This window comes from Cibotium barometz, chromosome 12 (genome assembly GCF_041138505.1).
Source record: "Cibotium barometz isolate CiBa-2024 chromosome 12, ASM4113850v1, whole genome shotgun sequence".
NCBI lineage: Eukaryota > Viridiplantae > Streptophyta > Polypodiopsida > Cyatheales > Cibotiaceae > Cibotium > Cibotium barometz.
This window is the reverse complement of record NC_141057.1, coordinates 47,545,706-47,617,794: the sequence shown is the minus strand read 5'-3', so window position 1 is coordinate 47,617,794 and position 72,089 is coordinate 47,545,706. Positions and strand designations below refer to the sequence as shown.

Sequence of the window (72,089 nt, the reverse complement as noted above, 5' to 3'; positions counted from 1 at the left end):
CTTATTTCTTTCACCCACCCCCAAATCTTCTAGGCGCTCCCCACCCACCCTCCCCAATCCACCCTCATTAGTTTTGGTGTCACCTCCTCCGATTCGGCCAACCGACAGAACCAACTAATGTCATTGACCTCTCAATCCTCAAAGGCTTGTTTCCATACCCCTACTCCTCCCAAAGCACAGCTAACACTCTGCAACATCTCCACAGTAAGGATTGGCATGGTTGATGCAGCATACCGCTCCCTCCGCCACCGTGATGAAATTCCCCCATACTCTGGAGCTGGGCTTCTTATCCTTTACCAAAGGTTCCACATACAGATGGAAGTAATGGAAGCCATGGGAATCTTCCAGTTTGATGACTCGCACGTGGCCTTCCCGATGGATTTCACTTCTCAGAAAGCTATGGAGGCAAAAGCATTTTTCTGATCACATGGTCCAAAAGACTCAGAGGATGAAGCTCACCACAGTGACAACAACGGGCATGACAAAGGGAACAAAAATCAAGGAGCGCAACCACCGCCCCCACCACCACCCTCATCTCCCCCACACCAAACCTCCACCTCCCAGTCCCTCTCACCCAAGCACCAGCACCCCCACCCCCATCTAGTACCTCAACACTACCCATATTCCCTCCCAATCATCTTCTCCCATTCATTTTCCTATCCCACCTCCCTTGCCAACCCCACCCTCACCTCCCTCTTTGTCCTTGAATTTGAAAATGCACACAGCATTCTGAGATATCCCTTCCACCTTAGCAAATCCCCCACCACTACTTGATGCCAACCTCGCCCACAAGAGCTTCTTCATCAACTACCCCCTCCACCCTCATCATCGACTCATCATCGCTCCCCCCCAAACCTTGGAAGAAGGCAAAATTCTACCGCCTCCACCTCTCGAGCGCGAGGAGGTCGACCCGCTGTAAAAACAAGATTCACTCTGATAATTTTATTAACCAATATTCACAAATCACAAAAATAATTTGGAATCTTTTGCAAAACATCATTTATTATCAAAAGTTTTTGATATATACATAGAGCATCTCGGCTCCAAAAGTCACTGCCTCAATCGCATACCCATAAAAAGGCGATACTGCGATGGAGACATGCTATGATATACACGATTTATCTCACTGATAATGGTGCTATAATTCTGCTCCTAGGAATAAAGCAACTCAGAAGTCTAAAAATTCGGCAAGAAGTTCTAAAATTTTGGGGTGAATGATTATAGAGTTGGACATAAATGAATAACTCCTAGCCTTAACAAGATCATGGCTAGCGAGATATTTTGTATGAGTCTCTAACGTTGATTGGTATTAACGTTAATACTTTGCCCTCCAGAGAACCACATATGCTGATGTCGCTCTACTAGATCAGGAAAGTATAGATCCTCAAAGTGACGAGCGAGCCTCACTCTACTTTCTCGGGTTGTAGTAGCGGAGTTGATGAGATTTTCGAAGGCAAAGGCGGTCATATCCTGACTCTAGGAAAGTCTAGGAATGCTAGACAGATTTGGGGTATCCATCTAAAAATCCAGTTCAATTTATGAGTTTTCAATTTATGAATTCATTTCAAACATAATCTTAGTAATTGAAAACATTATTTCCTAGATTTATTTTAAAATTTTAGGTAATTTTTGCTGCTGTTTCATAAGTTTACAACAACGCTCTGATACCAATTGTGAGACCCCTCTACCCCCTCCGCGCACCTGATTTTCAGTTGTTAGGAGCGGAAGTAGCTTCCTCTTACGTGGGGCAGGGTTTCCCACTCAGGACCTCGCCCACAAATGTCTGGACACGAGACTAATCTGGTGGTCATTCCGAAACCGAAACCGAAACCGAAACCGGAAACCGGAAACCGGAAACCGAAACCGAAACCGGAAAAAATTCCCTTGTCCGAAAAACGGGGATGATTCCACCTTTTTTTTTATTTTCTTAACGAATTTTCTTACAGGGTCAAGAGAACTAAACTATCCTTCACCTGATTAAACCAGATAGAAGGAAAACTATTACAGACTTAACTTGAAGAAATCAACGCTTTTTTCCTAACCGAAATCAGGCACAGCCATTGATCTAATCACTTGAGAAAGTCTTCAGGTTTTTATTTAACTACTCGAATTCTAAGCGTATTCCTATTATTTTAATTTCATTATTAAAACTCCACTGATTCCAGCATTCCGGCCCATGGTTTAGCCACCACCCAACCGCTGGAATCGGTAGAACCAAACAATTACTCACCCACCCATAATTGAATGCCTTTCTTAATTTTTGCTTTCGAATACAGATAACGTCTACTCAATCCTCTCTACCTGGATCAAATGAAAACTCTTGAGAATTGTCAAGAGTAGACTCTTCTATCACATCATTTGCACAATCTTGAAATTCAGCCTCATCCATGTAATTCAATGGTGCCTCTTCATCTTCAACCACCTCAAAGATCATGTTAGCCCGTACCTCCTTTGCCTTGCAAATCTTTTTATGCTTGGGACTCCATTTCTCATTGCAAAGGAAGCAAACCCCCTTCTTACTCTTCTCATCCATCTCTGCTTATGCCAATTGCTTAATCACTTTATCTTGAAGGGAAGAGGATTTAGCATCACTTTTGAGAGGAGGTTTGGCCATAGAACCACTCCATTTCACATTCCTTGGCTACCCATACACACTAGGATATCGTTGTATGGGAGTAAAAGCTAGAGTAAAGCATGCACGAGGTACATAAGGTGTTGAAGAGGTAAAAGTTGGCCATTTTATTACATTTGGACTGAAAGTAGATGGCTTAGTTTACCCCGCATTCCATCTATTTGTAACACCCACCTTATACTTAGATTCAAAGACCTCTGCACAATACATGGCATAACCTTCACATCAGCTCCAAGTGATGATTGGAACTTCCCTTTTGCTCTAAATTATACCATTGTGCTACAAATTGAGCTCATTCCAATGGAGATGTGAAGTTTTGAAGCATGGAATGCTTGAATGCCTCCCAAGTATCATAATGCATACCCTCATGTTGAGTAAACTGCCACCATGAATGGGCATAATCTTCCAAATGCAACATGGCAAATTATGCTTTGTCTTCCTCTTTCACGGGGATATAATGCAAAGTACATCTCCATCTTGCTAATCCATTCCGCTAATTCTTTGGTGGTTGTGTTCATCCCTTTGAACTTGGAAAGTGTAATCTTGTCCTTCACATCTTTGACCCTTGGTGACTCCAATGTAGTACATCTATGGATAGTGTGTGGTATATCCCATATCCCACTCACATTGTACACACCCCTTGAAGAGCCCTCCATGGGATCCAAAACTATGGGCTGCTTTCCAAGCCTAGAACCTGAAACATTCCCACTTTAATGGTCTCTTGAAGGCAGATTTGACTTTCCTTGTAAACCGCCAAGATTCCCATGTGGATTTGGTGCATGGTCAAATCTGTCCACACCCCTTTGTACACCTAAATTACGGTCTTCAAGAGTTGCAAACGTTTCATCCATCTTGTCTACCATTTGAGGCATCAACTTGGCATTCTCATTGCCTTGATGCACGAGCTCACTACTAATGTAGAGCACCTCCTTTTGGGCATCTCTTAGTGCATCCTTGATTGCATCGGTGAGAGAAATCCTTAACATATCCAAAGTGATATACCCCAATGAGATTTGATCATGTCCACTAGTGCACACTAGTATGCCTTCATTCATTATTTGCCCACTAATGTCATGTAGAGGTACCCTTTCTTGTTGCATTGCCCTTGAGTTTTGCCCATGTTCAAAAATGGAATGTGGTGCCACATTTTGGCCATGTGGATCCTAACCCAATGGAGTGTCAACCACATATACCATGCCATCACGAGCTAACTCATTGGCATCATCTTGAACTTGGTTCTCTTCCACAAGCACTTGTGCTTGAGCTTTCGATGGCCTTCCATGGTTTTCCATGCTACCAAGTGGTTTGTAGAGCAAACAGCAACCTAATTGGGAGTTCTTTAGTTTGCCGCGTTTGTCTTGATGAGAGGAACACTCCTATCAACTTGAATCACCACTTTGAGCACCCCTATACCTCTCTGTTTTGACTTTTAGCTGGAAGTCAACTATGTGAGGTTGACCACCCAAACGGTAATGGAATTGGGAGCTTGTTGGCTCATTTGGAAGCTCTTAGGAGTGCTCTTAGGCTATGTAAATACCTTGAATTCAGTCCAAATTATTTTGGATTGAATTGAAACTTTCAATCATACCAAACTAGTCTCCTTTGTACCTTGAAATGGTGTCCAAATCAACCACTTGATGGCTTGTTAGATTTTCCTTAAGATGCCCTTTTAAGGATTCCCAATCCCCTTGAGAGATCTTGAATAGTTTGGGACTTTTATTGGGCATGCCCATCTGGTTTTGGCGCTTCGCTCCCCTCCTTTGATTGGGTGGATTTAGTGTCAATGGTATTTTCTTCGGATCCATCCTAGCCTCCATTTCAAGCGTGTTTTGGCTACCATTTCTTGGGACTATCATGGAGCAAGGCCTATACATCCTATCGAACATACTTTGGTGGAGGGAACTCATTACATCTACGTCGTTAGGCTACCGTCATTTTTTGTAGTTTGTGGAGTTATGAGAGCTATACAAGGTGTCAAATGCTTAGCAATGGCTCTAAATAGTTGGCAAGCAAGGTGCTAAACCACTTAGTAAGAAGAATCTCCTTTAATGGCTTCCATTTCATGCTAATTCATGGCTATAAAGAAGGTTGGGCTTTAATTGTTTTTCTCCTCATTTATGTGGTAAAGCTTGAGAGTGTGGCAACAAGAAAAAGCTTCATTTCAAGCTTGGTGATGGTGATCTTCTTGATGAGTTGGATTAGAGATTCCATAATCTTTAATTAATTTCAAGTATTCAGCTCATAAGAGGTAAGATTTCTCCATGGCTATGCTAATTGTGCTTGAGAATGATGACTTGTACACTTGTAATTGGAGTTCTTTTTTTGGTCGCAAGCAAAATGAATTAAATTAGGGTTTTATAAACTTAATTAATGGTTAATTAGATCCATTTGCATTATTGGATTGCCTATTAGCCAAAGCCACATGCTAGTTTGATTGCATCCCACTCTTATGTTTCCAAGGATTGCCATCATTAGCTATTATATGCTATGCATTGAGACATTGAGCTTCACAAATTTCCATTGAGTGCTCAATTTTTCCCATGGAAGCTTGATCTATCAAGATTGGATAACTTTACTAGATTGGCTTGATTGAATGCATATTGGAAAAGGGAATTGCATTGAGAAAGGGGATGCATTATGATGGATTTGGCTCATGCTTATGCTTAATGTGGATACCTTTCTTTGTACTCTTAAGCCCATGGTGGGAATCATTTGGGACAAGAGATAAAAGACTATTGGATCTATGAGTTGTAATGATTGTCATGTTCTATAAATGCCATTGGTATGTGTCTCATGATCTCATCCATTTCTATGCTTTCCATTGATTCTTATACTATTAGAAATCTAATTATGTGGTGAGGGTACCTTGGCAATTGGTGGAGAGCCAAGAAGCCATGATTACCTTGTAAAAGTGGTACATCGGAGGATTAGGTACATGGAGTGAAGACATGGCCTTAACTCTTACCATCGAATTTTAAAATTTGGTAAGAGGGTGAGAGAAGGCTTGGCTGGGAGATCGGCAAGAAAAAGCTCTACATGGAATTCCCTCAATACAATCACATGGCAATGGTTTCAAGGACACTTGACAATCAATGGTTCACAATGTGGTTATGCAAGGATGCATAGTTGATCTTTTTGGTTGCATCGGTTTAGGTTTGCATTGATTGAGATCCGCTTGTAAATGCAACAAAGTTATGGAAAAATTATATCAAAAGTGAGTCAAGATGCATTGAAAGGATGCTAATTGGATGCCACATGATGTTTTTGGTATGCCGGAATGCATTTGTTCAAGGGTGTGCAAAGGGGAGGCTTGCGGTTAACATTTGGGCATAATTTGTAGATTTTGCAAAAGTGCAATTTAGTGTAAGGGGTTTTGGGTTGACCCAAGTTGGATACCTACACTTCATTAGTGATCCTACCACCTTCCAAACGGCATACCATTTGGAGCTATTGGTGAGCGGTTACACATGTTTTTATGGGGCATCCCTATTTTGGCAGTTTGTATATAAAAAGTGATCTTATGGGCTAAACTTGATGGGTGTGTAGTACTCATTAAAAGGATCCTAACAAGCTAAAGATTTCCCAAATCGGACTCTTGAGGAGGGAGTTACGACCCATTTTTGGAGAAAGCATGTTTTAAAACCCAAAACAGAGAGTATTAGGGCCCGGGTTGAACTTAAACTAATCACATAGGCTTATTCCTCACCTCATTACCTTTACACAGAGCCTTAGTTTGTTCGAATTTGATAACCCTAGCTCCATCTTTTGGCCATTTTCTCAAAACAGTCCATTATGGCCCAGCAAGCTAAAAGGCCATCCTCGGAAGCTATCATTGGTCAACGAAAGACACGAAAGGGGAGGAGTTAGTGGAACATGCCAACATGGATGCAATGGAGGAGTTAGAAAAGAAATTGATGTGACAAGCACTCACAAAAGCACTTCTCCATCAATGGGGCAAGCTTCAAAGGAAATTGCAAAGAGGAGGCAAATATGGGAGGCACTCATAAAAAGCACACATCTCAAGGTGCACAAGCCATTTTAAACGATACCCTCTTGTAATTACTTGTGGAAAGACTCTGTTTTAAGCCACTTATGGAGAGATTGGATGCCATCAACCGTACCTTGAATACAAGGTTTGAATTCATGACTACCAAGATTGGGGATATTGAAGACCAATTGGAGCAACACCATGAAGATGCCATTGATGGTATAATTGGTGCTATGCATGGGAGCAATCAACCTATGCACGGAGCTTCTCATGGAGGTCATAATAGGAAGGAAAGAAAGTTATGCAAGAGGCTTTTACAAGGGCTACACGGGAATCCTACAATGAATGCCTTAAGTGGATTCATGGTAGAGGCTAGAAGACCTCTCATGAGGGAAATGAAGCCTACATCGTTCCAAGCCAGTCCCTCTCAAAGAAAGTTATGCAAGAGGCTTTTACAAGGGCTACACGGGAATCCTACAATGAATGCCTAAGTGGATTCATGGTAGAGGCTAGAAGACCTCTCATGAGGGAAATGAAGCCTACATCGTTCCAAGCTAGTCCCTCTCAACTACATGGGAAGCAACATGCATCTTGGTCTACACATTTGGAACCAAACCTTGGAGATCCTAAAAGAGTATCTTCACATCCCAAGGGAAATCAATCTTCTATGTTTGAAGAGGACTTGTATGTCGATGGTGATGTGGTTGAGCATGATTGGGAGCATATGTCATTCACCGACCGAAAGGCATAGGGAAGCTCATGATACATGGATGGAAATGCCTAACTTTATCAAGAGGGAGAAAAAGGATTTTGCACAATTCTTGGGATCATATGTGAAAATGCAAAGGTACAAACCCTCTAATCATGAGAATGCATCATCTACCATTTCCAAGGATGTTAAGGATAAGGTCTCAATCCTCAAATTCAAGGGTGAAGGATCAACCCTACATGATGAACAAAATGGAGACATATTTTTAGCTATATCTGAAGAATGAGTGGGATAAAGTGCAGTTTGCATCCTTAAACTTGGAAGATTATGCCCATTAATGGGTGTAGGAATTTGGTTAAAGAAGGGAATACACCACATACTTGGGAGGAATTGAAGAGAGAGATGAATATGGCATTTATTTAACCTTTGGTTCTTGACCCCCCCGATACCATGAAGAATGGTATGAACTCTCAAAAAAGGGCACATTGGTTAGAGAGTACATCAAAAAATTCATGAAACTCTCTATGTTTGTGGATGGACTCAATGGGGACATGAAAATTAAGAAGTTCATGCATGGTCTAGATTCCTACATCAAGGTGGATGTATCGGCATAAAGACCTAGCACTATCAAGGAGGCTATGAGGTTGGCAAAGCTTTATGAGCCAAAGTACAGAAAATCTCAGCCCATTATACCCTCTCAAAAACCATCCAATACTTCTTAAAATGTTGGAAAACCTTTCCTTCCACAAGACCCACTTTCACCTCTAGGTTTTCATCATCGTTTCGAGGTGGATAGCCCAAAAGTGGAGTTCAAAATGTTGAAAAGAAAGGCAATGGTTTTGTCAAGAAGACTTTTCAACCCTTTAACAAGACACAAAGTATGGATGATCCAAATATTGAAGAGTTGAGGAGCAAGGGTTTATGCTCAAATGCAAAGTAAAGTGGTCACCTGGGCATGTTTGCAAGTCAAAGAAGGTGACGGCCACTATGATTCTTATGGATGAAGAGGATGATTCAAGGAAATCTCATGAGGTGGAAGAATATGAAGATTGCATTGAAGAGACACACGATGATACTTTGGAGGGTCACTCTTTCATCTAAGAAGAGGATGAGTTTCCATTTGATCTCGGTGGGGGAAGTCATGCAAGTATTTTGGGAGATGATACATCCAAAAGTGCAGTAAAAATAGCTTGCGTATGCTCTATTTCTCAAGAGCTTTTGGCGAGATGCAAGAGCCAAAATACTTTGAGATTAGTGGGAACCATTAATTGCACACATTTTGGTGGATTCCAGGAGTACACATAGTACCACCCCGTGAGAGTAGTGGTGTCATTAGTGGTGGTAGTGGTTTCAATTTTTTATGGTTTCAATTTTTTATCTATCAACTCTCTCAAGCTATCTCCAACGGAGCTACTCATAACGTTCAAAGTGCAAGTGGAAAATGGGGAAAATGAGAAAGCTACATTGGTTTTTTCTTTTACACAAGTGACATTGTCTTCTTTTATACACTTGGAAATGTGATTTGGTGGTTGTGGACATGGGTCCCATTGATGTTCTTATGGGGTGTGATTGGTTATTTCCACATGAACCTTCAACAAGGTGTTATGAGCTTTTCACATGGTGGAAAACAAGTGGTATTGGCTAGAAATGCATCGAAAGGGCTCTCTTTAATCACTCCAAAGTGGCTCAAGAAGGATCTCAAGACTCTTGGCACTATCTATGTGTTTCATGTTGTTCAAGAGGGGATGGATGGTAATGGACAACACATAGAGCAAATGGAAAAAGGTATGGTGACTCTTCTCAAAGAGTATGAGGACATTTTTCAAGTGCCAAAGAGTTTGCCACCCAAGAGGGAGATTGAACATGCTATTATACTTGAACCAAATGCAAAGGTTGTGAACAAGCCTCCTTACCGTTTGTCTAAGGTGGAAAGAGAGGAAGTGACAAAACAAGTACAAGAATTGCTTACCATGGGTCTTATCTAGCCCTCACAATCTCCATTTGCATCACCCGTTCTATTGGTAAAGAAGAAGGATGGGTCTTTTTGTATGTGCATTGATTACCCCCATGACTTGAACAAAGTCACTATCAAGAATAGGTACCCGATTCCCTGCCATTGATGATCTTCTTGATGAGCTCAAAGGTACAAAATTCTTCACTAAGATTGATTTAAGATTAGGCTACCATCAAATATGAATGAAGGAGGGTGATGAGAAGAAGATGACATTTAGGACCAAAAGGGGATTGTTCCACTTTATGGTTATGCCCTTTGGCCTTACAAATGCCTCGGCCACTTTCCAAGGGGATTTTTCCACTTTATGGTTATGCCCTTTGGCCTTAAAAATGCCCCGGCCTTTTTCCAAGCTCTAATGAATAGGATATTGGCTCCCTTCCTATTCAAGTTTATACTAGTGTTCTTTGACATATCTTGATTTATAGCAAGATCAAGGAAGAGCACTTATCTCATGTGAAACAAGTATTTGAGGTGATGAGGAAGCACAAGATTTATGCGAAGTAAAGAATATGTGCATTCATGGTTGGTTAATGAAGTGTAATATCTTAGACACTTGGTGGGAGAGAAGGGAATTAGGGCTGATCCAAAGAAAGTAGCATGTGTCAAAGAATGGCCAACCCCTAGCAATACAACTTAATTGACAAGATTTTTTTGATTGTCTTCTTTTTATAGTGGAGCACTATGCAACTATTGCGGCACCTCTTACAAATCTACTCAAGAGGGAATCTTTCTTTGGGATGCTATCGCTGACAAGAGTTTTAATGAACTCAAAACCTTGCTCATATCGACTGCTATTCTTGTTTGCCGCAAAGACATTTTATGTGAGAGCAGATGCAAGTGGAAGAGGGCTTGGGGCAGTTTTATATTAAGAGCATGGTGTCATTGAATCTGAGAGTAGAAAGCTTTCCGAGAAGGAGATGGGGTTGCATGTTTATGAGCAAGAAATGTTGGCCATACTTAATGCAATTAAGAAATGACATCACTATCTTTATGGTGCACATTTCAAGGTGAGAAGTGATTATAGGGTACTGAAAATTTTCCTCTTCTTCGAACCCAATATTTCTCCCAAACAAAAGAGATGGTTGGCTACTCTTCAAGGATATGGTTTTGAGATATCCTACACACCCGGGAAGGGCAATGTAGTTGCACATGCATTGTTAAGAATGTGGGCTTGCACTATGACTTCAATTATGGAAGTGTATAGTGAATGGATCAAAGGGATTCAAGAGGAATATCTTATCAATGAAGGTGTTGCCCATATTTATAGGAAATTACAACAAGGAGATGATGGAGAATTCCCTCATTACAAGCTTTATAAGGGTCTCTTATGGCACAAGGATAAGTTATACTTGGTTCCTACCTCATCTTACATTCCCAAGATGATTTATGAGATGCATTCCCAAGGTGCCTTTCCGACCATCTTTGTGTGCTTAAAACTTTTGATGATAACAAAGTGAGAAAGAGCTTCTATTGGAAAGGCATGTGGAGAGATGTCAAGAAGTTTATGTTAGAATGTGTGTCTTGCCAAAAGAATAAGGATAGCCATCAACTTTCAAGTGGATTGCTTCATCCTTGCCTATTTCGGATAGAAAATGGACTCATATTTCTATGGACTTCATTACGGGTCTACCAAGAACAAAGCATAGATAGGAGCAAATATTTATGGTGGTGGATAGACTCACCAAATCAGCCCATTTCATTGCTTCAAATATCACTTATGGGGCCTCTCACATTGCCAAGCAATTCATGGAACATGTATTCAAGATACATGGTTTGCCACTTAACATAGTTTGTGATAGGGATGCCAAGTTCATGGGTACTTTTTGGTGGAGGACATTATATGAGAACATGGGAACCCAAATCACTCCATCTATAGCCTATCACCCTCAAACGGATGGGAAAACGGAGTGCACAAACAAATGGCTTGAAGTGTATTTGAGACACTATTGTCATGATATGCAGACATCTTGGGATGAGTGGCTCTATCTTGCTAAATTTTGTTCCAATTTAAGTAAGCACTTGAGTATCGGGATGTTACCTTTTGAGGCTCTTTATGGGTATCAAGTGCATGTGCCATCTATTGCCTTTCATGAGGACAAAATGGTTAATCCTTTGGGCAAGGAAGAGTTGGAAAAGATGAAACAACTTCTTCAACTTTGCAAAAGGACAACACGAAGAAGGCTCAAGAGGTCATGAAGGCAAATGTGGATGATCATAGGCGTAAGATGGAGTTTGAAGAAGGTGACATTGTGCTATTAAAGATTCCTAAGAGCTTTCATAACATCCTCAAAGGATATTCCAATCCAAAATTGGCTCATAGATATTATGGTCTATACACGGTAGTCAAGAAGGTGGGTGACTTGGCTTACAAGCTGGATTTGCTTTCTTTTACAAGAATTCATGATGTGTTTCACGTGTCCAACCTTAAGAGGTTTGTGGGAACTCTTTCACAAGATATTGAAGAGCTACCACCCATAGATGAAGAAGGAGAGATCACATATGAGTCAAAAAGGATTGTGGACAAGAGGATAAGGGAGTTGAGGAATAGAAACATTGAAGAATTCTTGTTAAGTGGAAGCAATCGCCCATGGATGAGGCTACTTGTGGTAATCTTTGAAGTATTTTCAACAACATGGGCTACTTGAGAAATATGTTTCTTGACCAAGTAGCATGATTTGTATGGAGAAAATGGGCAATACTTGGGATTATATGCATGTTGTAATTTCTGGACAGTTTTGGTAAGGTCCATTGTTGGGTTCGATGCTCTACTCTCCAACAAGCTTCATTGGTCACATCACAATGAAAGAATATGATGCGGGACATGATTGGCTAAGTGTATGCATAATTTTTAGCCTATTCCATGGAGTTTTCATGAAGAATCTTCCAAAGGATTTCATCTACAACAAGGGCTGCCATGATAGTCCCACACATATGCATTGGAGATGAAGACTTATGGACTTTCTTACATTTGGAGAGCATATTTGGGGCCTTCACTACTTCCCATTGATTTAATTTGAGGCTATGATGAATTGTAGATATCTCATTTAATTTTGAGGACAAAATCTTTAGGAAGGGATTATTTGTAATAATGAAGCATAAACTAAGGTCCAAAACATGTAAATAATGGACCATGGGCAAGGCTACTATAATAGGGCCTTGGGTTCATTATAAAGGGACCTTTTTGTCATTCATATCTTAGACACTTACATGTACTCTTGGCTCCTTTCATGGTCTAGGGCTCACTCAGGAGCTTGAGATCTCAAGCTTGTGAGTTTGTCTTTTCCTCCCACAAGCTTGAGAATGTGGGCCTTTTTGCAGCCAACTCACCTTTCTCGATGGTCAACTCACACTTTTCCAGTAACCAGAATTATCTCTTTCTCTCACTAACTCACTCTCTCTCCTACACACTCTTACATCATAGGGATTTCTCTCACTAACTCACTCTCTCTCCTATACACTCTTACATCACATACGGATCACACACACACACACTCTCTCTCTCTCTCTCTATCCCATTGACATACACACATGTAGATCACACACACACACACACACATGAACACACTCTTGCAAGAGTTTCACAAAAAATGTAGTTGAGATGGCAGTATTTGAACCTTCAACCTCTTTCTACCCACCCTATGTACCTACCACTACACTACACCATGGTTGATGCTTAACTTACTGCACATATGTGTAATAATGTTAAAAAAATGTGTTTTTTTTTAAGGTCGAAACCCGTCGGAGTCTCAGAAGTACCAGTCGGGTGATGGGCTCGGGTCTCCTTTCCATCGTGTCAATATAAGACACTCGGGAGCTTGAGATCTATCCGAGTCCGCTCAGTGGCGGCCAGAGAAAAGCAAGTGGGTAACCTTTCAACACAAGGAAGGAAGGAGACTCTCTCTTGCTCTCACGAGATAGGGATTTGTTGGGCGTAGTTGATTGAGTAAGCTAGAAACTCAAGGAGATTCAGGCAGCAGATCTACAGCTTGCAGGCATCGTTACTTGTGCATCGTTTCTGATCCAGATATAGTCATGGCCTTGTTTCACTTGAATGAGATGATCATGGATGATGATGATGATAACGATGTTATTGTTGGCGGCGGCGGCGACGGAGATAGACACGATCCCACTTGAACCCCCTCTTAAATGCACCGTGCCTTTTAGACACGAGGCAACGCTACCCTGGATGTGGACAAGATTAGAGCTCGCCCCTTCCTTCATCATCCACTCCTTCGTCTCCCCAACGCCACCTTATAGGGGACTGCATGTTTGTGCGAGCTGCACGGCACTCGAGCAAGGGAGAGGAGGTGGTGACCATCTCCTACACCTCGCCACTACAGCTCCATGCCCTGTGGGTGGAGCACACATGAAATAGTTCAGGATTTGAATGCGACTGCGAGAGATGCGCCCGCCTCCGCTTCTGCCTTCGCCTCCGCCTCCCCTGCCCTCCTCCCCCTCCCCCTCCCCAATCCCTCCCCCGCCCATACAGGCTAATATGCTTTCTTTTTTTTTGAACATAGAATAGTTATATTAAGATCTTAACAACAGTTATATACAAGAGCCATTTGTACCACTTTCTTCTCCCATTTGGCTACAAAAGGGTATTGGGGGAGATCTTTGTACTTTGGGCCCAAGGCGACGTTTTAGGGGCTTAACCCGCAGTCAACTTCATAAGCCCCGCCCTGCCCCGCTCCGCCAATACACACATAAACAGAGTATTAGGTGTCTGTCCATAATGTTTTTTTTAAACATAGAATAGTTATATTAAGATCTTAACAACAGTTATATACAAGAGCCATTTGTACCACTTTCTTCTCCCATTTGGCTACAGGATTGGTTTGCTAGGAAGATTGTTTGAAGCTCATGGGGCTGTTAATTTGGTTTTCAATCTTGTTAGATAGTGTTATTTTTCCATAATGCTTTTAAGTTTAATGTTTCCTACTTGAGAGGGGAGGAACCTCACTGAACCTTTTATTTATAAACCATTAAAAGCCTTAAAAACATAAGAGAGATTATCTAAAGCTAGTGTTATTAGATATTGTTATTTGTCCTTAATGCTTTTAAGTTTAATGTTTTCTACTCGAGAAGGGATGAACCTTAGTGAACCTAAAAGCCTTAAAAACATAAGAGAGAATATCAACTAGTTCTCAATCATCACATCATAGATACACAAAATAGTTATGTCTCTTTTTAGGAGAGGAGGAATGTGAAGGTGCGCATGAACCCACACACATGATACTCAAAAAGAAAATTTCAATTTTGTTCAAGTGAGGGAATGTTAAGGACAAGTGTGGACCCACATGGGTGATGCCAACTAGCACATCATAGCATGTGCATTATGCACATGTAACAACCACTTACTTGCTTGCATCACATGCACTTTAATTATATATATGCAATTATTGAGCCAATCATCTATTCCACCTAAGCTCTTCCATTAATATTGCACACTTACTTTAAGCTTCAAGCATGCACATGGAGAGGCTGTTTGACATGTAGATTATTAATATTGCACAATCTTGAAAATCTAAACCCCTTGAGCCCAATACCATCACCTTATCTAAGTTTATGTGGTATTCATGATGATGATGATTATACCATACATTCTAAGTAGGAACATTGCCATTGTAATTCTTTGAGTTATACAAATCTTTCGATACAAGATATTTTTTTTTGGTGAATTAATAAAACCTATCATGTTCAAATATGATGAATTGAGTAGGAGCTATGGTTTTCAAAAGGAAAACAAGCCATTGGTTGTAATGCATAAGATGCTGCCATGGGAATACTTTGGAGGAGACTAATATAAACCCTTTTTAAAAACTCTAGGTAGTGAGAGCAGTGAAGGGTGCAATGTTTCACTACCACATAAACCCTTTTTTAAAAACTCTAGGTAGTGAGTAGTGAAGGGTGAAATGTTTCACTACCACATCCACCTTCTAGTGAGGTTTTTTTACAACATTTAAAAAAAAACCCAAGGTGTATCTAGGACCATTATACTAGACACATTGCATATATAGCGACGTTTTGAGCATCACTATTATCATCATTTTTTATGAAGATTATTTAATGTTGCTATGCGATGTTAAAAATGGTTTTTCTTTTAAATTCAAGAGGACTCTCTCTCTCTCTCTCTCTCTCTCTCTCTCTCTCTCTCTCTCTAACCTTTTTGGTCTCATAGGTCATTTTGGCCTTTTGAAGACGTTAATATATCATTTCATTTCATTTCTCTCTCTCTCTCTCTCTCTCTCTCTCTCTCTCTCTCTCTCTCTCAGAAGCCTAGGATTAGCTCGCTTGGCCAACATACAAAGGAGTGTGTTTGCTTTGTAGAGATTGAATTTTTCTTATCAAACAAGTAGTGTGAGGAAACCATGGAAGACCCTCTTAATAATGAGGAATTGACGGCCAGGGATAAGGGTACTTCTTCTCCATCACTATCTAGTGGGTTCATGGACTTAGCCCGAGGAATCCTAGGATACAATTATGAGCCTGAAAGAGAAGCTCCACAAGATACCAAGGGACAACCATCAAGCTCAGAAAGGGAAGTAGATAGGAAGACACGAGAACAGAGGGCAACAATTAGTAGAGGAATGGTTACCAGGGCAGAGCATTCCTTAACTTGTGATACAACTTACTCCTAGAATTAGAAGGGATTCTATACGTGCCCAAAGGATGGGTGAAATGTATTTTCCTACTTTCAGGGTGTTGGAAATCAAAGAAAGAATAAGGGAAGAGAGCACACCTAAATCAGGAGGCTTTAATAAGAGAAAGTAAGTCTAGATCTCCACATAGGGAATTGGCGGAGAGACACGTCTTTTATGTAGCAATGCACAGGGAAGAGTCCCTTGGCATCCCCTTGTATACTCCCATTCTTCTCTTGTAATCTCCTCTCCTATCCTTTTGGCTTGCTCTAGTGCATCTCTAACCCATTCAATATTGCAATCATTTGGAAGAGCCTTTAGGTTGGGTGGGTATGCTATGTGCCTTTGTGTTGATCTTTTAAATGCTCTTCTCTCCTCTATCTTTATCTTTCTTGCATCTTCATATTTCTCAATCCACTTTTCCATTAGAGAAGTGTTAAGAAGATAAAATGTAATGACCTTTTTGTGCATAGACTCATCCATCTTTCGTGCGTCCTTTTTCATGTGTCACTGTGACACCATTCGTTCATCCTCATCACTATATGCATGAATCTAGGCATAGATGGATCAATTTGTTTCAAATATTCTGAGATATATACGTGCACATCCCTCTTCCATGCTTCCTTCTGGCTTTGCCCTTTGCCTCACAAATTCCTTCAAGGTTTTCATGAAGTGTTCAAGAAAGACCATCCACCGGCTATGAACAATGCTACATATAGCCACCTCATCTGCCAAATGTACTAGCACGTACAATTGAGTTGTGAGTATGCTTCTTAGAAAGCTTTCTTCAATCACACACACGGCCTCAATTGACTTAACTCGAGCCTTCTCAATGGAATCTTGATAAATCTCCTTTGACTTAACTCGAGCCTTCTCTCAATGGAATCTTGATGAATCTCCTTTGACACTATCCACCTATTCAACAAAGGAAGAAATAATAAATTAAAGAAGAATAGATAATTTCAAAGCTATATGATATACCAAAGCACAAATCTATAGTTTTAGTTAGAACTCATCTTGCAAGTCCACCTAATTTATAGATGGCATTTCAAGTTTTCTCTTCTCTGCACCCAATCAATTGATATTTTGAGTTGTACGATGTACGTGAGCACTCCGTATAGCCTGGAAAATCATGCATAGTCCACATAAAGATACCCTTGATCATTGCATTGTGACATGAAATTGGCCGAGAAACATCATGCACCCTTATACCTCTCCATAATTTCTTGAGCTCATCAATCAAGGGATCAAGGTATACATTCATGTATTGTTTACCTTGTACTTCTCGGGCACAAGAAGCGCAAGCATCACATGACCCTTCTTGATGGACACCCATGTAGGAATATGGTAATTCACAACAATGGGCCATGTGGACCATGATGTAGACCTGAGTCCAAATGGGTCCACCCCATCCATACCCAATCCAAGCTGTAAATTATGGGACTCGCCTTTGAACGCTGGTCATTCATTCTCAATGTGAGCTTAAGCTGGTGAGTCAATGGGAATCCTCATCATGACATCGGTTGAATGATGGTTCACATGCCATGTCATTAACTCAACAATGGATTGACACTAGAACATATGTTCACATGCCATCGGTTGAACCATGGTTCACATACCATGTCATTAACTCAACAATGGATTGACATCGAAACATATGTTGAATGTAAGATATAATAGGAAAGTGCCTCTACCTTTTTGTGGAATTTTTGCACCCTATAAATCCTTCCTGTAAATGATCCTCTCCATAAATTGGACATTGTATGACATTGGCAAAGGCACCCTTAAATAGTATACAATCATTATTACAGCATGCATGAATTTGAGTGTAATCCATACCAAGCTTGGAAAGTTTTTTTGAGCATCACTTCTTCTTGCAGGCATCAAATTATTGTTTGTTGCATCTTCTTTAATAATTGGAGTAGGCTATTCACACTATTATCGCTCCATCCATATGTTGTTTGCAAGTTGAGGATTTCCAAGCATTCCCACAAAGGTGAGTACTTTGCACCCTCATACAATGGTGTGTTAGCCTCTTTGTGTAACACATCCTCTATTTCAAAAGTTTCAAAGTTAGGTGTCTCTTCCTCACCCTCGATTTGAAAAAAGTAAGTGATCATCTTCCTCTATCTCATGTGGAGGAAATCTTGGGTCTTCCAAATGTACTGAACATGCTCCACTTTCCAAGCTTATTGTGTAGTGCTTATGCACGAATGTCCATGCCCTCCTCATCCTAATGAACCATATTTAAAAATGACACTCAACATTATATATGACAAACCATGAGTATACATATCATCTCATAAGTTTATATACTAACCGAGGAATTGGCTTGCATCATCATGTTGGTTGTTGGTGAAAGACCGCGCAACGAATTCGGGGGTGCTAATAGCGAAAGTAGCACTTCTTGCGCGGGACAGAGCCTCTCACAATTCAATACGCCAAGAATTTCACTTTTTCCATTTAAATTATTGAATTCCAAATGTCATAGGAATTCCTCTTTTATCATTTAAATATTTCTCATACATAAAATAAATTTATGTAAAATTCATCTTTGAATTTAAATAAAATATCCATTAATTCCAATATGCTAGGAAATTCACTTTTCCCATTTAAATGATTGAATTCTAAACGTCATAGGAATTCCTCTTTTATCATTTAAATATTTCTCATACATAAAATAAATTTATCTTTGAATTTAAATAAAATATCCATTAATTCTAATATGCTAGAAAATTCACTTTTTCCATTTAAATGATTGAATTTCGAATGTCATAGGAATTCCTCTTTTACCATTTAAATATAATTATCATAATTACTTCTTTTCTTAATTATTTAATTATACATAAACCTTAAAAATTAGTTTTCCATTGAATGTGATAAAAATCATTCTTTTAGCCTAGGATATTCAATCCTAGAATATGGTAGGAAATCCTCTTTTCACGTTATGCATAAGAATGAATTATGTATCAATTTCTTAAAATTTTTGCGATAGCTCCGCTGCTATTACTGGCAAATTTTAATATTTTTGAAAAAGAATAAGACATAGTAATGTAATTATGATAGTATAACTATCTTTTAGCCTTAAATCCAATTTATGGATTTATCTCATAATATTACCATAATTTTCAAGCATATAAGTATAAAAAATCATTTTCTTAACCTCTAGCTTCACAAGCCTAGAGTTTGATTTGTGAATTAAGAATTTCTGCATGTGAAGCATCAATTGAATAGAGAATTGGTCATAGGAATGACCATTCTTTGGGGGAGAGAGAGATAAACATAAAAGCATTCTAATTTAAGCATAAATGTAAACTTTTCTTAATTATTCATTACAACACTTAAGAAAAGCTTGATTTGCATTATAAACACTTACTTAAGAAACTTCTCAAGCTTGAAAAGGATTGAGAAGTGAAAACATTGAGAATAGTATAGAAAAAACCATAAAATCACACTTTACCTCTTGTTTTTGCTTGCTTCTCTATCATAGAAGAAGCCCCCAACCAATCAATTGGTTTGTGTGTTGAAAGGAAGTTCCAAGGATGGTTGAAGAGAAAGAGAGGCTCCACTCTCTCCAAAAGTAGAGGATTTAACATGTGTATAAAGCTTAAATTATGTGTTTTGTTTCTCTCATAAATGTGTTACTAATCACTTTTTTTTCCATATTATGTTTTGTAGGTCTTACATTGTTGTCCCCTCCCTTCGGCTTGACATTGTCGAGGTAAGCTCTCTTATTCATGTAATCATTAATGCAAGCTCATGTTTATTGCACCCTTGGGTGCCAGGTTTAGGGTTTAACATAGTGCATAAGGCTTATAGCATATGCGTAGAGCTTATGCAAGCCTTATGCATAGAGATTATGCACATTAGAGTTATGTATAGAGCTTATGGCTTATGCATAGAGCTTTAGGCAAAAGCCTTATGCATGTCATAAGCTCTATGCATAAAGTTTATGCATAGAGCTCTATGCATGCCTAAAGCTCTGTGCATGCATAAGGTATACACATAATAGATTTTCTTTTTAAGTCCTCCTCATTATATAACATGATAGCCTCGTTTTTATAATGTAGACATGTGAGGGGATGATCCAGACTCAAGAATCCTAGCGGCCCGTTGTTCAGTCTCCATCGTTGATGATCTAGATATGGAGTGTATGGGAGAGAGAATGTGTGGAACATTTTTGCTCCACCCTAGATTTCTTCCACAGTTAACCCTACATCTATGGAGGGTACTCTGATGGGTGGTTCTACTCCTAGATTACGCACTCCTATACCCTTATCCACTCCAGGGTGTTGGGCCTTTGTGTGGAGGTTGACCAGCCCACTCTCCTTTCTTCTATGGTAACTAGTCCATGACCTCGTACCACATCCTCATTAGATAGGAGGTTTGGCCATCATTCTAGTGGGGATGATTTACGATAGTTGTTTTGGGGGTGGTAATAGATCTCCTTCCAATTCCCCACCATGAGAGGATGTGCACGCATAGTAAGTGGTGGATCCAAATGCCTACGACCCCGTGACACTTCCTTACCATGTGAGGAGGATAGATGGGAGCATCATTGAGGATCGAAAGGGGAAGCATGTCATAGCATGCATGTATCACCTTGTAAATCTTGAGTTCAAAAATATTTGGGGCATTGATTATAGCAGCGCTTATAGCATGGATTATAATGGCAGTGACACTTTTTTGGATCCCTTTATAAAAGCCACGCTATAAACACTGCTACCCCCTCTTTTTGCTATAGTGTATTACCTAAACCAATGTCGCTTGATGATTGTTGCCATCGACTTTGAGGTCAACATATTTGAGTTGCCATAATTTGATTGTTGACAATAAATCCATTACCTTGGTAGCTTTGTTGCATGTGTTACGAGCCAAACAAGCATGATAATCTCAGAGAGATGAATAAAGGATATGACCTTAGATGAGCTAAATACTATGCTTCTAGATAAGATAAAGTCAAAGGAGGTAACAGATGTGCCTATTAACCGACATCTATATCCCAGATGGGAGTTGGTATAATGTTCAATATGTTGAGAAAATCACACAAGCAATGGGTGTTCTCAACTGAGGCCTCATCGATTAATATACTACATGCATTGTATGTGATTTAGAAACCATGATACTAGTATGTGTAGATACTGATGTCATCTCATAACTACCATAAGTACTTTAATTACCTAACTTGTTTCCTACACGATGACAACCATTAGCTTTACTAGCCATGATGGAATATTTATTGTTTAAGAAATAAATCTCAAAAATTAAATAGTTAAGTTGACAAAAATCTCGTTTTGTCAGAATCATGAGGCGTGCAGCATGTGGGAGATAGCCGGATCATCTTACTACCAATGATGAAGAGTTAGATCCGGACGTTCGTAAAGCCCTGCACGGATCCTAACCTGGTCCATTCAAGGGTGAAGGGGAATAGTTAGGAGAAGTAGTGGAAAAATGGATCGAGGCAATGGAAGAATATTTTGATGTAACTAGTTATAATGAGAGGAGCAAGATGGCTCTCGCCAGATTGAAAATTGTGGAAACGGCCAGGGTCACATGGAGGAACCATTGCGAGACAAACCGTCTTGATCGAAATACCCAGACCTAGTCAGATCTTAAAGCGTACCTCAAGAAGAGGTTCTGCCCTCCGCCTTCCTGGAAACCAAAATGAATGAGTCCTTGGAACTGAAGCAGGATAGTCGGACAATTGAAGAATACCATCAGGCATTTACCCTTCTCCTCAAATATTCTCCACTTTTGGATGAAGAGCAGCTGATGGCCAGATTCATTCGAGGGATTGAACGAGCCATTGGACACTTTAGTGAAAAATGCCAAACCAGTCTCAATGGTAGAAGCTATCAGAATGGTGGCAAAGGACTTTTCCAAAGCATTTGTTTGTTAAGGTCCCACCTAAGCCTGCACCCTCAAATTTTAAAAGGTTCCAAACCCTAGGAATGCTTCAAACTTTCCACCCCCCGGAGATAGCAAGGCCCTAATCAGAATCAAGATGCTGGGAGATTCAGAAGTGAAGGAAGACCCTTCCCGTAACACTTTCTCAGGAGCCCCACCTTTTTCAAGGACTCAGAGAGATGAGCTTAGAAGTGAGAACAGGTGTTTTGGGTGTCAAGGTTTCGGTCACCAGCTTAAAGACTACCCGACTCCTGCCATGTCAAGAGGACAGGGAAGTCAAGGACCAAGAGTGCAGAGACCAGTCCCTTTGTATCACTCAAATCAGGATCCGTCTCATCAAAATCAGGGCAATCCCAGGAGGAATCTAGCTCAGCCACCATTTGCCTCTATTTAGAGTAATCTCAGAAGTCCCTCCTAGAACTGGGGTAACCAAAGAGAAAGAATTCTGCCCTAGTCTACAGAGCCAAAGCGATAGCAGAAGTAGTGGAAGAGGAAAGAGGTCAGATTTATGCCACAATTGAGAACCAAGGGCCAATTCGTCAATTCTCCATCATCCATACTCCAGCTGAGTATAAGGGTAAGCCATTTAAGCTGTTGATTGATTTAGGCAGTACTCATTCATTTATTTCCCTTGGATGCTTGCATAAGCTAGTCTTAAAACAAAAATCACGAAAACCTATGCAAGTGGAATTGGCCAGTGGGAAGATTCTTTTCACTCACCATGAGACAGATCGTATTCAGTTTAATCTAGATGGGAATGTAACTGACTAGTCTGTGAATCCAGAGTCCTACCTTTGGGGATTTTTGATGGAATCCTTGGAATGGATTGGCTCCATTCAAATCAAGCTAACATTCACTGTCACAAATGGAACCATTTCCTTCCGTTACTTTCATGGGAACAAAGTTCAAGGAACTGGAATTTTTGGATCCCCAGGTCTGCCAATTAGTAAAAGCTTCTAAATTACTGAAAGGACTTAGAAAGAAGCAGCTCGTTTATGCTGTCAAAATGAATCCGGTAGACACAAAGTTAAAGGCTAAAGAACCAGAATAGTTAAGTGAGCATGATGATTTATTCCCAGCAAAGCTAACTGAGATGCCTCCGATTCGGGAAGTAGATCATGTGATAGAATTGACCCCCGGAGCCCAACAGCCAGTAGCCCGGTGCACATACAAAAATGCCAGTCCCTGAAACCATTGAACTCAAGGAACAGCTTAGGTAGCTATTAGAATAAAGGTTTATAAGACCCAGTGTTTCACCTTAGGGAGCACCAGTTCTCTTTCAAAAAAAGAAGGATGGAACGCTAAGACTCTGTGTGGATTACAAAGGTCTCAATCAGCTGATAGTTAAGAATAAGTATCCTATCCCCAGAATTGATAAGCCTTTGGACATGCTAAATGGAGCCTAGATCTTCACAAAGGTAGATCTCAAATCAGGGTATTACCATATCAGGATTAATGATCAAGATATCCCGAAGACAGCCATCAATACTCGCTATAGGCACTATGAATTTACAGTTATGCCGTTTGGATTGACAAATGCCCCAGCTACATTCAATCACCTAATGCGGGACATTCTCAGAGAATACTTGGATACTTTTGTTCTTGTTTTCTTTGATGATATTCTGATTTACTCAAAGAATGCAGCTGACCATGAATCTCACGTCCGAAAAGTTCTTGAGATTCTAAGGAAGCACCAACTCTTTGCAAAAAAGAGCAAATGCACTTTCTCTGCCGACCATGTTGAATACTTGGGCTTCCTGGTATCCAAAGATAGAATTTCTCCAGATTCTGCAAAAGTCCAAGCAGTCATAGATTGGCCTGAACCAGAGACAGTGAAAGAAGTTAAAGGACTCTTAGGATTTGCCCTAGGAGGTGCGCTCATGCAGGAAGGTCATGTAGTGGCCTATGAATCCCGAAAACTCAGAACGCATGAGAGAAATTATATTGTCCACGACCTGAAGCTACTTTTAGTAGTCTATGCCCTAAAGTTGTGGAGACATTACCTACTAGGTCAAAGATTCACTTTGATGATAGATCATCAGAGCTTAAAGTGGATCTTCACTCAGAAGGATCTCAACATGCGCCAAAGAAGGTGAATGCAGACCCTGTAGGAATTTAATTTTGAAATCAAGTACCACCCAAGCAAAGAAAATGTGGTAGCAGATGCCCTCAGCAGAAAAGCCTCCTTGCTTGCAATCTCAGTGGTGTCAAATCCATTGATTAATGAAGCAAGAGAGAAGATCGTGTAGGATAGATTCTTTGGCCCTATTGCTACCCTACTTATGCAAGAAAGCAAAACTCCTCACAGGAGTTGAACCGAGTTCAAGGGTACAGCCTAGATGAAGGAATTATGTATTATAATAGCAGGCTATGCATTCCCAATGATGTGGAACTAAGGGTAAAATTCTGAATGAAGCCCATGATAGCTTTATAGGCAGGACATCCAGGTTTCATCAAGACCTACATGTCTGTAAAGAAAAGCTTCTTTTGGCCTGGACTAAAAAAGGATGTACTTAATCATATACGTCAATGCCTGACATGTTAGAAAGTCAAAGCCGAGAGAGTAAAAATGCCTAGAAAGTTACATCCATTAGACATCCCCCAGATGAAGTGGGAATGTATCAATATGGATTTTATTACTGGACTACCTTCAGTGCAATCAGGTTACAACTCCATCTTCGTGGTAGTTGACAGACTAACCAAAGTTGCCCATCTGATTCCAGTAAAAGAAACCTACACTACAGTGGATGTGGCCAGAGTGTTCCTCAAGGAAATCTTCAGATTGCATGGCCTACCCAGGAGAATAGTAAGTGATCGAGATCCCAAATTCACATCAAGATTATGGACTCCATTTTTCAAAGCAGTAGGAACTTTCTTGGATCTCAGCACAGCTTACCACCCATAGACCGATGGACAAAGAGAGGGTGAACCAAGTAATCAAAGATATACTTTGGTCATGATGTGGCAGGGAATCCAAGAAATGGCTAAGCTATCTGCACCTAGTCGAGTTCGCCTACAATGCCTCTTATCACCGAAGTATCAGGATGAGCCGGCTGATGGAACTCCAACCTAAAGAAATCCTTGATGTTCGAGAGAAAGTTCTCAGGAACAGAATTCTAAGAGAATTATTATAGTCAAATGGAAGTTCTATCCTTTTGAAGACGCCACCTGGGAGAAAGAAGCCGAACTATTGCGGGATTACTCCCAGTTTGCGAGATGAGGATATCTCGCGTTTTTCAAGCGGGAGAGAATGTAAGATTCCTCCCTAGTCCCTCAAGATGTCCAGTTTCTTCCCCTGTAATCAATCCCCTTTTCAGAATAATAAAAGATCTTGTTTCTACCTATTTTGGCCTAGAGAGAGAAAATGTTCTAGAGAGAGGTAATTCGGTTTTTTTAGATATCTTTAGATGAAAAAATATCCTTTCTTATTAAAATAAATTCTCCCAAAATAGAAGTTTAAAAAGAAATTCCTAAGGTGCATTAGAAATAAATTATAATGTGCTCAAAAGACCTTAGCCTAACGGTCCAGATTTTCTAAAAATTTTGGATTAAGGTTGTGATTGCCACCTTTTTTTTCATCATTACCCCCACTTTTTGTTGGAATTAGGGTTGCAGGAAAGCACACAGAGCTTGGAGAAGAAGAAGCAAGAATGCACACAACACCTAGTGTATTAGATTGTGTCAATGTACAAAGATAAGTTAGCCCTAGAATGATGGGCGTATATACAAGCCGACGGGAAAAAACCTCCTAAGGAGGAAAAAAGTGCCCCGACGGTCCTAAGTGTGTTCACACACATCACTACCTATATATATGGTAACAAATCTCCCCTGGGAGTGATGGTGTGAATGAGAGCTAGCACTCATGTATAGGGAAGTGCCATGCCAGAAGTAGATCAGTCCACAAAGGGGAGCAAGCCCAAAGCTTTGCGGAAGGCTTCAAACTTCTCACGAGGAATCGCCTTTGTGATTGAAAAGATCGGCGAGGTTGTCTTGTGTTGGCACATATGCCAAGCTGATCTCTCCTGCTGAGAGTCTCTCCCTGACATAGTGATAATGCACCTCAATGTGCTTTGTGCAAGCATGAAAAATTAGGTTTCTCTCACAACTGCCAATGCGCTATGACTGTCAGTGTAGATAGAGGTGGTAGACTCCTGTCCAACACCCAAGTCAGCCATAAGCCGTCTGAGCCACACACTCAACTGTAGCTGTGAAAGCTGCCTTATACTCAGCTTCACAACTAGAAGTGGCCACAGTAGGTTGCTTCTTGCTCAACCAAGATATGCATGAGCTACCGAGCATGAAACAAAAACCACTTGTGGACACTCTTGTGTCATAGCAACCAGCCCAATCTAGGTCTGAAAAAGCATGTAAATCTAACGAGGCAATGATCCCCCCTTGGGATAAAATAACCCAAGATGTATGGTGCCACTCAAGTAACGAAAGATGCATTTAACTGCCTTCCAATGCTGAGACCCTGGGCTATGCATAAACCTGCTCACCTGTGAGACTGCAAACTGAATGTTCGGCCTCGTAATGCATAGATAAATGAGGCAACCAACAGCTGTCTAATAGAGTGTGACATCAAAGTGATCTCCAGCATCATGAAGACTCAACTTCAAACCTTTCTCCATTGGAGTAGCAATAGGCTTGCAGTCTTCAAGGCCAAATCTCCACAACAATGTCTCAATATACTTTGTCTGACACAAAGCAATACCTCCATCACATTGCTTAAATTGTATCCCCAAATAATGATGCAAATGCCCCGAATCTGACATCTCAAAAGAGGCATTCAAATCAGCCTTCATTTGGTCCTATGAGCAGCATGTCATCGACATAGAGACATCGACATAGAGAGCAATGATTAGATGTACATCATCCACATGTTTAACATACAAAGTGCTTTCTGTTGGACTATTCTGAAAACCATGTGCAGTCAAATATGCATGTATCTTTTCATACCAAGCTCGTGGAGCTTGCTCTAAACTATACAAAGCCTTTTTCAGCAAGCTCGTGGAGCTTGCTCTAAATCATACAAAGCCTTTTTTAACCTACACACTTTGTTTTCCTGCCCTCTTTAAACAAAACCACGAGGCTGCGATACATACACCTCCTCATGCAAATCTCCATTCAAGAACGCAGTCTTTATGTCCAACTGATGTACATTCCAACCATTATGAGCTGCCAATGCACAAATACTACGAATGGTAGTCATACGACAAGTGGGAGCAAAGGTCTCATCAAAATCAATGCCCTTTTCTTAAGCATAACCCTTTGCAATAAGTCTAGCCTTATAGTGATCAACACTGCCATCTGGCTTTCGTTTCAACTTAAAAACCCACTTACATCCAATGACCTTTTTACCAATAGGCAAATCACACAAAGACCATGTACCATTCTTCATTATAACATGATATTCACTTTGCATTGCAGCCAACCAATTTTCTGATTTTTGTACCTCATCAAATGAAAGAGGTTCTTCCTCTTCACACATACTAGACACAGCCAAAGCATAACAATCTGATGTATAAGAGGTATGCTGAAAACCTGAACAAGTACGACTAAAAGTAGGTGCATCAATTTTACTATCATGTAAGGTTTGCACCAGCCATTTAGGCATACCTCTAGCCTACTCATTTTCAGCCCTATCCTCATAAATTACATCTTGTAAATCTGTATCAGAAATAGGCTTATCTATGATGTTGTTTGAAATCTACATAGGCTGAATATTTGCCTTATTTTAGGACTTACATTTGAATTCCCACCTATAAACAGAGGCAACAACGTATCAAATACATCCCGTGAGCTCACACCTATCTCTTTGGTACATGATAACAAAGACTGCACATCATCTTCCACAAAAACAACATCTCGACTAATGAAGATACGCTTTGACTGCGGATGATACAATCTGTAACCCTTGCTCTCAGCACTGTAACCAACAAAAATGCATTTGATAGCCTTATCATCCAATTTTCTACGTTGTTACATAAGCATAGGCCAAGCAACCAAAGACATGCAAGTGACCAATAGAAGGCTTCCTGCCATGCCAAGCTTTGTATATTGAGTAACAGACTGCAAGGCCTTAGTGGGACACCTGTTGAGTACATATGCAGCACACATGACAGCCTCAAGCCAAAACGCATGTGGCAAAGCTTGACTCTTGACCATACATTGTGCCATCTCCATAAGTGACCTATTTTTCCTCTCAGCAATACCATTTTGCTGAGGGGTATACGACATTATACATTGGTATTTTATCCCACGACTAGCCAGAAATGCATCAAACTCTTTAGACATGTACTCCCCCCCTCGATCAGAACCACAGAGGGTGCCCACAGTACAATTGGATACATTTTCAACCATAAGCAAAAAATGTTTGAAGCACAAAAACACTTCGGACTTTGCCTTCAGTGGATATACCCATGCATGCCTTGAGTAATCATCAATGAAAGTCACGAAGTACAAGTGTTTACCAAATGACGGAGTTTGCATAGGCCCACATACATCACTATGTACAAGTTGCAATTTGCGAGTGGCCGCACAGAACCATCCTTTGGAAATGCAGAACACTGCATTTTGCCCAAAATACAGCCTTCACAAAACATGTTTTAATGGTGCCTCAAGAGAGGGCAATGAAGCAACCATATCAAATTTCAGCAAACTAGCAAAGTTCAGATGACCAAAACGAGCATGCCATAGTTTTGCATCTGAAACTGCCTTTTCATCAGAAACTGCATTAGCTGAATCTTCCACACACTTGTCATAAGAATTGAGCCTATACAGCCCACAAAACAAGGTGCCAGATGCAATAATCGTATCACCAGAAGTCAAATCATAAACAGTACATCTGTCATCCACAAATTTGACTACAAGTCCAAGTCTAGCAACGCAGAGACAGACAATAGATTCTTCTTTATCCCTAGCACATACAAAGCATCTGAAAGTGTGAAAACGCTGCCATTTGCAGCAGTAAGGAATCCGATGTGCAGAGGGGGTAGAAGGGTCTCACAGCTGGTATCAGAGTGCTGTTGTGAACTTACAAAATAACAGCAAAAATTACCTAAAATTTTAAAGTAAATCTGGGAAATAATGTTTTCTCTTGTTAAGATTATGTTTGAAATAAACTTCATAAATTGAAAACTCATAAATTGAGCTGGATTTTTGGATGGATGCCCCAAGTCTGTCTAGCATTTGTGGACTTTCCCAGAGTCAGGATATGATCGCCTTTGCCTTTGAAAATCTTGTAAACTTCGCTACAACCCGAGAAAGCAGAGTGAGACTCGCTCGTCACTTTGAGGATCTATACTTTCCTGATCTAGTAGAGCGACGTCAGCATATGTGGTTCTTTGGAGGGCAAAGTATTAACGTCAATACCAATCAATGATAGAGACTCAGACAGAATATCTCGCTAGCCATGATCTTGATAAGGCTAGGGAATGATTACAGAGTTGTACATAATGAACAACTACCTCGAAATTTTAGAATTTCTTGTCGTATTTTTAAACTTCTTAGCTGCTTTATTCTTAGGAGAAGAATTACAGCACCGTTATCAGTTGATGAATCGTGTATATCATAGCATGTCTCCATCGCAGTATCGCCTTTTTATGCGTACGCAATGGAGGCACTGACTTTTGGAGCCAAGATTCTCTATGTATATATCAAAAACTTTTGATAATAAACCATATTTTACAAAAAGATTCTAAATTATTTTTGTGATTGTGAATATCGGTTAATAAAATTATCAGAGTGAATCTTGTTTTCAAAAATTATGATGGAATATTTATTTGTTTAAGAAATAAATCTCAAAAATTAAAGTCATAATCTGATAACAAAGTTAAATTGAAAAAAGTATCATTTTATCAGAATCATGAAGCACGCGGCCCGTGCTAGGCAGCCGGATCCTCTTACCGCCGATGATGAAGAGTTAGATCCAAACGTTCGTAAAAAGATAAATTTAGGAATTTTGGGAATTATTTGAGTCCCATTTCTTATAGGATTGGTTGGAAACTCGGTATTTTTGTGTAGTTTGAGCTGACATTTATTTGTTGGTGCACGCTTTGTGCCATTAGATTATATCTAGACACAACTATTTGGCGTATTTGTTTGTAGTTGTATAGATACATACGTCAATGCAACAATATAGGAAGGACAAGGGAAACATGACACTAAACTTAATTGAGATTATACAAAACCTTTCATATGAAGAAGATAATGTTAAATACTATCTCCACTTTGAGACATTGAAGTAAAAACATGGGCTTTATTTAATTTGCCAAAAGAATTCTAAATATCACTTAAAAAGGAACCTTAGAAATAAGAGATCTCTAAAGTGTGTGGTGTTAGAAACAACAAAACAAAAAGTAAATCTCAATGATAGTAACAATGTGCTAAGTTTACGATTGATCCACAGATAAAAACCCATCTTAGACACTATATCAAGATTATAAATCATGATATGTATGCTCAAATTTGAGGGACATTGAAGTAAAAACATGGGATAATAATGCCAAAGAACACTTGGAAAAGGAACCTTAGAATTGAGGGATCTCCAAAGAGTGTGGTGTTTAGAAACACCAGAAGCAATCAAATTTCAATGAGATTGTTACATTCAAGTTTACAATTCATTTGAAGACAAAAACCCTTCGTAGAGACTTTGTCAAGATAATAATTGAGTACAAATTGTATCTCAAACATAGCATTTTCTCATGTATTGCTCCAATACATACAAAGTTTCTCTATCATAAGCTGCTTCATTTACTGTTGCAAGTATACTCCCGTTTGTTCTTTGCATAAATCCAACCAAGTAACCATGCGCTGATTGTTGTCTCCAAAAAACTTTGAAGTTCCTCTATATTTTGATTCCACATCTTTGGAAAAATCAAGTAGGTTCCGGGCATATTCCACATTACATTATAGAGGGTATCATAAAAAATTAGCGTGTTATTTCTAGGTCATGAAAAATTCTCCACGCTACATCCAAGTTTTTGTGGTATACAAATCAATATCCAATTAGAAGATCCGTCTTTTGACGTGCTACCTGCCCTGCTACGACCTTAAACTTTTGATGGTGCCGAGGAAAGCACAACTCAAGAATGCCTCGAGTCCTTTTTTGTAGTCTATTAGTACTCCAGATCCATACCTCAAACCATTGCATACAAAAATCAAGGAAAGTGAATGCATCTTTGCAAATCAAATGCCAAACACTTGTATTCTCTTCCACAAGATGCATATGTTTGGCCCAGTCTGGACATACATCACCATGTTGCATCTCAATGGTCTTAAGTAAAACACCATTAAGTTCAAGTATCAATACTCTTCTTTGTTTCCTTATTGTATCTGGGGGTGGTGGAACTCTTTTGCTTCTAGGTACATGAGTCACCAATGATTGGTGCCACCTCAATAGTAAGTTTTCTGTACACTTGAAATCAAAGCTATATGCTTCAACATATCCTATTGAAAACAAAATGTATGGTGAATGGACATTCAAAATTTTAAATAAATATATCATGTGCCAACAACATAAATTCATCCATGATATGGATGGTCTTAAACCTTCATAGACAAATGCTCCAATACCTCAGAAGTTCAACCAAAAAAATAAAAGAGCGAGTATATTGTCAATGCTAAATTTCATCAAATTTATTGAATATGATGTATAAAAGATTTTCACTATTGAGATAATTGAGTCTATCCAAATTAAATTATAATATTCATAGCCTTATACCTTGACAAGGCAATATCTTCAATAAAAAACAAACACATCTTCATTGCAATCGAATTGCAAATATTGACAAAAGAGATAATCAAATGACAGTAAGTTTGGAGTACAATGGCATTTGATTACTTGATACAATAGTGTAAAGATTTGGCTCATACAATCCAAAAATTAAACCTATCTAAGCACATTGTTTTGGCCAAAGCCTAAGTCTATCTTATGGACTTTTAGTACAAAATGGCTCCAAACATTCTGCACCCAACAAGTCTTGATATTTGTGCAGATCCCATACTTCAAACTGCACGTTTAGACCTCAGCAATGGTTTCCTTCGACCTGCAGCAACAACTAGTATGGGTTAGGTTGGAATTTTTTTGTGATATGTAAATGTAAATGTCACTCAATGTTTAATGAAACCAGACATTATCCTATCCATAAGCTCAAGTAAGCCTTTTGTAGCCTTGATATGTATGCTTTTGCTGCAACTCCACTTATGAGATGACCACGATCATATCCCAAGCGAGTAGCATAAGCAATAGCGTGTTGATCACTCAAAATCCTTTTTTTGTAACACACTTTTAACAAGCTTGGATAGTAATGGTACTCCAGCTTAGCTGGTCTTTGGATAGTAATGGTACTCCAGCTTTGGATGCCAACATTGCTAGATCCTTGCTTATGGATTCTACTTCTCTTTTTTCCCCTCTTGATTGGACATACTTTAGCTTATCACCATACAATGGTAAGTGTGAAGATGCACAAGATGAGTTTTCCACTTCATCTGAATATTCGTTGAGCTCTTCTCGTTGAGCTCTTCTCGCAAAAATTGGGAGGTGAATTGGAGCCATTCTTCCAGTACATCTTGAAAATCGATAAATAAATTATGACCATGTGTGATAGGAGATTGACCTAGCCGATTAAGCAAAATAATAGACCTAATGTCATTTGTATTATTTAGATTTAAAAGGTAGGGTAGAAGGTCATTGCACAGTACGTAGACAATAAGCAATGTATTCTTCTTATTGCAAATATCTTGGCACTGATTCCAAACCTTAAGTAAAGGTTTAAACATAGCCTCAACAGTAGGTTTATCTGGCCTATACACTTTTCGAAGATTATGGATATATAACATTCTTCTTGTCCCCACACCATAAAGAAATGATATTTCTTATGTGCATACTGTTCAAGAGTGTTTACATAGGCACAAACATTCTTGTGTAGCATGGTGGACCAAATACCAACATAAAAGGGCGAATCTCATCCAAAAATTCAAAACACCTGGGGCGAATAACAACTGTGGTGCGACCAATATCAATTCGAATACAATTTGTTTGTGGATGCCTCTTCTCTTCCTTGTTGAGTAAAACTCCATTAAGATCAAGTATAAGTGCATGTTTCTTTATGGTGATTGTACGAGGAATATTTTCTACATACGATACAGAAGAATGATAACACTTTAATGTGTTTACATACTTAACAATGTTAAAACAAGTAATCCTATATTATCAATGAGAGCTAATTACAACAAAACATCCACAAGTTTACTTTCATTTCATGCTCCCATACTCATCTATGACGATGGCTCCTAGACTTGATTGCATTTCTCTATTGATTGGTGAAGACTGAAATACTAATCTATCTCCATCTCTCTCAAAAAAATATAAACTTCCTAGAGGCCTACTCTTTCGTGTATCGAAACATAGCTCCTCAACACGTTGCTCTATTTCTTGTGCACTTAACTTGTGATTGTTAGAAGCAGTTGTACTTGCAAAAACAACTCTCGCTGAGAAACATACTTTTTAACACACAAAATTGCTGAATAAATCATCTTAAATAACATCCTATTGAAAAAGATCTACCTTTAGTTTTCTTGGCACCCTTTGCCGCCCACAGAGTCCTTGATTTCAACTATTCTCTCTTTATTCGTAGCATATGTAGCCTCGTTAATTTCTTCAACACCCTTTGCCGCCACAGAGTCCTTGATTTCAACTATTTTTCCTTTATTCGTAGCATATGTAGCCTCATCAATTTGTTCGACAATCTCTTCTTGTCTCTCCTTGGTTGCAAAAGTCTCTTGAAGCTCTTCATTAACTTTATCTTTATTCTCACTAAGCTCAATATTAACTTGCAAATCAGGAATGTCCTTAGTCTCTTTAGTCCTATCACTTGAAGGCCTTGAAGATGTTTGCAAAGCTGAATCATCGATGTGATCTACCTCCACCATGTTGTCTTCGTTATTTCTAGCATTTGAATCATGAGAGTTGATCTCTCTAGTAGGGCTTTCATGATGATGTTCTAGTTGAGCAATGTTATCTTCATCTTTCCCTTCTTTGTATATATCTGTAAGATTAAAATAAAGTGCTATTAATTTTAGTATTTAAATAATATACCAAGGCTAATACAATACTAGTCATTTTTATATCTACACATATGTGTGTGAATCACGCCAAATTCATAGTGCACCTCTGTTGAATGGCTAGAAATCCCTTCGATAAGCATTCCAATGGTGATGAAATCAACAAAACACACAAGAATATATTCATATTGTGAGTTTAGTGTGTTCAAAGCAAGTGCCAACTTGGAGAAAAATTCTGACGAGAGCTGCTCCTTTGTACCATGTAGTCCATGATTGCCAACTAAAATGGTACATGCTCTTCACTACAGAAGGCTATAATCTTTGTCATATCAAAACCCACGTCCCTAATTGTCCAAGGAATAGACTCTTGTTGAGATACAATACCCATAGATGCTCTATATAGGTGATTGAGTAAAGTTACTACACTTTTTGGAAGTGAAGGATTTTTTTTTTGAACGATTAGGAGAGTCTCTAAACAAAGGACTGGCTGTAGCTCCTCAATTGATTATACTCATACTCCCCTAGCTTATATGTCTCACACACCTATTCCCAAGTCATCTTTTCCCTTGTCATATCAAAATAGAAGGCGGTTATTGCATCTTTGAGCACTCGATCTGTTTTTAGCTTCCAAGCCATCTCCTCCATATCCATTCTTTGATGGGTTTGCTTTCCCTTCTTAAGCAATATTCTATTGTCAAGAAGTGCTGTTTGAATGTCCAAAACTTCACTCTTTAAATGCACCTAAACAACGTTGGGCCTAGCGTGACTGTTCCTAGTGCGCCTACTGAATTTGCCCACTCTTCAAAGTTGGAAGTTTGGGATTTTGATCAAGACCTTTAGTTTGAGTTTCGCCCTTTGTATTTGGTAGCAAGGCTTTTGCATATAGCCTCATGATCTTAACCCAATTCTGCCATACATCATCATCACATAGAAGCAAGTGTAAATCATTTTTGACAAAATTCTTTTATGTAGTGTGTGCTCCGTGGTCTCCACAAAGGCCTGCAAAGTTGCAAAGTAAGAAGTTAGTCCCCTTACTATAGATATCACAAAATATTAGGAGGAATCATGCATCTATGGGTTTTCAATCATTTGGAGCTTATGCTCAAACTTGAGTTTGAGCCTCACTTGCCAGTGCTAAACTAGTATATAATGGTGATGCTCGATCTTAGGTTTGAGCGTCACCTCCGTATGCAAATCTAGCACTTGCAAGTGAGGCTCCAACTTAAGTTCGAGCCACAATTAGATATGCAAGTGCTACACCATCACAGAGAGGTGAGGCTTGAAGTTCAATTTCAAACCAAACTATTAAGTTTATGAAATTTGAGAAGAAGCCTCACATGCATCTTTCTTATGCTACTGCTACACTTGAAACTATAGATCTGTAAAAGATATTATGAAAAGTAAAGAATAAGTAATGTATGTCTATGATTTACTAAGATATAGCAAAGAATCAAAAGAGTACCTTCCAAGACTTGTTCATCTTGGGTTAATTGACACCAGGCAAAGGTTTACTAGGACAACCGTTTGCATGCCATTGTGCTCGAGCTTGTAGAAGTTAATCGAGGAATGGCTCCTTTTGCATTGACTTTGCAACAGATAAATTTGCATCCTTGGAAATGTCACGAGAAATCTTGGGCGGGCAATTTACAATTATCTTTGATCTCCTGAACCTAAATTGCTGACGCAGTTGAGGGATCACTTTAGCCATATTTAGAGCCTGCAAGCTTTTTGCAGCACTAATGGAGTGTTGACTAGAGATAATCCAATATTCAACTTTATGAATATCTTCTTTTGTGAGTTTATCAAGGGGTTGTTTCGTAGCACGATTACAAGGCATCAAAATTGCAAGTATCTCCTCTTGCTTTGGGTCTTGGGTCAAAATACGAACCCAATCCTTATTTAACCTTCTATACACATAGTTTGAAGGAGCAGGATAACATTTTATCACATCAATGCTGAAGACTGCCAAAGAGCACAAGGAAGAGGTAGGGAGTGAGAAAGAGTAGCCAAGAAAGTGCAAAGCAGAGCATGAAGCCACATGAGAAAAGGGATTTATCCCACATTGATGTACAACCCCAAGGGTATACCTCCTCATATAAAAGGGGGCTATTTCAAGCAATGAATTATATCACTTGCACACATCTCAAGCCTCTTTAAGAGAACAAGTTTTAATCTTGTAATCTAATTGTGATGCTTGAGTCTATTGCACATACTCATCATCATGAGTAAACTTAGATTACATCCACCTCAAATTAATCATATTAATCATGTTTAATTAGTATAAGATTAGGCTTGATTAGGTAGATGTTTTTCTAGTAGGAGAGCTTTATTCGTGGTTCTCAACCAAAATGTGGCATTTTAGGAAATGGACCTAGAATTTTTTGATCCTTATCTCCACTCAGTTCTTGGTCATGCATTAATACTAGTAGCCCCAACGTTTACTTATGGAAAATCAAACATAATCAAATCAAATGAGCTAATAACACCTTTTTCTTGCACATAATTATCAAACTAGTTATTAACCACTACCACATATTGTAATGACAAAGTGGATTCTAGCGCATCCCTTTCACATCAAAACTAGCTTTTATTTCAAATAAGAAAAAATAAAGTTGTGTGTTCATTGGCCACACTCTAAATAGATTCCAAATCTTCAAATAAAATCTTACTCACAATCAATAGTCTATTCCTTACAATGTATTATGAGTGAAACTACATTGTTAGAATAGCTTCCATAATTTATAGTCTATCCCATCAATGTGTATTTGCACAAGATTGTGGAAATTACAATGCTTTGTGAGTGAAACTACATTGTTAGAATAGCTTCCATACTTTATAGTCTACCCCATCAATGTGTATTTGCACAAGATCGTAGCAAGCATGAGAAGATGGGCAAGGAACTCTTGAACTAAAGATGAACATATTGTAAAATATGAGAATGACATAAAAGAATTGTAGATATTATGGAAGGAAAGATTCGCTTTGGAATTCATAACAATTTTGTATACTAAAAGACACTAGGCCATGGACTTCATGCAGGACAAAATATATAAACACATATTTTATTTGTTATATGAAGGTGCTATAAGTTATGATTCTAGTTTTTATATGGTTTAGCCTTGTTGATGCTAGGGTCATCAGGGTAATTACATAGCCAAAATGCTCAACCTCCTAATGAGTGAAGCTACTTAAACCGCACTACCACTCCATGGTCACATTGTCATGGTTCTCCTTCCATTGGTGGGTATGAAGATGCACATAAGAGAAGGTATGTGGTCACCTCCTACTTGCACTACCTTGTTTGATTGCTTATGGTACAGAGAAATAAGAAGAGAGTAGAGAAGAAGAAGAAGAAGAAAATAACTCTCAAACAAGGTAGTACACCATTTCCTCTCTCAACACACACACTACCACACTAGTAAGAGCTTAAGAGTTGCAATCACAAGATCACAAGAGAGCAGAGAGCAGAGAGTAGACTCAAGTTTGCATAATAAAGAATATTTATGATGTAAAGTGCTTTATGTAATGCTCCTTGCATTATAATCTTGAGGACTTGTAAGACTAGTAGTTTGATTCTCCACCCAACCATATCCCAAAAGGACCCTAAACTCATGGTGGTTATATAAGCCTAAGTGGTGCATGACCTTCCAACTTCAGCCCTTTGATCCTTCATTGGCTAACATTGCCTTTTCATTAGCCAATGTCTCTTCAGCTACCCCTAGAAGGGGGCACCCTCTTTTGTGTCCCTTGTGCTTCCATTGTGCATCTTTTACTTCCCCTTTTACTTTAACTTTTATACCGATTAACCATTGCTTAGGGATTTCCTATTTGAAATCCCCTGAACCTTATTTATATGCAAACCTTTTACATATAAATATTTTTCCTAGTCTTACCTTTTAGTGTTTCTTGTTAGTCTCATAACATTTCTTCCCCCTTGAAAGAAAAGTTTTCGTCCTCCAAAATAAACTCTAAGAAACCTTTTCTTCAGTATAACCACTCTTTCCCCAAGTTGATCCTTCTTCTGGTCTATCTTTCCACTTTATTAAACATTCTTTAAACACATAATGTCTAGTTTTCTTTTCTCGATATTTGAGAATCTTTTCAAGCTCATGTGGAAGAATAGGTGGTTCTATAAAATCCACTATTTATTCTTTTCCAATGACGTTGTCATTGTTTCCCATCTTGCTTTTCAATCTATTAACATGAAACACATGTGGAACCTTTAGGTCAAGCTACCTTGTAAGCTACACTTTCAAATTTTTAAAGTATTGTATACGGACCACAGTACCTTGGACTTAATTTTGGAACTTTCCACTTTTTAAAGTTTAACTTTTTAGAAACTTTTACATAAACTAAATCACCTTCCGCAAAATTAATTGGTCTTCTTTTATTTTTCTCATAACTAATAGAATGATCCTGAACTCTTTTAACATTGCTTCTTGCAATGTTTAGCATGTCTTTGAGAAAGTCTTTTACACTCTGTAATTTTTCTTTTTGTAACCCAACTACTATGGGTGCTCTAGGTTGAAATCCATACATTAGCATGAATGGACTAAAACCGCATAATGTTTAGCACTATTATAAGCAAATTCTAATAATGGAAGATACTCATCCTAATTGTTTTGCTTATGATTGAGATATGCTTGAAGTATATCTTCTAGGACTTGGTTAACCCTTTCCATCTATCCATTGCTTTGTGTATGTTCAGAATGTACTCATACTAAGTTTGGTGTTTATTTTTTTGAACACTTCTTTCAAAAAATGGCTTGTAAACTTTGTATCTCAATCGTTTACTATATTTGCTAGCAATCCATACAATATGTATAGATGATGGATAAACATTCTAGCCAATTCTAGTGTTTTTACTTCTTTTTTAGTTAGTATAAATTGTACCAACTTGGTTAACCTATCCACTACTACCCACACTAAATCATGTGCTCTACTTGTTCGAGGTAGTCCCACTATGAAATCCACATAAAAAATTTCCCAACTTACCCTCAAGTATTTGTAGTGGTTGTAATATTCCGCCTACTTTTAGGCACTCAGCTTTATTGACTTGGCACTTAGGGAATTTTATAGCATAATTTTGGACGTCTTTCTTTAAACCTGCCTAATAAAACTATCTTTTAACAAGTTCATAGGTCTTAGAAATTCACGGGTGCCCTGCACTTGGATTGTCATGAAATTCTAGTAATATATTCTCATGAATATTTTCTTCTTTAAGTACACAAATATGACCTTTATATAACGAGTACCCATTATCGATGGAGAATTTTTTCCAATGATATTTTTCACTTATTGAACCTTCTTTAAGTGAACCACTAACTTTTTTAAATGACACCCTTATATCACTAGCAGTTGCATTTTCTTTACCCTCTATTTAAGAGATCTTTTTTAATCAAGTAATTCCAAACTGCTTGAATAGCTAGGGTTATTAGCACATTTTCCTTTTAAGTGAGCCAGCAACTCACTATTTAGTTGAGTAAAACTTAACTCATTTATCATGGTGGCTTAACTTAGAGCATTTACACGATATTGAATTTTTCTTTTCTATATCTAATTTGAAAATCAAACTCTTGTAGGATTTCAACCCATCTAGCCTTTCTACCTCTTAACTCCTTTTGAGTATTTAACCATTTAAGACTTTCATGGTAAAATAATAATTCAAATTGGCACCATATAAATAATAACGCCAATTTTTAACGGCATGAGAACAATTGCCAATTAGTTCTTTTTCATAAGTTGAATAGTTACTTTGAGCTTTGTTCAACTTTTTACTTTCAAATACAACTAGCCTTCCCTTCTACAATAATACTGCTCCTACAGTAAAATTATAGCATCCGTTTCCAATCTTTATCCCAACTTGGTGTCATGAGACCCTTTTTGTACTTCTTAAATAAATAATTAAAAACTCACACAATACATCAAAAATTGAAACAAAGACTTGAATTAAATTGAAATCGAATAACATAAGGAAAGGAAAATAGAATAACATCACCATCAAGACAAGATTGGGTGCAATCTCCCCTCCCATGCCATGTAGCTCCACTTCCACTACATGAGTACTTAGAAAATTTTATTCATAAAAATAGCCTAAGAAGCTAAGAATAGATGTACGTACAAATTGGGCTTGCTTTTTCCACTTTAGGGATATTGCTTTATATATTATTAACCATATGAAATCTCCTAAAGTTTGTACATATCAAAAACCTTTGCCCAAATATAATTGATAATGGGCCTTGTTACATAAAATAACTTTGTGCACATTTGCACATATGATAATCTTGTGCACACTTGCACATTCCTTTGCCCAAATATAATTGATAATGGGCCTTGTTACATAAAATAACTTTGTGCACATTTGCAGATTCCATTTAGCTGAATCCTGCACAAATTAAATTAAACATATTTTTTTATGATTATTAATTCATAAAAAATATGATAAATATATACCTATAACATTCCTCCCATTTGAGGAAGCAACTGTCCTCAGTTGTGCAAGAAGAATGTTGGGAGAACAAGATTATACTCGTGTATGTATTGATGTCATAACCTACAAGGCAAACTCAGAGGTCCGAACATGGCTCAGAGGCACAAAGGCATGGCTCAGAGGTTCTTATGGACATGGAATACCAACAAGAAAAAGTCGTGCGACACCTAAATTGGTGATCATCACACTGATTATCAAATCAGAAATAATATGCACAAAAAGTCTAATACATGATTCACAAAAGAAAAATGATCATCATCTTCATACCACCGCTCAATCCACCAACCATACATCTCAATCACAGTATCCTTGTATAGTGCGACACCTCAATCGGTACCCTCGCACATCTCATGCAGTGTCTGGACATAAACCTCAGAGTCTCTCCTGACTCCAACTGACCATATGCACTCCCAGCAGGCAGAGCTGACGTAGAGAGGGCTGAATTCTACCTTCAAATCCTCCAAGATCCCTATGTTATCCTCTAGTGTAAGGCTGACCTTATATCCCATTCCCCAAGACCTTCTTAGATCCCTTGCCAACCCTCATTTGATCCCTTTGCTGACTGGACAAGACTGTATTCTGCCTCACTGCTTCCGAAGCCTTTACCAAAACAGATCCTTCCTTCATGTTAAAACCCTAAGATCTCTTTAGATAATTGTTATGCATAAACATGCATAAATCAGGGATAAACTCAACCACCCAACCACCCCCGAGCCCAAGGGATGCACACATGAATCATAAATGAAATACATCATACCTCTACCTTGATGTCCCATACCTTCAAGAGGTATAACACAATCCATTAGCATGTAGCTATAGTGTGAAATGGTAGGTGAGTAGATATGGACCTCTACATAAGAGACCATAGCATAAACCTCCAAGCCCCCAAGCCTCCCTTGAGTGTGCCCCATGCCCCTATTATATAGGAGGGCCCTCAAGTGACTCTTGACTTTCCATTTCCCATGTGTGACCCTTGGATGCCTCACCCTTACCTTAACCCTTAAGGTTAGTCCTAACCCATGCTCCACTAGAGCTTGTTCCCATGCTCACAAGCCTAATGTGGGTTAGCCTCCTAGTATATGCACACATAATGTGCATATAACATAGCACACATAATGTACATATAACATACTTTCCCTCTCTCAAAACATTGCACTCTTGCAATGAAAAGAAGGAGAACTGCGATGAACAATCCTTCATGTGTCCTTTGACATCCTCAACCACTCAGGACCTCCAAATTGATCTAGATATCACAATACAAGCTCTCTGCCTGTAGCTCACCCATAGCTGCCTCTAAATGTCTGTCCTCTCAAGGATGACCAATTTGATCCAGCTGAAGTAGAATTCCTCCCCTCTGGGTTAGCTGACACTTGTAAAGACCAATATGATCCAACTAAGGCATAATTCCTCCCCTCTAGGTCAGCTGACACTTGTAAACCCACCAGATATGCAAACCAACCAAGGATCCACCATCACAAGAGATACTCATCTAACAGCATCAGCTAACTCACTGCTGCCTCAGAAATACCTACATCCCACTAGTCTTCTATATACTGATTACAACTCTGTGTACTCTCTCTTATGATTCTGACTCAGAACCAAGTTCAATACATCAAACAATAGATTTTCCTTCATAGAGGATCCTCCTCCATAATCTCAATCAAAACAACTCAAATAAAGCACCATGTCACAAAAACTCATCACAAAACAACTCAAAACAACTCAAATAAAGCACCATGTCACAAAAACTCATCAAAACACAAAGAACTCCAGCTTCATATAGTATATTCTTTTGATAAACAAAACACAAAGAACTCCAGCTTCATATACCATATTCTTCTAATAAACAAACAAACAAGTCTCAACAACCCTGAGATATGGATTCAAACAATAGAAAAAAACATCATTAAGCCTCCGCAGTTAGATCTCGACGGTGACCAACAACTTCAAATCTCCATCTTCAGCACCTACAGATAGAGAAGAATCAAAAGGATCGAGTCTCTAACAGGGAGGCTTCACTAAGAACCTAGGAACACACCATGGCCAATTCTCCAACATCCAGCCCTCTGTCTCTGCTCTGATCCACAAACAACCCCTTTAAAGCTGCACTACCTTCACTGTAATCTGTAAAGAAGAGCAGGAACTCTAGCCCACTTGTTTTGAGATAAAATCAAACCTGCAGGAGTCTCCCTCCACTGTAGTCTTCTACTCTCCTCTCTCCTCTCTCTCTCTCTCTCTCTCTCTCTCTCTCTCTCTCTCTCTCTCTCTCTCTCGTGATAGCAGGAATCACACTCGCTTGGAGAGTCCTTGAAATCTTTACCCATCTCACCCCTTATCCTCGCTGCCGTCTCCTTTTCCACAAGATCATGACGTCTTGCTTCTTTGTGTCGCCCATACAGTTTCTATTTTGATTTAGTTCACACGCTCTTATCCATTTAGATGCCTTGCCATCTTTGTCCACCTGGGATCCATTTCACTCCATCCTACGTACTCTTCTTTCATTTATATATCATGTTTGGGAGGGGTCATGGATTCACCTCACATATAGCCCACCCCCCTCTACGAAACACATTCATGTGTTTCATTCTATCCTTATGTTTCAAATCCTTCTACTTAGATTTTTTAAAATTAGCTTAGCACACTATTAGCATAATATAAATATTTAGAAGTTAAAAGAATGGTGAGCTTCCAAACACATTTCTTGGTGAGCTTCTAAACATAATTCTTGGTGAAGAAAAATGGCAAACTAGAAAAGCTTTTTGCTTTGGCATGGAAGTTCATCGAAAAGCATCCTCCATGTCACTAGAGTCTAGACTAAAATGACATCTCCAAGTTCCACTAGGCTTCGAGCTGAAGTTTAATCAAGGCTGTCTATCCATGATCTACTACGAGTCAAATATGGACATGACATTACTCCTCTTTTTTGTAATCTCATAACTTGCCTTTACTTGTTTCATAACCAAGAACGACTAATTAAACAACTCTTAGTTTGTCTCTTAATACACAATGTGAGAGAAGAATGCTTTCTTGACAAACAAGAAAGCAAGTCCTTGAAAGAATTTGTGCGTGTGTGTTGCGGGCTCACACAAAGGTAGGCTCCTTATAGAGAAATTGTTACCTTTCATTTTTGCAATGCGAGGTAGAGATATAGTTAGCGCACAGAGTTGTAGAGTTGGTAGTTCATAAGTACCAAGACCAAGACCTCTATCTATCTGTTCTAGTGGTTGATGGGGGTGGCTTGTAACCTGGAGGTACGAGGTTCGATCCCGAGCTAGACACACGATAGTTACCTTGCTATCGCTTTGTAGAGGATATGAGGGGTCTAGTAGTCTCCAACTAAAAAGAAAAAGAAAAAGATCTCTATCTATCTAGACCTTATGAAAAAGGTAGGAAAAATAAGAAGGCCAATAAATATAAATATAAATATAAATATTGTTTGAAGAGTAAAATTAGAATTTAAAAAAGGCACAGCTTCTAGTTAATATAAATATAACTATTGTTCAAAAAAATAAAAATAAAAAAGGCACGTCGAAAAAAGAAAAAACATGTTAGAATGCTAATTAAAGACAATTATTACCCTTCACTCGAGATAGGCTTTTTTTTCCTGTGCAGGATCTTGAGGTTGGAGTCGACGGCAGGCACTCTGTGATCATTAAGCCCAGAAGCGTAAAACAGCGAAGAGATGGTGGATGCGCAGCGGGCTTTGCTGGACGAATTGATGGGCACAGGTTTGATAAAACCCTTTCCTGCAATTTCGTACCCCATTTGATTTGCTTCCCTCTTTATGTTTAGGGTTTTTTTTCTTCTGTTTCTACATTCAGCCCGCAACCTCACAGACGAGGAAAAGAAAGGGTACAGAGAAATTAGATGGGATGACAGAGAAGTCTGTGGGTGCTATCTCGTGCGTTTTTGTCCTCACGATCTTTTTGTCAACACGAAAAGCAACCTCGGTAAGCATCCATGAAGTGGCATCTTGCATGAATCTCTATGCGGATATCCTCAAAATAGGTAGAATCTCCCCCATCTGCCCCGTCGCTACGGCGGTCCCACTATGGGCAGAGGATGGACGGGGGTTGATCTACTTCAAGGTTTTGACCGTTTTGCATGTGTTTCTTCAGGACCCTGCCCCAAGATACATGATCTCAAACTCAAAGAAAGGTAATCATTTCGTCATAAATGCTTGGAGTTTTTGATGGGTTCTCTCTCTACATGGTCAGTTTAACAAAAACTATGCTTTTTCAGCTTTGAGAAGTCAAGTAGACATGATTTGTATGTGCCTCGACTGGAAGCCGAGCTCGCTCAGTTTTGTGACAAACTGGTACACGCTGCTTCAGAACTCCCATTTTTTTTGAATGCATACCACTAATCTAGATGTAAATGCGTAAGCAACACTTGAGGGAGTAAGTACTTGTATTTTATTACTTGTGATTTAATTGTGCTTTGGCAATGCTTAACTTGCTTTTCTCAATACTGTGTATTTGTTTTGTACTCTTGATTGTGTAGAGCTAGTGTGCAGTTCCAGCTCAGTTTATTCAAAGCACTGTAAGAAATGGTTTATAAACACAAAACCATAAGATGGGGGAAGGGGGGACACTCATCTTTCCCCAGCAAGCATATATTCTCTACCTTCGTGGTTGATTTTTGGTCCCTAAAACATAATTTTTGCACTGATTATGCATGCATTTTTCGTCCGCACTGCTGATTTTTGATTGAGCATTTTCTGTGTGGTGAAGGGTGCGTGAATTGTTTGTTTTATTTCTTTCGCTGTTCGTAATTTCCAATAATGATCATGCCTACAGTATCCTTCAGCATGGCCAAGCATGTTTCACATTGGGCATTATCTGGACCACTTAATTTATGGGTAGTTATTCCATTCTGGACACCCACTATGCTGTTGTATTGAGCCTGCCTCAAACCTTTGTTTTGCTTGTTCTTGGTTGAAAAGCTGCAAGAACAAGCCTGGTGTTGTTCACAAAGCTAAGAAGGTCAATGTCGAATGTATCAGGGATTGCTTGTAAGATCTTAGTATTTTACGTAATCAGCAACAAGAGACATGGCCTTGGGGACTGAAACATTGGCCATTCCCCTGTTTGGGTATTGTTCCAATCCAGAAAGTTTGATGCAATGCTCCTCCCTCCCGGTTTCTTTAAATAGTAAAGTCCAGATTATTTCCAAAATTCCAATTCGTGAGATCCTCAACACACAAAGATCTTCGTGCTGCTGGAAGTCACCAAAATAGTGCATGTGTCAGCTTCAGCTCTTGATGGTTATTGCAGAGTTGTGCAAGTGTCTGCTGGTCGCTCAACTACCATACAGGTGGTGCTGCCAGTACAGATCACTGCATGTTGTGCGGTTATATCTGTGTTGACGGAGTTTTTTCCTACTAATGTGTTGGGGTAAAGGCATTATGCCCACCCTTATAGTGTGTACAAGCCCCTAAGTTATAGTACATAGTACACTTAGTACTTTTAATGTACTAAGTGCACTATGTGTACTAGTGCAATATACATGTGTGATAGGGGAGTCACACACTCACATCTTGGTGAGTTGACTTATCCCCACAACTCTCTCTCTCTCTCTCCCTTGTTTCTCTGTGTATGTCTCCCACATGAACTCTAACCCTAATTCTTCTTCTCCCATTCAACTGGTATCAGAGCCATAGCCAGTCGCACTTATTGAAGGCGTTGCTATTCATCTCTGCGGTGATACACACACACAGGTTTTCGGGTTTTCTCTGCTCGAATAGGGTTTCTTGCATTGATGGCTCTTACGGGCATAGGCAGTCCCAGCCAGTAGCGTGGGCTGCCCATCCACTCAGGCAGCAGCCACGCTGCCCAGCAGGCGCACTTCAGCGCACCAACATCAGAGTGACTGGAAGCGTTGGTCGACCGCTGGCCACCAGGCGAATACACAAGCGTGGAGTTCCAACGCACAGCAGGCGGACACGTAAAAGCAGCGCCATTCAACTATTCGACTGGGTGGCGCACCAGAAAGCGTGTAGAAGCGCTGGCCGCTATCGCTGGACGTAGGCAACTGAGCGTGGAGGCGGCGAAGGCTTTGGTCGTCGGCTGGGCGTCAATACATCAGAGCTAGACTGTTGCAGGATACGATAGACCACATAACCCTGTTTGACCTTATAGCCGAGGCAGCGAGCTTTGTCAGGGCGGGTGGGGCGAGTGATGCGAACAAAACCAGGTAGCTGCCTGTACTCCCAGCAGCGCACGCGCAGCAGGAAGCGCATCACATCCGACTGCTTCTTCCGCCATAGCTCCTCCAGGTACTTGTAAGCCCCCATGGACTCGCTGCTGCTCAGCTAGACCGCAGCCCTGCTACTCGCTCGCAAAAGAGTACTCCATCAGGGAGTAAGAGCTAGACGGCTGCAGGGTGGCCAGCCATCCGTACACGAACTGCAGCTACAGCAGCATCATCACGACCCCACTGCAATCAGAAATCGCTTGTCATTTTGTCTCCACGATTTCTGCAGTAGCACCAAATTCAGCAAACCCCCCTTTCTTGCAACAAAAAAATCAGAAATTACAAGGTATTCTGCTTCAAATTTTTTTTTGGGACTTGCAATTGAGCAGGTACAATCATCAATTGAGCAGGTAGTACAGGTGCCGAATTGCTCAATTTTTGAGCAAAATTGGCAAAATTGGGTGACATTGGTCACAATCAGGATCAATTTGCAGGAAATTGGATGTCGAAATTTGGGGCTTTTGATGTAATTGTGCAATTAAGCAGTCATACATGCTGTATGATGTGAGAAATCGCACATACAGGCAAAATTGCAGCAAAGTACAGTGCAAATCAAGGGGCTTTTGTGCCGATTGGATTGATTTGCATGCAGGCAATCGCATTTGATGCTGTGGATAATGTGTTGATGCATTACAAGCACTCAATGTGCCTGTAAATCAAGGGGCTTTCATGTATTGGATGTATATGTGGCCATGGGGAAGCATCGTGAAGACTTTGGATGCCTTCATGTGCGTCAATGTACCATGTATGATCAGCAATTGATCTTAAATCAAGGGGCTTTTCAAGATCGTATGCTTGTTGAGCTTGGCAAAGCAGCAGGCAAGACATTTATGCCTTGAATCCTCAGAAATCAGCTTGCAGTCAAGGGGCTTTTGCCCAATTTCTATTCGGAACTGTTGTATGCAGTGTTCAGGACTGTAAAAGTCTGATTTTCACTCATTTGGACAGCCAGGAGAGCATTTATTGCTACTGTACCTGCTGGTACAGATTTGGTACAGCTTTGTACAAGTTTTGCCATGGCTGCACATTGATTTGAGTGGGGAAAAGGTTCAATTTCAGCTGCTGAACTTGCCGGTACAGGTTTGGTACATCATTGGTGAGCACTTAGTACTGCTGTACAGTACTTTGGAAGGGCAATAGAGCACATTTAAGGTGCTGTCCAAAATCTGCAGCAACCAGATTTTGGTGATTTCATCACTTACAGTGGGAGAAAAGTTGCATTCTTGCTTCCGCAGTGGGAGATAAAGCTTGGGAGAACACCTGTGAGCACTTTGTGTGCTTTTGGTGCAGTGTTTGCACATTTTGCAGGGAGTCAGGTATTGACAGGTTGCATATTGCTATGGCAACCCCACAGGTGAGAGCTCTTCATTGCTTCACATCAAGAAGCTTGAAGGCTCACATAACTATGATATTTGGCAAACCCAGTGCTATAATGTGTTGCTCCAGAAGAAGCAGCACAAGCCAATCAAAGAAAGGGGTGTAAAGCCCGCTTCTCTTACTGCTGAAGAGTGGGAAGATATGGATGAGCTGGCAAGATCTACTATCATGTTGTCTGTGTCAGACTCTTTACTTTTCAGCATTCGTGAAGAGAAGACAGCTTGGGGAATGTGGCAGAGATTGCAGGACTTGTATGCCCAGCAAAGTGTCTCAAGCAAAGTGTATTGGTTGAAGAAACTCATAGGTCTTGAGATGAAGGAAGGGGCGTCTATGGCAGCCCATCTAAATGAGTTTAATGGTATTGTCAGCCAGGTTATAAATCAAAAGTTGGCAATGGACGATGAGTTCAAAGCCACTTTTCTCTTATGCACTTTGCCAGAGAGTTGGGACACATTCAAGACAGCCACTAGCAATTCGAATGCTATGCTGTCATATGCAGATGTGGAAGGTGCTCTTCTTCAAGAAGAGATGAACAGGAAAAACAATTCTGTTGGAAAGTCCAATGCAATGAATGCACGTGGGAGATCCCAGCAAAGGGGAAAAATCCAAGAACGGGGAAGGAGCAAGTCTCGCTCCAAAAAGGACTTGGAATGCCATTATTGTGGCAAGAAGGGACACATTAAAAAGCAATGCTACAAATGGAAAAATGATCAAAAAGAAAAGGGAAAAGGCAAAGACAAAGACAAAGATGAAGCCAAAGATGTAAAGCCAAAGGGCAAAAGTGGAGTCAAGATTGAAGAAATCAATGTGTCACATGCAGGTGACAGTGAGGATGAGGTCCTATTTACGTCTTCACTTGATGCCCATTCACTTCTTACAGGTGGTCATGGTATGCACTCATGGATCATTGATTCAGGTGCCTCCTTTCATGTCACAGGTTGCAGAGACTTGTTTGTCAGGTATACTGCTGGCAATGAAGGAGTGGTTTATTTGGGTGATAACCATGCATGCAAGATTCTTGGCAGAGGTGATGTGAGGCTTGTGTTTTCAGATGGCTCACAGCTTATGCTCCATGATGTCAGGCATGTGCCTGAGATCAAGAAGAATCTGCTTTCTACTGGACAGCTTGATGATGCTGATTATGTTACCACATTTGGTCGTGGAAAGTGGAAAATTAGTAAGGGCTCACTGGTTGTTGCCAGAGGCTCTAAGGTGGACACTCTTTACTTTATGCATGCAGGTGTTTGTCACCATGCTAATGTAAATGCAACCGAGCTGCCGGAAATTTCTCTGTGGCATAGCCGGTTGGGACACATGAGTGTCAAAGGAATGGAGCAATTGTCTCGTTTGGGTTACTTGCCTTCTCTAAAGTTTTCAAGTTTTCAGTTTTGTGAGCATTGTATATATGGCAGGCAACTGCAGTGCTCCCACAAGAAAGCTCTTGGATAGAAAGATGCTCAGTTAGAGCTTGTGCATACAGATGTATGTGAGATGCCTCAGCTTTCTTTGGGAGGGGCAAAATATTTTGTGTCTTTTATAAATGATGCCACACGCAAGGGGTGGGTTTATCCTCTTCGTTTGAAGAGTGATACATTCTCAGTGTTTGAGAAGTTTGTTGCTCTTGTTGAGAATCAAACTGGCAAAACACTGAAGGCTTTGCGTTCCGACAATGGTGGAGAGTATATGTCCAAACAGTTTCAGGACTTTTGTGATGCTAAAGGCATCAAGAGGGAGCTCTCTACTCCTTATGATCCTCCACAAAACGAGACAGCAGAGAGGATGAACAGGACCATTCAGGAGAAGGTCCGTTCTATGTTGTCACATGCTGCGTTACCTTATGGTTTTTGGGCTGAAGCTGTTATGACAGCCGTTCATCTTATAAACAGGTCACCTAACACGAGGCTTGGTGGGAAAGTGCCAGAGGAAGTATGGACAGGGAAGCCTCCGTCATACAAGCACTTGAGAGTGTTTGGTTGCGTTGCGTACGTGCACATACGTAGGAAAATGCGCACCAAACTTGATCCTAAGTCTCACAAATGCATATTCCTAGGATATGGTGACAGAGGTGAAATGGGGTATAGACTTTGGGATCCCATGAATAGAAAGATCATACACAGCAATGATGTCATTTTTGATGAAACATGCATGTATAAGGAGCCTGCAAGGCAACAGGAGCCTGGCAGAGTCATCTTTGATGATGATGGACATCATGGACAACAACCAAGGGCTGTAAATCAGCCATTACAGCAGCAAAACCAGCCCTTAAATGGTGCTGAAAATGGTCCAAATGGACAGCTAGAGATGGCAGAAGATATCCCTATGGATATCCCACAGTTAGAGGAGATACCGGGCATGATTTTTCAGCCTTATGGCATGGAACAGGAGCCACCAATAGGTGATATGCAGGCTGGACAGCAACCTGCAAATGATGGTCATTGGGTACGGAGGTCCACAAGACCCTCTAGAGCCCCTGACAGGTTTGTTCCAGGGGTTGACTACTTGATGCTTACTGACTGTGGGGAGCCCTCATGTTATAAGGAGGCTTTACAGAGGGCAGACAAGGCTCTTTGGGAGCGTGCCATGAAGTCAGAGATGGATTCTCTGCACAAAAATGGAACATGGAAGTTGGTGCATTTGCCTGCAGGCAAGAAGGTTTTGCCATGCAAGTGGGTTTACAGGCTCAAAGTTGCACCAGATGCAAAGCCAAGATACAAAGCCAGGTTAGTGGCTAAGGGCTTCAAGCAAGAATATGGTGTGGACTTTGAGGAGATCTTCTCTCCAGTGGTCAAAATGACCACACTTAGAGCTGTGTTAGCTTTGGTTGCGCATGATGATCTGGACTTGATTCAGATGGATGTGAAGACTGCTTTTCTTCACGGTGATCTCCATGAGGAGATATATATGCAACAGCCAGAGGGTTATGCAGTGAATGGAAAGGAGAAGCTTGTATGCAAGCTGAAAAAGAGTCTTTATGGGCTCAAACAGGCACCAAGGGAATGGTATCATAAATTTGATACATTCATGAAATCACAGGATTTCAGGAGAAGTGACATAGATCACTGCTTGTACACCAAGAAAGCTTTGGATGGCAGTCTATTGATCCTCATCTTGTATGTTGATGATATGTTGATTGCCGGGAAATCTCGTAAAGAGATGGATGCCTTGAAGAAGAGGCTGCATCAAACCTTTGATATGAAGGATTTGGGTGATGCAAATCACATTTTGGGTATGCGGATACTTCGGGACAGAAATCAGCATGTGTTGTATTTGTCTCAGAAGGAATACATTGGCAAAGTCTTGCAGAGGTTCAATATGGATGGGGGGAAGAAGACTAGTACTCCTTTGCCTCCATATGTGAAACTCAGTGCTATGGACAGCCCACAGTCAGATAGTGGCAGGGCTGATATGGCCAAGATTCCGTATGCTTCAGCTTGTGGGAGTCTCATGTATGCCATGGTTGCTACTAGGCCGGACATTGCATTTGCAGTGGGAGTGGTTTCTAGATACATGGCCAACCCTGGCAAGAAGCATTGGGAAGCAGTGAAAGGTGTCATGAGATACCTGAAGGGCACACATGATATGTGCATTTGCTTTGGCAAACAGGATGCATTAGTGCATGGTTACACGGATTCAGATTATGCCGGTCATCCAGATAACCGGAAGTCTACTACCGGTTATGTGTTTACATTCACAGGAGGTGCTGTGTCATGGATATCCAGGATGTAGAAGTGCACTGCCTTATCTACTACAGAGGCCGAGTATATTGCAGCCACAGAGGCTTGCAAGGAGGCATTATGGCTATCTCGGTTAGTGGTTGATTTGGGTTATACAGGGGATATTCCATTGTTGCATTGTGACAGTCAGAGTGCCATCCAGTTGGCAAAGAACCCTGTCTTTCATGCAAAGACGAAGCATGTGGATGTGAAGTATCACTTCATCAGAGAGGTGATAGAGAACAAGCAAATTCAGCTTGTTAAGATTCATACGGATGACAACCCGGGAGATCTGTTGACAAAGAGTTTGCCTCCGAAGCGGTTTGCTCATTGCAGACACTTGATGGGCATTGGATGAGGCCAGTTTCAGCCTTGATATGGCCTTGTATATTATCCTGTACATGCTGATTTTTCTTTTCCTTCATTTAAGGGCACTTTGCCTTTAAGTGGGAGGTTGTTGGGGTAAAGGCATTATGCCCACCCTTATAGTGTGTACAAGCCCATAAGTTATAGTACATAGTACACTTAGTACTTTTAATGTACTAAGTGCACTATGTGTACTAGTGCAATATACATGTGTGATAGGGGAGTCACACACTCACATCTTGGTGAGTTGACTTATCCCCACAACTCTCTCTCTCTCTCTCTCCCTTGTTTCTCTGTGTATGTCTCCCACATGAACTCTAACCCTAATTCTTCTTCTCCCATTCATAATGTGCTGGAATTGCCCATAGGCCTTGTGTACCGATGGAAAAGAAGCTTATTAACTTTCGCATACATAGTTATTTATGAAGCCTAGGCATCTAGGATGGTTAGTTCCTTTCTGAATTTATTCCTGGAATACCACAAGGGTTAATCCCAGCTCTACTATCTAAAAGCTCTTCAAATTGAAAAAATATCGTTCAAATATATCATTGATTCAAAAGTTGGTACACTGAGCTTCAGTCTTTGGGATTGTTGTATAGATGAAAGGAGTGCCTCTTAAATCGATGGTTATGGACTTTGGAACAAGCAATTAGATGGCACCTGAGCGGATGAAGACCACAGTGTGGTGGATACCAACAAACCAGACCCTTGTACCTTCCGATATTCTGGATGGGTACCATATGACCGCATCGACATTCGGTGTAGAGGACTCTGAAGAAGTTGACACAAGATTCTACATTGTTGAAGCATTCTCGAACTACATATACAATCCTATCGTCAAAGCTAAGCAGGAGGGGTGACAAGGAGGGGATTTCACGTGCATCCCGCACTTGAATTGCAGGGACATGATGGTACAGGAAAAGTGCAAGCCTTGCGGCTAGACACCTTGTGTTATGTCCCAAGGCTAACAAGGGCTAGAACCTTCAGGTTTGGTTAATCATAGCCTAGGCGCAAGGCATCTTAAGTGGGGGTAAGTAGCTATTATGAGACATGCTATAGTTGGCTCCTAGTTTATAGGAGGCCTATATAAGTGACTTTATGAGTCTGTTTGAGAGAGAGGTCCTCAAACTTAGACTTGGGGCCATGAGACTACTTCTTGCGGTGTACAATGGTGGTATGGGACGCCAGGGACTCTGCATGTGGAGCCATGTCTTTGATGCTACTATTCCCCTATGCTCGAGGGTGAGCCTGAATGGCTCTATGGTTGTTCAGTAAGCTAGATGCCTGAGTCTTTGTGTGTTTTTCCTATTTGTTTATGCTTAATGGCAAGGTCTATTAGCGTGGGCGCTTAACATTGGTATGAGAGCCAGATCTGTTGGAATTAAGTGGGGGAAACACTCCGGAAGGAGAGGAGAGAACCAATCACGTGGATCTTCCGGGTTCTAATCTGTGGGCTGCTTTGTCTTCCAAGCCCTTGTGGTATGGGACACTAAGGGGGAGGACGGAGCAGAGTCAGAGGTGAACGGGATGACGCTTGTGGCTAGATGTGCGCGATGGTTCATGGAATCGTTGCATATTTATGGAAAAAGCAGGAGCTTGTCATGTTTGTCTGTGTGTAGCTTGTTCTATGACAGTCACCATGTCAACATGTTTATAGGTGAAACCCTCGAGAGGTTTTATGGCTGCTGGATGTATGAAACAGAGAGCTGGTCGAGTTCTACAGAAGGCTATAACTTGTGCGCTTTTGGTTGTGCATAAGGGTTTGTGCTTTTTGTGACTCTTCTGCATGCTTTCCTTGTGTACAGCCGCGAACAGCACTACCTTTTGGGCTGTTGACTGAGAGGAGAGGGGAGAAAGCCCTACCATGGGATTGGTTTGCGGCTGAGAACTGTAGCGTGCCAAAAACTGCCGTACAGCGCCGACTGCTGAGACACATGGTACAGGGCTAACTGTGACACATGGATACACAGTTCGGGCCCAAACGTGTCAATTTATACAGTAGACAATAGGGCTGGATGGGCTGCAGGTATGGGCACTACAAAGGTGACTCGCCATCTGAAAAAACGTCTGTATGGTTTTTTTTGGGCAACTTTGACCATGAGTACCCTATATGCTAAAAAAGAGGAGAAGAAAGCTGAAAAGCTGGCGCTCAGCTACTTTGGGGCTGTACTTGATATTTTGGGTGTTTACTAGCTTTTTTTGGGGGTACAAGCTCATAATAGGATGCATGCTTGTAGCGTGGGCTGCAAGTTGACCTCTGTGAGTTGTATCTACCCTAAAAGCTGAAGCTAAAATACTCTTACCGCCACTTTACGCTTTCTTTCATTCCCTGCATCGTTGCCGAGATTTCTTCATCTTCTACATCATGGCAGAATAAGAAGCAACTTCGGGGGTACTTGTGGATGCCTCGAGAAGAGCCGCATGTATAGTTGCATACTAGAAAAAATCCTTTTGCATGCAGTCGTGACTCTCACTACTTTCTCTCACTATGTTGCATGGCTATACCATCGTCCTCTTGTAGTGCAAATTAAAGGGCTTGCTCATCAAATTGGTGGTCAGTGGGCGGAGCTCAGCCCACTTTGTGGCTGACATGGCACGGGGAAGATTTTCAAGCTTTTGGGGTCCCTTCCGTACAGTAGTTTCGACGTCTGACACCTCGCCGTCACTGCTTCGGCATCCTCACCTGTTCGTTGCCTTCGCCTGCGGGTACCCGTCCGACCTCCAGTCGATTGTCACGGGCGAAGGTCCTACCCACAATTCGTTGAACTCAGCCTGTTTCAGTCGGCTGTCCGTCAGTGTGCACTCCGGCAATGCAGTGTGCTCCACCGCATGCGCTTACTTGTCAGGTGGCCACCTTCTCGTCTTCCAAGCGCGACCTTCTTTTAGCAGTACTTAGCTTTGATGGCCTACCTCACGTCCCTCTCCACATCTCTGCAGAGGCAGATCTAGTGCAAGACTTGGCTTCTATTCTTGCGGCTTTTGTGAATTACATGCTTCATTGCAATATTCCAGGTGCAGGCAGCAGTTCAGTGCAGATTTAGTGCTAGATTCAATGAAAATTGGGGATTTTAAAAATTCATGCTTAATTGCATGATTCAAGGCAAACATGACAATTTCATGCCCACAACTGTAGAATTTTTGCTTTATTGTAGAAATTAAGGGGTTTCCAAAACTTAGTGTGTAATTAAAAGCAAGAAAAAGCAAAAAGTCAACAGGATTGACCACAAGCCAAGGGCACCATTGGAAAGAGGGGACGAGAAGGCTAAAAGTCGCTTTTTCAAAAAGCAGCTTCATGGCCAAAAAGCAAGGCCTTGAAGCTAGAAAAGCAAAACAAGAACTTTTGACTAAAGTTGAGTAATATTTTACTATTAAAAAGACCTAAAGCAAAGTAAAAGGCAAAAGCATCACTTTTTGGTAGAAAGCAAGGCTTCCCCAAGTATAAAAGAAGCATGAGTCTCTCTTGAGCATCAAGTTGAAGAAGAACCTCTTCATCGCGTTGCCATCTTCGTTGAAGCGTCGAGATTATCTTCTCCATCATCATCTACTTGATCATGAACCAAATCATGGAGTTTTTCATCACTGTGCGTTGATTCAGAGTACTTTCATCAACTACAGTGCCACATCACCATTTGTCCGTACGACTGTACGGATCCGTACAGCCATACGGAACTGTACGGACATGTGTGGAGCTATACGGACTGGAAATTTAAAAAACCTTAAAATTTCAAAAATCCTAAAACTTTTCCAAAAACTTTGAAAATTGCTTTTTGAATGTTTTTATCGCCTGAAAACCATTAAAACAGGTTTTATATCAGTTTTCTTACCAGAAAGAGCTTTTCCATGGTTTTCTTCATTGACAAGGTTGTAGGAGTTGTGGAGATTACTCATGAGATGAGCGAGTGATACTTGGACTTGGAACTTGAACTTGAACTTGGATCTGGACTTGGACTTGGAACTTGAACTTAGATTTGGACCTGGATTCATTGGATTTGGATCTAGACTTGGACTTGGATTCATTGGATTTGGATCTCGACTTGGACTTGGATTTAGATCTGGTACTAGCCCGGTGAGAGATTCTTGTGGGTCATCCCCGTGGTGTGGTGTGCTCGGCATTAGAGATCTCGTGCCTCGATAACGACTTCAACTTAGGTATTCTACATCGGCATATTTATTTGCTTTTGTATTCATTGATTGTATTGATCCTGACTAGCGTACTAGTGGATTGTTCCTGAATAAATTTCTGAAAGGGGGGGGGGTTTGTACCCCGCTCAGTGTGGTGTAATGTGCAAGATCCCTATTCCCTTTTCTCTCGCCCCTCTCTCTATCATTATCTTTTGGATACATGGTTGAGTCTATCACGGCACGCCCCATTGGGCTTACAAATTCAAACTAGCCATTGGCTGAATTTTTTGGATAGCCACCTTTAGGTCCACATAACATGTTTGAAGGATTTCTCCCATCAGGAATTGATGGCACAACATATCAGCCATCAACCTTGCTTAATGGACAGCATCTGGGTGCTAAAAATCAGCCCAGAAATGAGCTCATTACATCTCAAAATGTAGAGGAAGTAGCGAACGAGGCTAGAGTTGTGCCTCGTTGGCGGCTCTGTACCTTATAGGAGAGTAAGCTTTCAGCTCCACTTGGTAGCAAGACACGGGTTGGTTCACGCAATGCAAGAGAACATTCAGATGTTGCTTGCATGAGTACACTTTGTGATGCAAATGAGCTAGATTCATTTGAAGAGACTCATGAGGATGAGCATTGGGGAAAAGCCATGCAAAATGAGATGGATTCTATCCACAAAAACAACACATGGGATTTGGTAGACTTGCCTACTGGCAAGAAGTCAATTGGCACAAAGTGGGTATGCAAGTTGAAAAGAAAGTCTGATGGTACCATTGACAGGTACAAAGTCCAAAGGGTATGCCCAGAAAAAGGGCATTAATCACGATGAGACTTTCGCACCTACTACTTGTATGGCTACAATTAGATGTGTTGTTGCATTGGTTGCTCATCATAGATGGAAAATGTATCAGTTGGACATAAAATCAGAAGTTTATGTAAATCAGCCCATTGGTTTTGAAATGCATGGTCATGAAAGCAAAGTATACAGGCTTTAAAAAGCACTTTATGGTCTCAAATAAGCACCCTGAGCTTGGTATGAGAAGATACATACTCATTTGACCAGCCAAGGCTTTCGCGATAGTCCAAAGAGAGCACCCTCTATGTGAAAGAGGATCATGGCACTTTGATTAAGCTCATTCTTTATGTGGATGACATGTTGCTAACTGGGAATGATAAGGAGAAAATTTCAGTTTTCAAAGCTGAATTGCAAACCTCATTTGAGATGACAGATCTGGGATTGTTGCATTATTATTTGGGCATACAATTGTGTAGACAGATGTTGGCATTTATGTACAGCAATCAAAGTACATTCAAAAGCTGTTGCACAAGTTTGGGTTTCAAGATTGTAAGCTCCGATGGAACGAGGGCTCAAATTGAGCATGTATGTTGTTGGAGAGCCTTTTGGTATGAGTGTACAACCAAGCAATGGGTTGCCTCGTATACTTATGCAACATATGTCGGGATATTCAATTTGGGGTTTCCGAGGATAGCAAATTTATGCACAGCCCAGGTACAAAGCATTGGCAAGCAGTGAAGCGGATCTTTCGCTATCTTCAGGGCACGTTGGATCTTGCTTTGGCATATCCCGCCGCGCGCGCGTGGGGGGGGGAGCTTGCAATTACATGCTTACAGTGATTGAGACTGGGCTGGTGACTATGATACATGGCATATCCACCAGTGGGAATTATTTCTTTTTGGGGCAGTCATGCATATCATGGTTGAGCAAAAAGCAACCCACTGTTGCCACGTCTACTTGTGAGGCTGAGTATAGGACAATCTTACAGCCACAATAGATTGTGTATGGCTGAGGAGATTGATGGCTTCGTGAGTGTCAATAGACACCCACTACCATACTCACTAACAGTCAAAGTGCTATAGTCGTGGAACAAAACTCATTGTTTCATGCACGTACTAAGTGCTCTGCATAGGACAATGTTGCAGATGTGTTTCCGAAGGCATTGCCTCGAGAGAAGTTTGAAGCTTTCTGCAAAGCTTTGGGCTTACTTTCCTACAGAGAGTGATCTGCTACCCACCTTGTATAGGTTCACATTACCACTACAGGGGGGATTTATTGGCATATATGATATGAGTAGTGCCACATGTAAACATGGGCTAACCAAGGGCACTTTTTCCCTTTGGGTTTTTCCCCTTGGAGATTTGGTGTGAAAGGACACTATCTACTTTAGTTATATTATGATATTATGGAGTTGACCTACTAGCTCCACACATTCCAATGCAATCTATTCTTTGCATCTCTCAACATCATCTTGTGTGTAGTGTGTACCTGCTTGTGAGTGTGCTATTGTGCCAAACCCTAACTCTGCTGCTGCTGCGGCTCCCCTCCTGGGCCAAAAAAAATTTAGGAGATGATCTCTTTGTGTTCAACCACATGAGAAATACATGTAAGCACCATGTAGAAACTTGTTTTGTTGCTCGATCTCTCCCAAATCCTTAAGAGTTCGCCATACATACTTTCCACTTGATTCTTGAGCTTCAAAGCCCATTCCTATGTCCAAGAAACCGGCTTGAGTGCTTGGATTATGCTACAAATACTTGGTCCTCTATACTGGTTAATCCCCCATTCCCAAAGCTTGTACATTCTTGATCTTTTGGGTATCCAAAGCCGAAAGAAGACTACCCAGGGCTTCCGCATGTTACAGTGGTATCAGAGCATGAGGCTCAGCTATGCTAAGTGCTATTGGTGTCCTAGAAGAAGTGCACAAGTCCAAGGCGAGAAACTCAGCATGTGTCAAGACCCCCAGAAGCTGGTTGGTGTCAGGCAAACCCAAGGGGAGGGTTTCATGAGAGTTGGTAGCCAGTTGGGCTGCCCCAGAAGCTTTTATGGAGTGAAAAGGTTGCCAGGATGTGTCACCATTTTGGGCATCTCCAGAATTCATGTGTGTGGATGAGCCCCAAGTACTGCATAGGAACGCTTGATGGAAGAACAATTAGCATAGATAGAGAATAGAGAGATAGAGATGGTTGTGTATTCAGTATATTCATATAGTACAAAAAGGCACATCTTTTGTGGCCTTCCCAAAAAGGAAACATAATACCTAATCTATGACGTGCCCCACCTTGGGGGGAGATATCCAACAATGAGCAATGAGATGCCTTTTGTAGGCCTTGGAAGGAATAATAAACTGGTCGACTTGTTATCGGTCAATTCCATGGACTTGTATAAATCTATATACTACCGACTCTATGAGATAAATGCTCAATTGCTGGCCGACAAGGTCTTGGTCTACACACCGTCGCAAGAAACGAAGGAAACGGCAGCTAGAAACGTAGAAACGTGTTTCTACTTGGGGAGAGTGTAGAAACGCCAAGGAAACGTGGAACGTGGCACGATCACATGAAAACGGTGTTTCCTATCTCTCGCTCTTTTTGGAAACGCCGTTTCTTGTCAACCTATGTTTTTTTTATACAAGTGACGTGGCCCCAAAATTAAAGCAAAAACGGGCGATCCGCGAGTAGGTGACCTGCAAAAGAAATGGCAACGTGCAAATATTAAAGCCACAAACATTAGAAAAAATGGCGAGTAGGCGACCTGCAAAAAAAACGTTAGCATAAAACGTTAGGAAAAAAAAACGTTAGCATAAAACTTTTGGAAAAAAAAGCCCGTTTTTAGAAGGTTAGCTGCACAGCTTAACGTTTAGGAAAAAAAAAATATAAAACCTTCCTTCTCGGTACCTGTTACCTGCATAGAGTACAATGCACACAAGTACAAGCCTACATAGAGTGTAGACAGTGCACACAAGTACAATCTTGCATAGAGTACAATGCACAATTTCTCTCTTTGTCTCTCTCACACACACACACACACACACACACTCTCTCTCTCTCTCACACACACACACACACACACACACACACACACACACACACATTCCCTCTCTTTCTTTCACACACACATTCCCTCTCTTTCTTTCACACACATTCTCTCTCTCTCTCTCTCTCTCCCATTGGCGGAAGCGGGGGAGGCATTTTCGCATTGGAGTAAGCCAGGGAGGCATTAGCGCTTGGTAGAAGCGGGGGAGGCACTTTCTATTCATTCCAAGCAATGTGAGTGACAAAATTTTCATACACTTGCTGTAATTTTCTCTCATGCATTTAGTTTTTTAAAAAAAATCTATTTGTCTAATTACAAGCTCTTGCTTAATTGCTTAAATATTTTGAAAAATAGTAACTCTATGGCTGAAATCTTCAATGACATCCCATGTCGATGTCGTTCGTGTTTCACCGAAAGACAATACATCGAGACCGCCCACTGCCAATGTCCTTTGCCACTTAAAACATCATTGACCTTACCAGATGCAATTCGCTTGCAGTGCCAAATGATGTCGGTGCCCTCCCATTACATTCACTCCGGATATATATTGTGGACGTACGCCATGTGTTCGTAGGAGAAAAGCTCCCATGTGGCGGAACTACCAGCCAAGCCAACCTTCTCCTCCTTCCACTATAGAAGAGGTCCCCAATCTTGAGCCACGCAATGTGGCAAAACTTGAGGAAGTGCCTCCTAATGCACTTTGATATGTGAAGACCTCTTTTGTAACTCCCCGCTTTGAAATGTTCATCATTTTAATAGAAGCAATTTTTTTGAGTCATCCTATATGTCTTCTCCTTTCTCTTGAAAATTGTCAACTTTTTTTTTCTTTAAATTGTCAATCACTTTGGTTACTCCTTCACTGCAGTCTTCCATGGCCTCAAGCGCTCAGGCAGGGTCCAGCTCGAAGAGGCCCAAACCATCGGAGTGGTCTTGGTGGGATGAGGTCCAAGCCGAAAGTGGGTATAGAACAGGGGGTAGTCGCTACTGGAAATGCAAATATTGCCATGGTAGTAAGACTGGGAGCGCTACTCGAATTCGCGCACATTTGCTTCATATCTCAGGGCATGAGATAACATTTTGCTTGGGCATCAGCGACGCTCGGAGGGAGGAGCTTCGTTGCAAAGACGACGCGACTCGTACACAAGCATCGGCTAGGAGACCCGGCATTGCGATCAACCCTAGCTCGTATGAAGTACCGAGTGTTGGCAGTAGTAGATCCTCCATGGGTAGCATGCCTTCCTTTTTTTTTTGGGCCCACCGCTAGTCCATTTGGACCAGCACCACCAACAGTAGGGGGAAGAGGATGAGAGTGCTTCAGGTGTAGACGAGCAATGTAGTGTACCATGGACACGCTAGAACAGGCTCTTTTCCTTTAGAGGATTTACTAGATCTAGACCTTGGCATTGAGATCCCCCTCTAGTTTGTCTTGTTGTACTCTTATGTAGAGCCTCATGATCTTGAGGTATTTCATTGTGCTACATAATGAGATCTCATTGAGAAAATAAATGTCCACTTCTTTTAATGTTTTTTGAATACTTTGTGTATGTTTAATTATGTGAGTCCTACGGCCTACTGAAGTATTTGTTTTTCACGCATTAAGTTGTACACGTGTCGTTTCCTACCGTTTCCGTTTCCTTTAATTGGCCTTGTCTCGTTTCCTCTTGCTTGTCCGGTCCCGGTCCGTTCCTCGGTCCTGGTGACTATGGGTCCACAAATCATGCCTATGTGTGTGATAGCTGCTACTGCTCCAAAGCCTGATGTTTTATCTGCTGCAAATGCATGCCGCTTCTATGGATAAAAGTAATCTTGTACTCCTTGCGTGGCTCAATGCGGTGTTGGGTATTTCAGAGTTAGTATGGAGTCTAGTCAAGTGTCCTTAGTGGTGCAATCACACTAGGTGTGAACACCCTCTTATTTAGGGTCAAAAGATAAGGCCTTGGTGCCTATAAAAGCAGGTACTTGGTTCCTTCATTCTCATATTATGAGTACCATGCAATCTCTCTCTCATATTTGAGCTCTACTGCTTCTCTCTCTCTCTCTCTCTCTCTCTCTCTCTCTCTCTCCCCCCGCTCCCCCCTCCCCAACGGATTCTTAGTCCACCTGCCTGACTTGGGTGTCCACCTTCTTCCTGTTTAAACTTGCTACTGGCTATGCATGCTTGCAGCTTTACCTTTTGGATGATTGAGCCTGTGTTGTGCAAATAGGCACACTATGCAGTAAGTGTTCATAGATTTGAGAACTAAACCAAGAAGTGCTCATGTTATATTTAGGTCATGTGGTTTCTGACCTTGTGCTTTTTGCTGATGTGTGTATGTTGTTTGTGAGAAATGCTCATTTCTCTGCTTGATGCACGTTGAATTCTTTATTCTCTTGCAGGTGCAAGATTTAGACAGGAAACTGAGAAGAGGACGGGAAAGGATTGCCCAGGACCAAGATGCTACTCCAATGTTACCAATTTCTGCAGAGAAATCTGAACAGCTTGCCACCTTAGAAGAGAAGATGAAAAATCTGCTAGAGCAAATAGAAAATCTTGGGGAAGAGGGCAAAGTAGATGAGGCTCAAGCCTTAATGAAGAAGGTTAAATGGCTTGACTAGCCATCATTTCAAGTACTTACACAAGGTTTTTGTTTGTTTTCTCACTTATGCAGAGTTACTTTTGTTTGTGAAGGTTGAGTTGTTGACTGCAGAGAAAAACGCTCTGCTTCAGCAATTGACACTCGCACCAACACAAGAGAAGAAGATGGCTCTTTGTGAGATTTGTGGCTCTTTTTTGGTGGCGAATGATGCTGCGGAGAGGACACAGTCACATGTCACTGGAAAACAACATTTGGGATACAGCATGGTTCGCGATTATCTTACCGAGTACAAGGTAATCACCTCATAATACACATGACAAGGTCATGATTACTATATTATGATCACCATTAATGCTTCATGAAGAAATTATGGCTTGTTTTATAACAATGTTGAAGCTTGACAGGACAAGAAAGAGAAAGTGAAGGAAGAGGAAAGGCTGGCCAAAGAGAAAAAAGCAGAAGAGAAGAGGAAAAAAGAGAGGGAACTAGACAAGGCCAAGGAAAACGGAAGGGACATGCCAAGAGAGAGTTTTGTAAGGGAGAAGGGTCCGTACAGTCAGAGGGCTAGGGAAAGAGATTCTCATTACCATGGAAGGGACAGATATGGAGATCATGATGGAGGAAGAGAGAGAGACAGCAGAAGGGAGAGGAGTCGAGATTTGTCGAGGACAAGGTCACGCACCCCTCCAAGGTCCAGTTCTAGGTCTCCTATTCATCATCGAAGCAGGCGACGCTCACGATCTCCAGAGCATGTGGCTTAGTATTTCTTAAATCAGCATGAAGGCCAGCCTTAACTATGTCATGGAGACATCATATAGGCTTGTCCCCTTGGCTAGTTGTGACTCCACCGATTCAAGAGAAGGTACTTTAATTTCTGAAGATCTTAAGGCTAGTGTAACGTCGACAGTTCTTTCTGTTTGAAGTATTCTGATATCTTCAGGTTGGACCCTGCCCTCCCCCAACATACATTTTTTTGGAGTTTTTGGTAACGCCATTTTATTGTGGATATATGTAATGTTATCTTTTATCTTCTGGTTTTGGAATGTTTGCGAAGTTGGTAGATAGGGCCAGGCTACCAGTTCACATTGGGTATAAGCTCACTAATGCTTTTTGTGACTGAGAACTCTTGTGACAGAAGGATGGGATTGGGTTAAAACTGATAATAGAGGATCGTTGCAGTATTGGCTCTTTCTCAGGTTAGTATGTGAAATACGTGGAAGCATATCCTCCCCCCCCCCCCCCCCCCCCCCCCCCCCCCCCCCTTTCACCTCCCCCATTTCAACTTGCATGGTCAGACAGTTGGATTCGTTCAAAAGGTTAGTGAGTTGCTTACAACGCACGAAATATATTTGAATCCAGAGAAGCACGGCTCTTCATGAAGCCTTATTGAGGTTCTCTTGTTTGTTCCCTTTTTGAAGAATGCTCTCTGCTTGCTGAGCTGTATCGTCAGTTAAAGAACCATCTGCTGGCTGTCCCATTTAAGTTTGGAGAAGTTTATTTAGGCTTTTTTGAGCTTGACAATTTGTTTACAGACCACATGCTCTTATTTAATGAAAGTCTACATGAATGACCTGATTTCATAGACAGTGTAAGCTTTCTAAGCTTAGTGTGTTCCACTAGTGTGCACATGTTGAGATGATCTAATGGTGTCACATAGACTGCCATATTTGTACAAGTATACACAAGCATGCGCAAGCATACACGGATAGTTTGACTTTCTTACGTCGTCGTAAGCATACGGTGGTAAGGGCTTAGGAGAGGAGATAGCATAGGTAAGCCAGTGATTTTTACAGTAGGCTTAGAAGGCCCACATAATCTTTGATGACTTATTCTGAGATGGGCATGAAAGTGAGTTCTTATTAAATGACCCCCTTCGATATTTTTTTAAAAAGGCTTTTTTGGTTGCACAATAGACTTTAAGGATTTGTGGTGAGACACCAAAGAAACAAGTGATACGCTGATTTTCTTGTGGTTGGGTGCATTTTGGCGAGCATTCCTTCATGAACAAGATCAAACCCTAATGAACGAATATATTTACTTCCATCTCTCTCTCTCTCTCTCTCTCTCTCTCTCTCTTTACTCCTACATTTGGAGATAAGAACTTTCATTGATAATGTTGGTTTGTGCACGTGTGCTTGTGTAAAGAGCAAGCGAGTGGGAGTGGGAGCGAGCGAGAGGGGGTATCTTTACTCCTACAGTTCAAGATTTGCATCCCCGGAGGTTTGATAGAAACTCAGTACGAAGGGCTTTGTGTGAATATATGCTCTTATGTGTGTGTGTGTGTGTGTGTGTGGGGGTGGAGTGCGTGTGTGAGAGCATATCTTGATACTGAGTTCTACACCCACTATTGGCTTTTGATGACGTTAGTGGGGATGTTGTTGTATATAGTTCATACTATGCATAATGGAGTTGATAATTATATAGTATTGTGGGTTGACTACCATGAGTATATAACACGCACGTTCCTAAAAGGTGCATTTGGGCATGTTCTTGGATTCATCTAGGTATATATATACATATACATATATATATATATATATACATATATACATATATACATATATATACATATAATGAATCTTGAAGAAATAAACATCGTTTGTTTGTGCATGTGTGCTTGTGTGAAGAGAGAAAGAGAGAAAGATCTTAACTCCTACATTTTAAGTTTTGAACTTTAATGAATCTTTGAAAATAAACAATGTTTGTTTGTGTATGTATGTGTAAAGTTCCTCGAGACATGATTGACAAGAACCCACGAAGGAGCTAAGGATTAAGGCTTAGACTCTCTCGAGTCATTAGAAAATTTTGGAGGTCATTTGTAGGGCCTTGTAAAAAATTCACTCTTAATTTTCTCTCTCTAGAAAAAGTGTTTAAAAGATACTCTCGTTAAATGTATACTTGACAAGAAACTTTCGCAAGTTACAAAAAAGTGGATTTGACAAGGTATTGAAATATGTGCACTAGCTGTATATCGTTTTAACTTTTTGGGGTTCGCAAAAGGCACTCACGTCATCATATGGCACTTTTTTCAAAAAATTTTGGGAGTTTTTGGCCACTGTAGACGTAATGGTGATGTCAAAAGCTCCAAATTTTACACCAAAATACCATGAGAAGAAATGTATAGGCTCCATTGTTTACAAAGTTGAGCTTCGAAGTGCTTTTTCTTATCCAATGATGACGTGTAAGTTGTATTTAATGTAGGAACTGTACCTCATTTGAAATAGATACGCGCATTGAATGTGTACTTGACTGTTTTTGAAAGACACCCTCATTGAATGTGAGCGTGACTATTTTTTAAAAATTTTCAATGAATTGAGCTATTTTTCAATGTTACGTTGGCTTTCTCGTCATTATTTTCTCTCCTCTAAAAGGCCCTCCAAATGACCTCCGATCTTCAATGGGCCATGCTTAATGATGTCGAATGATTGGTAATAACCTATGAGTCTAGGTTTCACTTATATAGGCCATTAGGCTTTTTAACTAGCCTCATTGCTTTTGAAAGCTTTTAACTCTACAACTATTTATAACTATGTCTCCACTTATGAATGCCTTCTCACTTTAGGGACATCTCCCCGCTAGATGATCCATGTCTGGTCTCTAGCTCGATTGTCCGTGACGGAACCCACTTTCCTCAAGGACCATTGATGTTCTCAACAATGAAGTTGGGGAATTGGGCTTTGAGATTCCTCATAGATTTCTATGTAGCCTCCATCTTAGATCTTTCCCTTCACTTAATCAAGTACTCATCATAAGGCAAAGGTCTTGAATGCTTAGTATGTTGATGTAGAATTGCTTCAAGTTCTCAGGGAATCTATGTGATTTGATTTTTTCGAATTAATTAATGAATAGAAACAATTGTAGTGGAATCACCTAATTGTGCTTTCAGTCTACTAACATGAAAGATTGGATGAACTGTAAAATCTCAAGGAAGTTCTAGGTGGTACGTAATATCACCAATCTTTTTTTTAATCCTAAATGGGCCACAAAACTCGAAAGATAACTTGTAATGTTTTCCTATATGCATAGCACAGGAAGCTTTAGGTATCCTCAAGTAGAACCAAGTATGAACATCAAAGACTTTGGGAGGTCTTTTGTGGTTAGTGTAAGTTTGAGCTGGATCTTGAGCCGTCATCACACTCTCCTTGACAAGATTAAGCATCTTTTGAAGAAGTCTATGGCCTGTTGATATTAGATTTTACTCAACTCGTAGCAGTTGGTGAGTGAGGTTGAAAATCGTACATAAGTATAAAAGGGTTGAAGCATGTTATCGAATGCTCATTACTGTTGTACATGAATTCAAGCTATTTAGAAACAAATGTCAATAGCATATCTTCCAAAGCTTGATTAGTACGTTGATTTTGATCGTCACTCTTCGGATGATCAAAGGAAGATGTACTTAACTTAGGGTCGTGATCATCATTGGCTATCTCCTAAGGCAAACCATAAAGCAGGTAAATTGTTATACAAAATAAATAGCCAACACATGACTCTTAATAATAGACCACGTTGGGAGAAGCCTTTCCATGGTGAGTCTATCCACGACTACCCGAATAGCATCATGTCCTTGATTTGTACGAGGTAGCCCAGTAGTAAAATCCATCGAGATACTTTGCCCTTTGGCTTTCGGTATTTGTAGAGGATGAAGTAAACCACCAACCTTACTCACGTGACAATGGTTACGCTTCTCTGCGTAATCCTCCACATAGGATCGCATCTGTGGGGCCAATAAAAATATCTCTAGACTAACACAATAGTTCTAGTGCCTTGTCCTTGGAACATCATGGCACTTGAAGAGAATTATCCTTTGTAGATCATCGATGCTTCGCACATAGACTTTATCTTTTTGCATTATCAATCCATTACGAATATAATACTATTGAATTATTCGGCACGACTTATTTGAGTATTCGGACCTCTAAGATCTCTTGAGCTGCTCTGTCAGATTGAAAAAGCTACTAGATCTTTCCAAAGAAATGATCTTCTTAGCAAAGCCCTTGAAGAGGAAGATAAGGATCAGTTGATATCTCAGCTACTACGGATAAGGCATTCAATACGAGGATTACCTGACGAGTTGCTCTTGTTCTTGTTTGGACAAGCCTTGGCCATATGCCTGGTTGGTTGCATTCAAAGCACGCTCCTGTCTTCTTTGCTTGCTTCTTTTTGGGCTTGTTAAGCCTTCTTTGTACTTTGTTGAGGTGGATCCATTGATTGGATGAGCTTTTAGTGCCACCATTTTATCGCCAAATCCTTGTTGGGCTTTGTGGAGTGCACTTGTGACCATGGATATTATCAAAGTTTTGGGGTTTTGCGGAGTGCACTTGTGGTTGGATATCATGAAAGTTTTGGGAAAATTTAATAACATCCTCCAGAGTCTTGACTCCATTCTTGGAGATGTCCAACATGTAATTTGGATCTCATCCATGCGTAAATATTGTAGTTTCCAATAGGTCGGTATTGGGCCTATTCGGGTGAATTGCTTGCCAAAACCATAGACAAACCCTCGCCACATCGTGGGCTTGGGTTGAAAATCACACTACCAAATGTAAGCCTTGTTCTTTAAGCGTATATGGGCTTGAGAAATCCTTTGATCATTGGTCGCGCCAATCGAGTCAAAGTAAGCAATCCACTCTAGTCCAACTAGTTTTTGACTATAGCTTCCTTGCACTCCTTTTTCTCCCCAGGAAAAGGCACAGCTTGATATTGTAATTGGTTTTGAGGGCCAACAACCGTACTCAAGGCATGTAACATCGCTTCAAGGGCGGTGAGACGACTAGTCATGGTGATCGTAGCTTGCAAAGTATTACGACTTTGCTACATCCATACTTGGTGTTCAACTGTAAAAGGAATCTGTGTGGGATCATTACCTTGAGCATTAACTTGTGGACTTCTGGTGGTGGTAGTGGCTATTTGGTACTCCATGGCAAGGAAGAGAAAGGTTAAAGAGAAGATATAAGGGTGGATGAGAGGGGTGAGGTGAGGTATGTAGCCTTGGGAGATCGGCGATGGTGCATGTCAGGCATGCAAAGCTTGCAAGTATGAGCAAAGAGGAAGAGCTAGGTTGAATTTTATAGTGTATGGAGTGTTTAAAAAAAGCTTGCTTTAATACGGTGTCCGTGGTGTCAACTCTAGGCTCTGATATGAGTGGGAATCAATGTACAAAGGGGAGAGTAGGACATCTAGAGGGTTTTGGTGGTTTGGAGGAGTCGATGTCCTATTCAATCTGGAGTCCAATGACTTCCACGTTCTACATTACGCACAAGTTAAGACCGCTTTATATTTTCTAGTTCCATCTTACAAAAGATAAGCTTGTTATACAAAATGATGGTGAAGAGCCTTATAAATGCTAGGACATGCAAGGCCATGTAAGCTAGAGTGGTTAGCATACCCCTCTTTCTAATGGTGACCGTATCCTTGTGTCACCAACTACTGGAGGTGTTGAAGATGCTGCGCATTTTATTCAAGGAGCTTATGAAAGAAGGCTTGTGGGTAAAGCCATGGGCCTGTCACATTATAGCAAAGCTCACCGTATCCTTATGTCACCAGCTGTGTTAAAGATACTGTCCATTTTATTCGAGGAGCTCATGAAAGGAGGCTTGTTTGAAATCCATGTGCCCGTAACCTAATTGTATGCTAATGCATCCTTCTAATGGCTTCATTTTATGCTTCTAATTGCAATAAAATGTCGTGCAACAAAAGATTAGAGGTGTTATTTACAAGATTAGTGGACTAGTAAGCACAAGTTGGCAACTTATCTTAGAGCCCTAATCTTGGCAACTTTTTTTTTTGTCATTCGTGTAGTTACATGGATTTCTTCTAAAGAGAGTAATGTATAATCCATAGAGAAATTGAGGGTAGACTTGTTTTGGAAGCAATGTGTTTGATTGCTTCATATCTTATGAGATCACAATTTATAAGTTTTGTTTTATGTAATTTATATCTTATGTTTCATTTTCTAGTATCACAAATTCAACACATTATGGTCTCATGGTTGACACTTTTGTATGGAGCACAATGATAAGAGGAGGACCACATTTGATTATGGAGTAATGGCACTTTTTCTTCAAGAGAGTTGAGCAAGTGCCAACAATGCTAATCTTGTCTCATCTAATCTATATTGCTATGGGATTGTACAAGCTTGGAGGTTGGATTTAGGCAATTCATTATGTTCATTCTTGATGTCCAATGGTTCAAGGTGATGTAAATAATGGACTTGGGAAATGCAACAATGAGAAGTGATAGTAGTGGCTTTTTACAATTGATTCCACAAAATTATGGGTATAAGTTTATGGCACCACAACAATGCGAGCATGTAATCTTAACAAGATTCTTCAAACTCTAAATGATCATAGAAAGCATATATTCTAAGATAGCTAGGAGATTCCCCCTTTAGAATTGAAAGTAGACACCACTCTACCTAATGATCAAGAGTTTCTTACTCCGAATTTGGAAGTAGACACCATTCTTCTTGAGATGATCAAGAGATTCCTACTCCAAATTTGGAAGCAGAAGCCACTCTAGAGATTCTCACTCTAGACTTGGAAGCTGAAGCCATTCTCCATGATAATCTAGATTTGGAAGTAAACACCACTCTTCTTTGATGATCGAGTGTGATTCCTCCCATGGGTATGGAAGCTCAAAGTTATTTTGACAAAGATTCAAATTCATCATCTAGTCATTCTTCTAGAAACTCTCAATTGTAGAGTCAAATTCTAATCAATTAGAGGAGGTATCCAATTTAGAGATAATATACTTATTTGGTATGATAGACCTATCAAAGATGAACAAGTCAATGTAACTACTCTTAGATGAACTTTTTATATGAAAATCAAGTATCTATCTCTATTTCTCTCTCTCATACATATTTTTCAATGCTTTCATCGCTTTTTTGTGGCTAGTAGAACAATCCATGGAGACCTTGAAGACAAGGGTTTACCATGCGGGAAAAGAAACCTTGTCTATAATTGTCTATCTCTTGTGTTGTGAGACCTACTTGCTTAGATTTGGGATTGCTTTTTACACAAGAATGAGAAGATAGTGGTGTCTTTCTTTATGTCTCATTATTTAACAAATAATGAGAAGATAGTGGCGTCTTTCTTATTGTCTCATTATTTAACAACTTGTATGAAGCCTTGATTGTTTGGTTGCACCAAGTTAGGCCATGGATATGGTAAAGTCATACAACTGAAAGTGTGACATAATTGTAGTCTAGCATGATAGAGTTTTCTTTCTTAGCATATTGAAATTTTTTAAAGATTAAAAGTGGTATCTTGCTATATTTCTATCCATATACACAATATTTATGAAAAATAGAAAAAATAACATTTTGAGGATAAGTCTTCTAAAACGCTCCCCTTACTCTAATTTAACCCTCGATATTTTTGCTGGTATAGCACTGGTTATTTGATAAAAATATTGAAATAAATATCTATTTAGGTTATATATTCACAAGAATCTATTTAGGTTGTATATTCACAACAATCTATTTAGCTTGTATTAATTAAATTCCACCGACGTGGCATTTAATTAATACAACCCTAAACCTACCTACCCACCCCCTCTTTGGCTCCCCTCTCCCTCTCTCTCTACCTTACTTGCGCAACTAACCCGCGCCTCCTACTCCCGTCCTCTTCCTGTCCCCTCCACTCCTCCTCCTCACCATCTTCTCCTCCTCGAGAGAGTATCCTCTACGCTGATTCTCGCAAACCCTACATCCCAAACTACAAGCAAAAACATAATTGAACGATAGAAATATGCACCCGCAACTACACTTTGATGGCGTGGGTGGATTGCAATATCTCTAGCCAATAGTAGTAGCCCCACTTAGCGTGACTGGTGGCTTCATGTCTGCAAGTTCAGTATGAGAGAGAGACCTACATGTGTACTGGGCGACTGGTAGAGAGAGAGTGATTGTGAGAGAGAGAGAGAGAGAGAGAGAGAGAGAGAGAGAGAGAGAGAGAGAGAGAGAGAGAGAGAGAGAGAGAGAGAGAGAGAGAGAGAGGGAATCATGGTACTGATATTTCTGTTGGGGGTGCCTTTGAAGAATGTAGACGAGAATAATTGTCAAAACATGCTTTTTAAAGAAGATATCCAAATTGATTCTGTCCCCACAGATTTTGGTGCCCTTTTACAAAACCTTTCAACTCTCACTAAATTAGTTGATTAATATGCACCTAAAAAAACATTTTGGGTGCATATTTGTTGGTGACTAGGATGTATTTAATATCGAATGAGATGTATTGACGATAATACTGACTAGGATGTATTGACATTGATAATAAAGATGGAAATATCGAGGCTTGTAATTTTAAAAATTAAAATTCAAAATAAACTCCTCTTTTGAATGGAATTTACTATTTCTGAACTCTATATCTCCCCTATCTCCCCTACTTCCCTTT

General features: G+C 40.4%; 1 protein-coding gene and 1 long non-coding RNA gene across 5 annotated transcripts; both read left to right on the top strand.

Moving 5' to 3' along the window:
* Positions 1-44,014: 44,014 nt before the first annotated feature.
* Positions 44,015-63,875, top strand: LOC147633506 (uncharacterized). The gene is made up of 7 exons (XM_086806595.1): positions 44,015-44,175; positions 44,269-44,397; positions 44,566-44,605; positions 44,690-44,765; positions 62,495-62,695; positions 62,787-62,987; positions 63,099-63,875. Exons 1-7 carry the CDS (start codon positions 44,130-44,132, stop codon positions 63,453-63,455), a joined length of 1,050 nt encoding a protein of 349 aa, XP_086662721.1. The 5' UTR covers positions 44,015-44,129; the 3' UTR covers positions 63,456-63,875.
* Positions 63,469-64,274, top strand: LOC147633505 (uncharacterized). Of its 4 annotated transcripts, none has more exons than XR_015267131.1 (4): positions 63,469-63,556; positions 63,635-63,679; positions 63,830-63,890; positions 64,113-64,274. It is a non-coding gene; the product is annotated as an uncharacterized LOC147633505 (long non-coding RNA). The 4 variants fall into 4 exon arrangements; XR_015267130.1 differs by having other exon boundaries at positions 64,054-64,274; XR_015267132.1 differs by lacking the exon at positions 63,635-63,679 and having other exon boundaries at positions 63,472-63,556; positions 64,054-64,274.
* Positions 64,275-72,089: the final 7,815 nt, after the last annotated feature.

Bases quoted from the DNA above. Each gene is read 5' to 3' on its own strand.
- LOC147633506 (XM_086806595.1), top strand. From the start codon at position 44,130: ATGGTGGATGCGCAGCGGGCTTTGCTGGACGAATTGATGGGCACAG. The intron at 44,176-44,268 runs GTTTGATAAAAC...TTCTACATTCAG, and splicing joins GGACGAATTGATGGGCACAG to CCCGCAACCTCACAGACGAG. The intron at 62,696-62,786 runs GTTAAATGGCTT...TTGTTTGTGAAG, and splicing joins CTCAAGCCTTAATGAAGAAG to GTTGAGTTGTTGACTGCAGA.